Source organism: Nicotiana attenuata, chromosome 12, assembly GCF_001879085.1.
Source record: "Nicotiana attenuata strain UT chromosome 12, NIATTr2, whole genome shotgun sequence".
Lineage (NCBI taxonomy): Eukaryota > Viridiplantae > Streptophyta > Magnoliopsida > Solanales > Solanaceae > Nicotiana > Nicotiana attenuata.
Genome location: NC_032000.1, coordinates 6,324,934 through 6,397,022, shown reverse-complemented (window position 1 = coordinate 6,397,022; position 72,089 = coordinate 6,324,934). Strand labels below are relative to the sequence as shown.

Genomic DNA, 72,089 nt, shown 5'->3' with positions numbered 1-72,089 from the left:
GATTGAGACTCATTCCATCGGTCATATCGCATCTTTGTGCCCTGCGGTTAAACGTGCTCGGACACCAAAACTAAAAAAAAAAACAAAATTTTTCTGCCCCAGTTTTCATTAGGAAAATTTCGTGAGTTATTTGTGACAAAATCTGAACTCATTCTCCGTTTTTTTTTTCATTTTCAAGAATTATATTTATCTATGATGGAACGGATTAGGGAATGGAACCCTGTTTCTAAAAGGAGCAACTCAGGGATTGGAGCCCTAATGCTGGCAAAAGGTAAAAAGCTCAACTCAGGGATTGGAGCCCTAATGTCGGCTAAAGGAAAAACGCTCAACTCAGGGGTTGGAGCCCTAATGTTGGCTAAAAGGAAAACGCTCAACTCAGGGTTGGAGCCCTAATGTTGGCTAAAAAGAAAAACGCTCAACTCAGGGGTTGGAGCCCTAATGTTGGCTAAAGGGAAAATAGCTCAACTCAGGGGTTGGAGCCCTAATGTTGGCTAAAGGAAAAACGCTCAACTCAGGGGTTGGAGCCCTAATGTTAGCTAAAGGGAAAACGCTCAACTCAGGGGTTGGAGCCCTAATGTTGGCTAAAAGGAAAATGACTCAACTCANAACAGTTAAAGGAAAAATCCTAATTTTATGTATTCTATAGGAATAATTCAAGCGAGGCAAAATCACGTGCTCACAACTGCCCCTCTTTGCTCGGAGACACGAAGGGTTTTCGGGCAAAGATAAATGAGCAATTATGAGATATTTTTGCCTGCTTGGCACTCCATGGGAAGCATTTTTGAAAAACGTCTGACCGAACCTTGCTTCAGAGGTTGCCTACATATCCTTGGCTATAAAGGAAGCAGGTTAGTGTAGTTCTGGAAGCTTTGGTAGCTGGGACTACCAGGAGCTGTGATTTCACTGCTGTTGCTGCTGCTACTGCTTGCTAACCTCCTTATTATACCAAAAAGGAAAATCAAAGCTAAGCTAGCTATGCCTAACAACTATGAGTTACAAGATTCCTATCTATAAATCTCTTGACGCTTGATCTTGAGTCTTAGTTGATTTTGCTGTGGACTTCGATCTGAATCTTGATGCTCGCAAGCTATAGGTGTCAGTTCTTTCTCCAACATTGGGTCAAAGCGGGATCGGCGGAGCTTGTCACTTCAATCAAATTATGAACAATCCGCACCCCTGTTTGCTTCGACATTCATTTCTTTTTGCTCTTTTCTTCTTCTCTTTATTCTGGATTGAGACTCATTCCATCGGTCATATCGCATCTTTGTGCCCTGCGGTTAAACGTGCTCGGACACCAAAACAAAAAAAAAAAAACAAAATTTTTCTGCCCCAGTTTTCATTAGGAAAATTTCGTGAGTTATTTGTGACAAAATCTGAACTCATTCTCTTTTTTTTTTCATTTTCAAGAATTATATTTATCTATGATGGAACGGATTAGGGAATGGAACCCTGTTTCTAAAAGGAGCAACTCAGGGGTTGGAGCCCTAATGTTGGCTAAAAGGAAAACGCTCAACTCAGGGGTTGGAGCCCTAATGTTGGCTAAAAGGAAAAACGCTCAACTCAGGGGTTGGAGCCCTAATGTTGGCTAAAAGGAAAAATGCTCAACTCAGGGGTTGGAGCCCTAATGTTGGCTAAAGGGAAAAACGCTCAACTCAGGGGTTGGAGCCCTAATGTTGGCTAAAAGGAAAAACGCTCAACTCAGGGGTTGGAGCCCTAATGTTGGCTAAAAGGAAAAACGCTCAACTCAGGGGTTGGAGCCCTAATGTTGGCTAAACCAAGTAACAGATTGATATTGGGAATTCTAAACTATCCTTTTTTGGGATTCTTTTGTTCTCTCTTTTTTTTCTCTCTTTTTTTCATTTTTGATAAGATGCAGGAAAGAACTTGGAGGAAACTTCCCTTTTGCATTGATTATTTGCTGCAAAGTTGTTTCAGCACTTGCGCGTTTCTTTTCTTTTGGCTGCACCTGCTTTTGCACGGTTGCCTGGATTGCACCTGTTTCAATTTTCAAACAAAGAACAATTGTTAGTTTGAAACGGTGGTTGGTTTTGTGGCCTTGATTGCTTGATCCCGGCCTAGCTTCTGTTGAGAACCTCTGTTGCTTGCTAGTTTTGAAGATTCTGCTCTCTTTCAAACCGGATGGTTCATCTTTCAAGATTTCATGACAACTCGCCCGCGTGGGGCTCCGGCCTTTCACTTTATTCTGCCTTTAAGACCTTTGTCCTTGGCCCTTTTTTTTTCTCTTTCAATAACTTTGATTTCAAAGCATCCGCCATCATGGCCAGTCGGGATTGACTTGATGCACCCGCTAAGGCTGGGTACTTTTCCTTAGCTTTTGTTAGGGAGAGCCCTGTTAAGCCAGTTGCCACCTTTTCTTTGTAATAGTTTTGGAATCAGCGTTAGACCGAAAGGGATTGAAGGAAAAGTAAGCAAGAAGATGAATTTAAAGAGAAGCGTCCCTTTCGGGGGAAAGAGAAGGACTTATCTGGGGGTGCATGCAAGCTTCAAATAAACATGACATGCTTCTTGGACTGGATGCCCGACCAGCACAAACTTTCCAACTTCTCGTAAACTCGTTGAGCCGTGTTTCAAAACCAGGGAACCTTGCCAGGACTCTTCAGTGGTGGGAGATGTCTTCTCTTCGGCCGACGGCGCCCTTTGCGGGTTTTCGCCAATCGACCTCTCTCTTTTCTCTTCTCACCGTCGCCCGATAGTGCTCTTTACGAGTTTTCACTAAGCGGACTCTCTCATTTTCAATTTCTCTACTCACTGTCGCCTTATGGTGCCCGTAGGTTTTCACCGATAAGACTCTCTCATTTTATTTCTCTCAATTTGATTGCATCAGATTCCAACAATGATGTTTTTAATTCCCACGCCTTTGCCAATTGATCGGAAGGACTTGGACAAGGTTTTTGGGTAAAAAGAATCTTGGATGGAATTTACAACTTTGGAACCGTTTTGGTGGGCTCATTGCCGAGCCATTATATCATCTGCCCCAGTTTCATTTTTTGGGAATTGGGATTTTTGTTTTGGTGTGACTGAACCCCAGAGAGAGGCTGCCTACGTATCCTTTCGGAATCAAGTCAGACGTAGTTCAGGAAAAACATTTGTTTTTGTTTTTTTCCTTTCTTTTCTTTTTCTTTTCATGATATCATTTTTTTCTTTTCTTTTTCCTTTCTTTTTTTTTGTTGTTGTTGTTTTTTTTCTATTTTTTTCGTATATACCTCGGGTTCCAAGTAGGTAGCCTAAGAACGAGTAACCGGACGTCTAATAGGTTGTCAAGGGTTGATAGNAGATTGGGAGGGTTACCAGGTTATGCTGGAAAATGACCGGGTTATGCCGGAAAGAAAAGGTCCTCGGGTTATACCGGGGAGATCCACGGGTTATGACCGGGATAAGAAGGAAAAAGGCTACCTTGGGTTATGCCAGGGAGGTCCATGGGTTATGCCGGGATTGAAAAAAAAAGGCTCCTTGGGTATGCCAGGGAGGTCCACGGGTTATGCCGGGATTGAAAGAAAAAGACTCCTTGGGTTATGCCAGGGAGTCCACGGGTTATGCAGGGATTGAAAGAAAAAGGCTCCTTGGGTTATGCTAGGGAGGTCCACGGGTTATGCCGGGATTGAAAGAGAAAGACTCCTTGGGTTATGCCAGGGAGGTCCACGGGTTATGCCGGGATTGAAAGAAAAAAAAGGGTCCTTGGGTTATGCCAGGGAGGTCCACGGGTTATGCCGGGATTGTAAGAAAAAAAGGCTCCTTGGGTTATGCCAGGGAGGTCCACGGGTTGTGCCGGGATTGAAAGAAAAAGGCTCCTTGGGTTATGCCAGGGAGGTCCACGGGTTATGCCGGGATTGAAAGAAAAAGAAGGCTCCTTGGGTTATGCTAGGGAGGTCCATGGGTTATGCCGGGATTGAAAGAAAAAGGCTCCTTGGGTTATGCTAGGGAGGTCCATGGGTTATGCCGGGATATCTAGGGAATGGGGGCCCTATGCTACCATGATGATTTTTTTTTCTGTGTTTTTTTTCTCTTGTTTCTTATTTTTTTTTTCAATAGTACTTTCGGGTTCCAAAGAGGGTAACCAAGGAAGAGTAACCGGCTCAAATGGGTTTGCGAAGGGTTGATAATGTTTGGATAACGGGAAGGAAAGCCTTCGTCATCTCAACTGCGCAAAGTCATCATCGTAGAAGGTCTAGACATAGTACCTTTTTACTACATCTGCATTCACAGCTGTTTCGGGATCATTGCCTTAGATGTCTCCCAAATACAATGCTCCTCCCAGCAATACTTTCCGGATGATGTATGAACCCTTCCCATTGGGAACAAATTTTCCTTTTGCTTTCTGGTGATGAGGGAGAATGCGTCTTAACACCAGTTGTCCTATTTCAAAATCGCTGAGCCGTACTTTCTTGTTGTCAGCGTGGGCCCTTCTTCGTTGGTACAACTGTCCAGATATGCCCTGAGTACAACACACTCTCTTGTTGTAATGTATGGACCTTTCCACTCCGCGAACCAATTTTCCTTCAGTTATCCCAATTCTTTGTTTTATTTCCTCAAAGTTACCTTCTTTGCATTTCGACTCTTGATTTATTATTTTGAAGTCTGACAGCGTTTTGGGATCTAGGCATGAAGTTCGCAGGCATGTCATGTTATTTAAAGCTGCATTATTAGAGCTAAAGAGAAGAAATGAAGGAGAAAGATAGCAAAATCAGAAAGGATAAAGAAAAATGAACGATGAAATATTGATTTCATTTCTTGGAATTTTGAAGATAACAGGGTTCACATTCGGGAATTTAAAGACAAGAAACTACAGGAAACATCCGAGTTACACCCTAGAATAACTCGGGATGCAGATAAAATAGCAGGACGGGTCTACCGGGACTCCCGCCTGATCGGGAATGGCGTAGCCTTCCAGTTTTGAAGCTTGGCGCTTGGTCCCATGTATAACACCTCAGCGGTGCTAGTGCCCTCTCCCGGCTGGACTATGTGGGTTTCGTAGAGCATTTTCCTCATTGCCCCACGTATTTCCTTACTTTCTTCAGCCGTGAAAACCTCATCATCTTCCTCTTTACTGTACTTAGGCTTGACAAAAGTTTCATACAAATGTACCACCTCATAATCGGCCATTTTCATTTTTTGAAAGAACACTTCTGCTTCCTCAGCACTCACAGGCTTCTTAGGCGGGAAATGCCTTCTGGTGGCATTGTTTACCTCCTCTACATTTGAATATTTCTCAACAAGGGGGTTTTCTAGCAGCTCTCCCAAGATCTCTTTACCCTTGTGCGTAACCACCGTCTGATGATAATTCCATGGTACCCCAGCAGGGTTCGTCATAGGCTTCTGTGGTACGCGTCCAATAACCACTGGCTCACTCAGCCGAGGTGGTTTGATTGTCCCCCACACCACATAGGCTTGCTTGGGTACGTTCATTTGTGTTCCTTTTTTCAGATCAGCTTTCTTTCTGGTTCTGTCTTGGTGATTTTGCTCTTCTTCTCCCCCTTCTCTTGCTTTGGGGACACTTTTTACTTTCTTTCCGCATCACCGATAGCAATTATAGCTTTTAATGCTGGATCAAATTCTCTGTCCTCACAGATCATCCCGATCACCGGCCCGTTGTTGTGGGTTGGCAGTGGATTATTGGTCACATTTGGGATATCCTCATCCCTCAGTACTATTTTTCCTTGCTCTATTAAGTTTTCCACCGCTTGTTTCAGGGTCCAACAGTTATTTGTATGATGGCCTTCTGCCCCTGAATGGTATGCACACCTGACACCAGCTCTGTAGGCAGGCTATGCCGGGTTTTGTCTGTTCTGAGGGACCGGCTGCAGTAAATTCATTTGAACAAGTTTCGGGAATAGACTAGAGTAAGATTCACCAATTGGGGTAAAATTTTGTCTTCTAGGTGGCTCACGGGGAGGAAAGTTATTCTGTGGAGGACGAGGATTATAGTGGTTTTGGTGGGGAGGCTGATTTCTTGGGAATGGAGCTGGATTTCTATTGGCCTGTGGCTGCGGTCGGGCAAAGGGTCGAGCGTTCATGACCGCGTAAGGTGGAGGAGCATAAGCCATGTCATGATGAGGGTAGTAATGTTGAGGGGTCCTTTCAGAAAACATGGGTCTGGGAGTGCGATGCTTCCTTGCCCCTGAGGCTGCCATAACCGTTTCTTCTTTCTTATTACCTTTGGCCATTTCTCCAGACCCGCCTTGGAGGGCTTGGGAGGTTGCTCTGATGGCCGACTGACTCAAAATCCTGGCCGTTTTCAAACCATTTTCTACCATTTCCCCGATCTTAATCGCCTCTGCAAAGGTTTGCCCATTGCCGACATCATGTTCTGGAAGTAATCTGCTTCCTGGGCCTGAAGGAAGACAGTGACCATTTCTACTTCATCCATGGGAGGTTTCACCCTCGATGCCTGTTCGCGCCACTTAATAGCATATTCTCTGAAACTTTTCGAGGGCTTCTTCTTCAAATTTGCCAAGGAGTTCCTGTCTGGTGCGATGTCGATGTTGTATTGAAACTGCCTTACAAAATCTCTGTCAAAATCGTCCCAAATGTGCCATCGCGAGACGTCTTGGTCCATATACCACTCTGAGGCAATGCCTACTAAGCTTTCTCCGAAGTAAGCCATCAACAACTCTTCTTTTCCGCCGGCCCCGCGCAACTGATTACAATACTTTTTCAGGTGAGCAATGGGATCGCCATGCCCATCATACTTTTCGAACTTTGGCGTTTTAAATCCCATAGGCAGGTTCACGTGAGGGAACATGCACAGATCAGTATAAGAGACACTTTTCTGCCCGCTTAAGCCTTGCATATTCTTTAAGCTCTGCTCGAGGCTCCTCATTCTTTTTGCCATCTCATCTTGTTCAGGAGCTTTGGGAGTTTTATCTTGCCCTGGTGTAAGCTATAATGGCGGTGGCTGAGGGTAAGTGTATGTGGGATATTGAGGAGGATCTGCTTGAAAGATGGGGTTTTGGAAAGTGAAGGCCGAGTGATCAAAAACGGGCCTAGGTAGTGAAGGTTGTGTGGTGGCGAAGCATGGTGGAGCAGTAAAAATATTGGGAGTTGCTCCTGATGTGAACACCTGGGGGCGTACCTCAGAAGGTGTTCCTATGAAGTGAGCAGACGGGGTATTCGGGTGACTGATGGGGATGTTAGAAGTACCCCCGGTTCTCGGGAACAATTCAGGAAAGCCAGGGATAGCACTTGGGGGCTCCCTGCCATTAGTCCATACGTCCCACATCTCCATCATTCGGAGACGCAATATCCGATTTTCTTCAGCTGTGGCAGACTCGGAGGCCGGGATCCCTGAGATGGTGCTGTCTTCGGTGATGAGAACTGGTGGCAAAGTCATTTCAGACGACATTTGTGTACTTCCTTTTGATCTGGTGAAATTTCGATGCGATGCCAGCTTACCGAAAACCAACCACCGTTTCTAAATATCTAAGCTGGAATTTTGCAGCAACAACGGTTAGTTTGAGACAGGTAACAGATAGGTAATCGCACATTGGGGTGTGATGCACCTATACAGTTAAATGAGTGTCTACATGTTTGCCACGGTTGCATGCGTCATCCCGGCTCTTTATTCTGACCCTCTTTTCTTACATTTTCCTTGCTTTTCTGATTTTTCTCTCATTTGTCTCATTTTTCTTTTCTCTTCCTCTTTTCTTTTCTTTCATCCTTGCCTTTGCTTTTTGCTATGGTTTCTTTCTCTCGATTTTCTTATTTTCTCTCTTTTGTTTTTTTTTTCTCTTGTTTTTTTTATTCTTCTCTTTCCTCCCTTTTCCTTTTCTCATAGGGTTACGGTCGAATCTTATGGAGATTGCCTACGTATCATGACCCCGCATGAATCAGACCAAGCGTAGTTCTTGAAGATCAGGGATAAAGTAAATAAACAAACTCTCTTTTTTTTTGTTTGTTTTATTTTGATTTGATTTTCGTTTTTCTTTTTAATTTTCGAAAGAAAGACTTATAAAGAAAGAAAGAATTTTTTTTTTCAGATTTCGATTTGTTTATTTTTTTTTAAAAGAATTTGTGTAAAGAAAGATTTCTAAAGAAGAAAGAAACTCGTTTTTTTTTTTGAATTTTTACTCTTTTTCTTTTTTTTTCGAAAGACAAACTTTTAAAGGAAATATTTTTTTGGATTGTTGGATTTTATTTTCAATTTATGAAAGAACTACTTCTAAAGAAAAGAAAATATTTTTGATTCTTAAATTTCTTTTTAATGAAAGAAGAATGAAAATATTTTTGGCTTTTTGATTTTTTTTTTTGTAATTTTGAAAGAAGAACAAAACTCCGGCTTTACGGATACGGCCTTTCAGCACTTCGGGAGGGAGATTTTAAGGCTGTGCCTGCTAACCGTTTAAAAAAAATGACTCAAGGTGGCTGTTCTTGCAAAAACAGCCTTCCGGCGTCCTTTTGGGGACATTCGGCTTATTTTACAACAAGAATGGAATCACCCAATTTATTTGTGACAAAAATTAAAATTTTGGTATTTTTGGCTATTTTTGCAAAAGGGTGGTTGGACCCGATGAGGGTTGCCTACGTATCTCACATCCGATGAGAATCAAACCAGCGTAGTTCGGGAAGATCGAGAATTGAGTAAACTAACTCTTTTTTTTTTATAACACTCAAACCATGAAAGCTTTAAGGCAAAAGAAATACATTTTGATTTTTAATTTCTTTTTTTTTGGAATTTTCTAAAAAAAATGCTTTAAAAGAAGAAAGGGAATTTTTTTTCTGCATTTTTGATTTTGATTTTGATTTTATTTTTGAAAGAAAGACTTCTAAAAATTCTTTTTTTTTATTGGAACTTTGGGAATTTCAAAAGTAAAAAGAAAATACTTGTGTTAGAAATTTCATTTGTTTTCTCTTTTTCTGAAGGAGAAAGAAAATATTTTTGAATTTTGGATGTTGCCTCTTAATTTTTGAAAGAGGGACTTTTTTAAGAAAAATATTTTGGATTTCAGAGCTTTTATTTATTTACAAAAGTACTTCTAAAAAAAAGCAAAAATATTTTTGGACTTCAATTTTCCAAAATTTTTATTGACATTTACAACAGAAAGACTTCTAAAGAAGAAAAGAGTATTTTTGGATGTTCGTTTTTAATTTTTTTGTTTTTGGTTTTTTGTTTTTTTTTTTTAAAATACTTCAAAAAGAAGGAAACCCGTATTTTTGGATTTTGATTTTTATTGATTTTTCTTTTTCGTATGAAAAACATTAAAAAGAAAGAAACCATTTTTGAGTTTAAAAAACTTCTTTCTTTTTTGAATTTTCTAAAGAAAGATTTTTAAAGAAGGAACTAAAGGAAAATATTTTTTGGATTTTTTTTTAAAATTGGGGTCGGAACCGATGAGGTTTGCCTACGTATCTCACATCCGGTGAGAATCAGACCCGCGTAGTTCGGTAAGATTTGTCAAAACCAAATATATTTGGAAAACAAAAACTTTTCTTTTCTTTTTTCTCAAAAACCCGGCAGAGTTTCGGTACTACTTGGATATTGGTTTTTCAAAACAAGTGGTTACCCTCACTTAGTCCTAACACTGCTATTTTTCTCAATTTTCTCTCATTATATACAAGCCGGTCCACATGCAAAGCCGAGCAAATAAATGCACAAGTAGCACGTAAGATGCATCATGATGATGCAAACAAACGTTCCCTAAGTCAAATGCACATGATGCAAACAAACGTTCCTACTAGGGATCCGGCATGAGGCTTTGTTATACTAGGTTTAAGACCTGGGTTTATTGTTCTAGACCTGGCTTACCCGAGCGGACAACTCGAGCTGGGGGGGCAGTGTACCGGGGATACAGAAGCTCCGCCGGCTTAGCAACTTATCCGAACCTCGTTCTAAATGGGAAAAAACTCTAAACAGAAGAGAAGCTACACGAAGTGCACCCTTCTCCATGATGTAGAAGACTCAGAGAGAGGAAGGGATTCGTAACAGTTTATATATACAATTCAACAAATATCAAAGCGATAAAATATTTAGCACATATAGCATGGAACATGTAGGAAAATCAGATAAGCCAAATATAACAGTTATTCTAAGCTCGAATTCTTGAACCCTGAACCGAAATTCTGAGTTCGTTTCCCCAGCAGAGTCACCAGAGCTATCACACCTCCTTTTTTACACACCTACCCCGAAGGATAATGTATAAGGGAGTTTTTCCATTTTAAATGACATTATTCGAAACAGAATTATTTATTCATTTCAGAGTCGCCACTTGGGATAGGTTTGGCTTTTGGTGTCCCAAGTCACCGGTTTTTCTTGAATCCCAAATCGAGAAAATTTTCGACTTTCCAAATGAAGTTTGCGAACCAGAAATTCTGAATAAGGAATTCTGTTGACCCGGGGGAAGGTATTAGGCACCCCCGGATCCCGTGGTTCTAGCACGGTTGCATAAACTATTAGAATTGGCTAAAAATCTGATTTTAATACATGTCATCCTATAGTGCAATTTTTAAAATTATTTACCGCTTTTATTTATTTATTAGGAAATTGAACGTCGTTTAAAACATGTTTTTGGATCACGTCACATGAAATGCACCCGGATCCTCGACACATTTTATTCAACGTTTTAGGATTTGGATTTGGGTCACATGAAATGCACACCCGAGTTTAGGAAGGTAAAAATTATTAAAGAACGCGCCTAAAGCGACTAACGTGTTATTAACTTTGCGGGAGGCCATGGAAATTCGCTAAATGGCATGCCCCGAGTTCTAAATATTTTAATGAAGTAAGGAAAGAGGGCCACACAATTTTATGATTTCATTTGGCACGGCGCCTCGTTTTTATTTTAAAGGCCAATCTAAAGAACTACGATCAAGTATTGTCTCTAAAGGGCCAAATTAATTAGCATTGTGAATTGCTATTATTAAAAGTAAACAAGGAATTTGGGCCTCAAGTTCAAGTCCACACTTGAACAAGAGGAAAACCTCTTAATTCAAGTATGCTACTTAACTAGAAGGCCCAAAACCCATGTTAAACAATTAATCCCATAACCCTAGTGTGAATTCAGGCCTTCAGCATTTTTCTTTGGGCTTCAAACTTAGCCCAGGAAGAAAGAATACATGGTCAGTTTTATGAGGAACTGCCTCATGTGGGCCTGGGACGAATAAATTTAGGCCCCAAATCCTATTTAAATGGAAGGCTGTCATGTTTTGGCTCCTAAATGAGCCCATAATCAAATATTGATTTCTATTTGGATTTCCAACTACTGATTTTAATTCACAACTATTTAAATGGAAGTCTGATTTTAATTCTAAATATTGATTTTAATCAAATAACCTCGAATCCAATCATCACATGAATATTCCACTCATACAGTTAGCCAAACGTATTGAATTTGAACTTTCAAAAGCCGAATCAGTTTCAATCAGCACATTCTATGGATTTTTATGCATGACTTAAACTTAAAAATGAACAACTGAACTATCTAGTGCATTTAAAACCAAAAACGCCTGATCTTACACTAATAGGAGCATGCAATCCATTTTAAATTCAATTTCCAACTAGTATCTTACTATCAAATTAATTTTCAATGGACATGATAGCAAGTCTGAATTTACTAACACTACAACTAACCTTTCTGATACTATTCATAATAGTTTGAATGTCCAGTCATTAGTACAAATGGAGATCATAAACCTCAGAATCAGTTTCCAGTTCAATCTACTCTTCTAATTTTAAAAGTTAAACTAACACAACAAAACAAACTAAACTATACTAAAGCTAATGAATAATCACTAACCTAACAGCACAAACAGTCCATTGCAAATCAGATTAACTGCAATAAGATACAATAAGGCTATAAAACAGTCTGAATTTACAACAAAACTCATGCGTCAAACTTCATTTCATTTTTCTCAACTTGAGACCTACATTGGAACGGATTCGGGGAGTGTACCTGGAAGTTGAAATACAATAAGAAGAAGGAGAAATCAGCAGCAGTAGTGAGCAAATAGCAGTGTTAAACAGCAGCCGCAAGGAATGGCACAGAAATTGCTTTGAAAACCAGCAAAATGGAATTCAAATCTCAAGGTTGAAGCCAGTTGATGATCAGTAGGAAACTAGACCTCAAATTTGATTTCAAACCCAAATTCAACTCACTTCTACACCCTTGAATTCTCAGAAATCGTATTGGAGATGAAGAACTTAGAAAAAATTAATAGAACAGTATTTTTTGGGATTTTTCTATTATATTTTTTTTTGGTTTTTGAAGAACTAAGATCTAAAGGAACTCTCTCACTCACAGATTTCAGTTTTTGGTTTTTGAATTTTGAAATTCAAATTTTTCAGATGTTCAAAACTTGTAGAAACTTTTGGGGGATTTTTCCAGATGCAAAAACTTTTTTTCAGATTTTCCGACTTGTTAATCAAGGCAATGGGCATGCCTTTTTATAGGCAAAGCTTAGGGTTGCCTTCAGATTTTCATTTACACCTAAGTCCCTCTTTTATTTTCAAATTTTTAGCTAATCAGTCCCTTATTTATTGGCTTGTTGCCCAAGTCACACCACTATGAATCTGAAAGTTCAATTAGAACCCCTTCTAGGTGCTTCTAGTGGCTTCTAATTTCAGTTACTAAAGATTCCCTAAATTGAATTCCCTAGATTACCCTTTTCAATTCTAAAAATTAACAAGTTAAGCCAAACCATCCCCCTCTTACCCTAGTAACTGGTCAAGAATTAACCATGGTTAAACAAGATTCTATCATATTCAGCTATAACCAAACGATCCTAAAAATTAGACTAATTAAACAATCATGAAATTAAATCTAAGGATCAGTAGACCGACAATTAGGCAATTGAAACTAAAATCAGATTATCAACAGCGCTCATGAATCATTTAATCATAACCAAACACAAAATCAAACTAGAAAAGAAACGAAAATCAAAACAGAACAAAATTAAACCAAAACTAAGATGAAAACAGAATCAATTACAACCCTAAAACTTCTATATCAATTGATCATAGAGAACTTTAATCAGGGAGAGAATAACATATGCGACGTAAAAGAAAGAAATCAAAAGAAGAAGAAACTTACTGATTTTTGGGCCTAAAACTCGAAGAACACAGGCTTTAGTCGGCTGACTTGAACCTTTGAAGCTCGAACTTAAATCAAAATTCGAGTAACTCTGGACAACTTCGAAGGAAATCAGTGACATATGAGGTATGAGGGAGGCACAAGGGTCACAGGATGTTGTTTTGGAGCGATTTGGGGGTGGCGCCGCCACTGGAGAAACTGTGGCGGCGCTAGGTTTTGCAAATTCGGGATGTTCTAGAGGGATTTGAGAGGAAGCGTTTGGAGATTTGGGATGGGGATGCTAAAAGGGCTCAGGGGTGTGATTTTGGCGGCATTTGGAGGAGTTAGGATTTTGGCCGGAACTTTGATTCAAGATTCGAAGGTCTTGGGTGTGTTTTGAGGGAAATGGATCGTGGATTCGGAACGAGGAGGTTGAGATGGGGTAGTGGTGTAAATTTGGACAAGTTTGGGTGATCGCCGCCGGCGGAGGCAATTTCCGGCCGGCGGCGGACGGTGGAGGACGGCGGAGACATGGTGGTCTGACGGTGGACGGCGGTGGGAGACAGTGAGTACGAGGATGGAGGGTTTGGTCTCTGAATTTGTAAAGTGTGTTATTACACTTTTATTTAAAATGATGGAACAAATCTGGACCGCTGGATTGGGGTGGATGGATGGCTTGGATTGATTAATTCAAAACGACGTAGTATCCCTCCTATACTACGTCGTTTTATTGGTCTCAAGGGTCAGTGGTCGTNCATTTTATTTGTTTTCTTTTCTTTTCTTCTTTTGTTTTTATTTATTTTCTTCTTCTTTTTTTTTATTTCTCATTTTTTAAATACAAATTAAAAATAACAAAGACCTGATTTAAATCTAGGATTAAACTAATTAATTTTTCTAAAATTAACTAAATCATAATTTTAAAAAGAAAACTTAAGTAAAAAATGCAATATGACTATTTTTGTTATTTTCTCTTATTTTTGTAATATTAATTAACTAATAAAACTAAAAAATATAAAATTGAGTCATAAATGCAAAGGTACTATATTTTGTATTTTTTATGAATTATACCAACTAAATTGCACACAAAAATGCAAACAAACACAAAATCATGCAATTAAATCCTAAAAATCAAACAATTAAAGGAAAAATCCTAATTTTATGTATTCTATAGGAATAATTCAAGCGAGGCAAAAATCACGTGCTCACACCAACCGCTCTGATGAATAAGTGGTACACACAGGAATGAAATGAGCAGACTTGGTTAGCCGATCCACAATGACCCAAATGGCATCAAACTTCTTCAAGGTCCATGAAAGTCTCGATACAAAGTCCACGGTGATGCGATCCCATTCCCACTCCGGAATCCCTATCTGCTGAAGCAACCCACCCGGTCGCTGGTGCTCATACCCCACGCTGAACCTTGTCCTTAAGGACAAGTAAATGGGGATCCTCATATTGCTGCTCCCTGATACGATCAAATAAGGAAGACCGGGAAACCACACAAGCTAGAACCCGACTGGGCTCCGAAAGGTCCAATCTTACAAACTGGCTGGCTAAGGCCTGAACATCCATCGCCATAGGCCTCTACGAAGCTGGTATATATACCAAACTCCCCAAACTCTCCGCCTGGCGACTCAAGGCATCCGCCACTACATTGGCCTTGCCCGGGTGATACAGAATAATAATATCATAGTCCTTCAACAACTCTAACTACCTCCTCTGGCGCAAATTTAGATCCTTTTGCTTGAACAAGTGCTGCAAACTCCGGTGGTCAGTATAAATCTCACAAGGCACACCGTACAAATAGTGACGCCAGATCTTCAAGGCATGAACAATAGCAACTAACTCAAGGTCGTGGACAGGGTAGTTCTTCTCATGTATCTTCAATTGTCTGGACGCATAGGTAATCACTCTACCGTCCTGCATCAACACCGCTCCAAGGCCAACCCGTGAGGCATCACAATAAACTGTATAGGACCCCGAACCAGTAGGCAATATCAAAATAGGGGCTGTAATCAAAGCTGTCTTGAGCTTCTGAAAGCTCGCCTCACACTTCTGAAAGCTGTCTTGGGTCAATCTAGTTATAGGGGCTGCAATCGATGAAAACCCTTCCACAAAACGACGGTAATAGCCCGCCAAACCAAGGAAACTGCGAATATCTGTAGTTGAGGACGGCCTGGGCCAACTCTGCACGGCCTCTATCTTCCTCGGATCCACCCGAATGCCCTCACTCGAAACCACGTGGCCTAAGAATGCCACAGAACTCGACCAAAACTCACATTTTGAGAACTTTGCATATAACTTCTTCTCTCTCAGGGTCTGAAGCACGGTCCTCAGGTGCTGCTCATGATCTTCCCGACTTCGGGAATACACCAGAATATCATCAATAAAAGCAATAACAAACGAGTCGAGATATGGCCTGAACACACTGTGCATCAAATGCATAAAAGCTGCTGGGGCATTGGTCAGCCCAAATGACATAACAAGGAACTCGTAATGACCATACCGAGTCCTGAAGGCAGTCTTCGGGATATCTGGCTCCCGAATCTTCAACTGATGGTAACCTAAGCGCAAGTCAATCTTAGAAAACACCTGTGCGCCCTTAAGTTGGTCAAACAGATCATCAATACGGGGCAAGGGATAACGGTTCTTCACTGAAACCTTGTTCAACTGGCGATATCAATACACATACGCATGGAACCATCCATTTTCTTCACAAACAAGATAGGAGCACCCCACGGTGAAACGTTGGGGCGAATAAAACCCTTATCAAGCAATTCTTGCAACTGATCCTTCAACTCCTTCAACTCAGGAGGAGCCATACGATACGAAGGGATAGAAATGGGCTGAGTGCCCGGCAACAAATCAATGCTAAAATCAATGTCTCTATCGGGAGGCATGCCCGGAAGATCAGCTGGAAACACACTGTGATAATCCCGTACCACTGGGACTGAATCAACAGAAAGGGGTATCAACACTGACATTTCTCACATGAGCTAAAATACACAACACACCCTTTATCAACCGTACGCTGAGCTTTAAGGAAAAAGATAACTCTACTGGGAGTGTGATCTAAGGCACCCCCGCCTCACTCAACACGCTGTATACCTGGCATGACCAGTGTCACGGTCTTGGCGTGACAATCAAGAATAGCATAATGGGGCGACAACCGATCCATACCTAAAATAATATCAAAATCAACCTTACTGAGTAACAATAAATCTGCTCTGGTCTCAAAACCATGAATAGTAACCAAACATGACCAATAAACACGGTCCACAACAAGAGAATCCCCCACAGGAGTAGAAACATAAATAGGAAGACTCAAGGAAATCCCGAGATACACTCAAATGCGGAACAAAATAAGAAGACACATGAAAATAGGTGGAGCCTAAATCGAATAGAACCGATACACTCTATAACAAACCATGACAATACCTGCGATGACAGAATCGGAGGCAACAGCCTCGGTACGGGCAGGTGGGGTAGCAACTGGGGCTGTAACCATAGCCTGAGAACTCTGCGGGGCGCGCTGTGGCTGAGAAGTCTGTGGAGGTGCACTCCTCCCGAGTCTGGGGCAATACCTCACCACATGGCACATGTCACCACACTTAAAGCAACCTCGCGGCCGACGTTGCGGTGGAACTGTGCAGTACGGGTACTCCAAGACCCCTTAACACCTGAGACTCTGTGTGAAATCTGGGATGCAGACTGAGTTGGCTGACCCACAAAACCTCTACCGTGTCGTACTCTTCCCCCAAAATAAGGACCAGCGGGCCTCCCCAATCTACGAGGCCTACTCACTCCTCTATACTCTCCCTCCTGACTACGTCTGTCCTCTCTCTCCTGGACCCATCTGTCTCCTACTTGGCGAGAGGTCCTCACCACCCGCTGAACTGGGACCACAGGCTGTGTCGCCATGACGCCTGGAACCTGACCAATGGGAACCTGCTGCTCTGGAGTGGGGACGGCGGGAGTCTGGGTCCCTCCCCCGATCTGTGAAGTAGTCGGTACAACCTGAATGAATCCCGCCTGAATCAACGTACCAAACATGCTCAGGAACTGCGCCAAAGTCTCCTGAAGAGCTGGAGTAGTAGTAGCCGTAGGCGTGTCAGGTGACTGAACTCCGGCTGGATCTGTTGATGGTACCTCGGCGGCAGCTCGCGCAGGTGCTCTCGCTGCACCACGGGCGCGTCCTCGGCCTCTACCCCGGCCCCGGCCTCTGACGGCTGCAGTAGGGGGCGCGGGTGCCTGATCATCTCGAGTAGCACATGTCCTCACCATCTGTGAGAGAATAGAAGGCAGAAGTTTAGGATTGTGATGTCAAAAATTTCGCACGACAGGGAATCAAATGAAGTGAAATTTTCCTAACAGTTCCATAGCCTCTCGTAGATAAGTACAAACGTCTCGTACCGATCAGCGACACTCTAATAAATCGGTCTGTGTTCCGTGACTCCTATGAACCTAGAGCTCTGATACCAACTTGTCACGACCCCGGTTCACCCTCCATGAACATGTCGTGATGGCACCTAGTTCCTACAACTAGGTAAGCCTAACAATGCGAAAGTTAATATAAATTCCGGAAACATTTAATTAAATGTAGCAAAACTAAAAGGAAAGGTATATAAGTGCCACTTGGCATATACAACCCAAAAGTAAAACGCGGAAGTCTACAATTTCATCCCAAAACCCGGAAACTCACGGGAACCACAGGCTAATAGAAATATAATATGCTGCTCTAACTCCAGAATGTCTAAACAACTGAAAGAAAAGGATAGGGTAACTACTAAAGCTGGAACAGAATAGAGACTCCTGGTCTGCGGACGCGGCAGATATACCTCAAAGTCTCCGCTAGATCTCTCCGCCTCGAGGATAGTACGCCTGAGTGGAGGTACCTGGGTCTGCACATGAAAAACATGCGCAGAGGGGGCATGAGTACACCACGGCGGTACTCAGTAAGTGCCAAGCCTAACCTCGGTTGGGTAGTGACGAGGAAGGTTAGGGCCCTACTGAGGTTAAACAATATAATATGAATTAACAGTATGAAAATAGGCAGTAATAATGAGTACAGCAATGGAATAAGACAGGCTAAACAAAGCAATAACAATTACACAAGGAACGGAGTAAACACGAAGTATGTACAGCTCAATACCAATGGTAACAATGAGGATCTCCCAGGATACCGTCCTGTAGTCCTTTTCTCAACTGCCCAGTGGATCTCTCGGGATACCGTCCCGTAGTCCATCATATGTATATATCCGAAGGATCTCCCGGGATATCGTCCTGTAGTCCAACTATCAATATGCAGGGGGGATCTATCGGGAATCTAACCCGCAGTCCCAAAGTAAATATGCAGGGGGATCTATCGGGAATCGAACCCGCAGTCCCAAAGTAAACAAACAGGGGGGGAGCTACCGGAATCCCACATCCGTAGTGCCAATGTAAATACGCAGCCACAACAAGAAGATAATCAGAACTAGAGTACAAGAAAATACAAGGCAACAAGTAGTTCTAGCCTAACATGCTTCACGTAGTACAATCAAGGCAACTTAAGCAAATAGGCAATTTAGGTTAGCTAAGCATGCTTTTCTAAACTAACACAGGCTATAATTGCAAGTAGAATAAAACAGGTAAGAAAGAAACTCAGTCTAAATATTTAAAGGAAAACCGGATTTTTCAACAATTAGCTCAAGTACGCGCTCGTCACCTCACGCACAAGGCATTCAATTACCAATATCATATCCTAAGGGGAAAGGTCCCCCACACAAGGTTAGACAAGCCATTTACCTCGAACCGGCTCCAAAATCAACTCGAAATCACACTTTTGCCACGAGTATCCGACTCCAAATGGCCCAAATCTATTCAATCCAATTACACATTGTAAATAACATCGCAAGCAACTGATTCTACTAATTAATTCAACGTTAAGGCGCGAAATTAGGTAAAATGACCAAAATGCCCTTCAGGCCAACGCCTCAGAATCGAATAATTTTCACATTTTCAGAACCCTCGCACTCTCACGAGTCTAACCATATAAAAATCTCCCAAATCGGAGATCAAACACCCACTCAAAACTCAATAGTTTAGCCTATGAAGTTCCACCCATTTTTCATTCAAAAACCGAAATTAAGGATGAATTTGTGATTAGATTAGTGGGTATTAAGCATAAGGGAGTAGAGAATTATTACCCAATCGTTGCCCTCGAAAACCCCTCGAAATTGCTCCCAAATCCGAGCTCCCAAGCTTGTATTTTGATAAAAATGGCTAACCCTCGTTTTTGAAATGTTAAATACTGCCCAGAACTTTAATGCATCGCGAACGCAGAGGTGAGCTCGCATTCGTGAAGAAGAAAATTTGAAGATGCCAAAATTACCCTTCGCGATCGCGATAGGTAGACTGCGAACGCGAAGGCCTGGGGACATGAAGCTTCGCGAACGCGACGCAAGTAATGCGAACGCGATGAAGGGAAATGTTAAAGTCCAGGAGCTGCTCTATGCGAACGCAAAGCAGCGTTCGCGAACGCGACGGGGAAATAGGCGAGGCTATGCGAACGCGGAGGTGGGTATGCGAACGCGTATAAGGAACTGGCCCCCCTCCAGGATTACACTACGCGAACGCGTGAGAGGGGACGCGAACGCGAATAAGAAGTGAGTCAAAGCTACGCGAACGCGATGGGAGGTACGCGAACGCGAAGAAGGATCTGGGACCTGCAACTGCTGGAGGATTTTTCTGCAATAACACAACTCCAAAATGCTCCGTTGAGCACCCGAAACACACCCGAGGCCCCTGGGACCTCAAGCAAACCTACAGACATATCTCATAACATCATTCAAACTTGTACCAATCCTTAAACCACCTAAAACAACGCCGGAAACTCGAATTAAACAAGGATTTGAGCCTAAGAACTTAAATTTTCATCAAAACACGCTTTCGATCAAAAACCTAACCAAAACACGTCCCAATGACCTGAAATTTTGCACACACATCCCAAATGACATGACAGAGCTACTGCAACTTCCGGAATTCCAATCCGACTCTCGGATCAAAAACTCACTATCGGACCGGAAACTTCAAAAATTCAAATTTCGGTATTTCAAGCCTAAATGAGCTACGGGCTTCCAAAATACATTCTGAACATGCTCCCAACCCCGAAATCACCTATCGGAGCTAACGGAACCATCGGATTTCCATTCCGAGGTCGTCTTCACACTGTTCCTACGGACCACTTTTCAACGCTTAAGCTCTCATTTAGGGACTAAGCGTCCCAAAACTCTCCGAAACCCAGTACCGAACGTCCCGGCAAACCAAAATAGCAGAAATGAACTTAGGGGAAGCAGTTAATAGGGGATCGGGGTGTTAATTCTTAAGACGACCGATTGGATCGTCACATAATTAATTCAGTCCCAAATAAGTTGGCTTCGCTTCTATGAATGTCGATCCATGCTGAAATAAATAAGAGAGTTGCGGTAGATATTCAATTCATGACAAATTCTCATAATATAAGTATCAGTGCGAACACAATATAAAAGTAAATGCAATATTTAAAATAATTGATGAACTGAAACTGAGAAAAGAGAACCAAGATAACTAATTAATACTCTACTATAGTTTATTAGGGATAAGAATATTAATTTTGTGATTAGAGAGTACCAAACAAAATCGTCCCATTCAAAGAAGAAGATTTGCAAATCCAACGACTGCATTCTTAATAGCCTAAAGAACACCCCATCCCCCACCCCACCCCCACCCACCCTCACCCAAAGAAAATATTGATACGCAAACATAGAGGAAAATACAAAATTTTCCCATCTTTTGTTCTTTCTTACCTCTTTCTGAGTTTTTTCGTTTTAATATGCGTGCATAACATCTATTAAAGGGAAAACGTCCATTACAAGATTTTTTTCATTTACGAGGCTTGAATCTGAAATTTCTGGTTAAAAATGGAAGAATTCTATTTATGCTATCACATTCCTTAAAGGGCATTTCGGTACACTAAACCTCCGATATGCAGGGGTTCGGGAAAAAGCCGGACCACAAGAGTCTATAATACGCAGTCTTACCCTGTATTTTTGCAAGAGGCTATTTTCACGGCTTGAACCCGTGACCTCCTGGTCACAGGGGCGGAGCTAGAGTGCCGAGAGCGGGTTCGGTCGAACCCAATAGCTTTGGTTCGAACCCTGTATTTGTCTTAAAAAGTTCATTGAATATGTATAAATTATTAATTTAGAACCCAGTAACTTAATACGATTAAAATTTCGAACCCTATAAGCTTGAAGTCCTGACTCCGCCTCTGCCTGGTCAGTGGTCACATAGCAGCAAATTTACCAGTTACGCCAAGGCTCCCCTTCAACTATAATTACAGAACCAACTATCACATTCCTTAGTAATTCATTAATGTATTTATTACAAAACCAACAACAATAATAACAACCCAATGGGATCCTACAAGTAGGGCCCGGGAGAGTAATGTTGAGGTTTTAAGCTAAATAGGCTTAAAAGAGGGTGAATGGGAAATGGAGGAAAAATGAGATTTTAAGCTCCCCCCCCCCCCCCNTATTTACTTAGCAAATACTAATAGAATAGCTAACTTCACTTTCAAAGTTCCAACAGCTATTACGACGTGTTTATTTCTATCATTATTTCTACACAATTAAATACAACTACAATATGATACAACTTAAATACATTTTTATACAAATTTTATACAATATGTCTTTTGTATATTTTGTATCTGATTTATACATAATAAAAATAAATTTCATACAACTAATTATATATTATACAACTTATCTGTGGCTTGACAAAGGGACATTGTCCCATATTGGAAGAGGAAGAGGATTTTGATGGGTATAAAAAGAGTTAAGAAGAAGGCAAGTCTCGCGCCGCCGTCGTCGCTCGCTCGGCTTCGGATCGGATTTGGTCAAATGATTGATTGATTAATTTTTTGGACCAAATTTATTTGTTAATAGTAAATATTAACAAAAATATTATTAAATATCCGTTTTAATAACAGAATATTAATATTAATATTAATATTAAATCCAACGGAATATTAAACGTTTTTCCGTTATCCGTTTTCCGTTTTTCGATTTTGTAACTAAAAATTAACCGCCCTCTTGAATTCCCGGTTTATGTTGCGAGTTGCACCTCTTCAGTTTTCAGCCCAACATTGGCTATAAATACCAATCCACTCTCTCAGATTTTCCATACGATTTTCTGAATTCTCCTCCTTTCTTCTGCATACTTTTAACTTCAAAGAAAGCAACAGTAAGTGTGATTTGCTACCGAACTTTATGTTCGCTGAAACATGGGGGTTTGAAGTACCACTACACCAGTGTGTAATTCGTTCTATCCTGGGAGGAAATAATTCATAACCTTGGGTACTAGGAGGGGATTAAATTCCTTAAGGAAATACTGTGAATTCAGTGGGGTCGGATTAACTTTTGTTTCGTTTACATTTTTTGTTTATATGTTATTTTATCTTTTCCAAAATTAGTTTACAAATACAGTTTACTAACAAATAATGTGTACGCAAATTTTATCCCACCTTAAAGAAAAGAAAGAATGTTTTCGAAAGACACTCGGCTAAAGGGTATTTATTACAGAACCAACTATATTAAAGTGGTCTTAAGCAAGTTGACCTTTTTTATAATAAGTCTAGTACCTAGTTCTAACATGCTATATATGGTTGTTTAAAGTTAGGCATAAGGACAGCAAAAAATATCAGATTCAACAACCATTATCTCTAGAAACTCCTAAAACAGGTAAGGAAATAAGTCAAAGTAATTAAGCAAAAGATCTATGAATTTTAAATTGCAAATTTGGATAATGATGAGACTCGACTTTAAAAAAAGCAGCTCACTGTACTAAGTTCTCGCTATGCGTGGGCTTCGGGGAAGGACCGAACCATAAGAATTTATTATATATAGCCTTACCCTGTATTTCTACAAGAGGTTGTTTTCACGGCTCGAACTCGTGACCTCTTGGTCACATGATAGAAATGTTACCAGAGTAAAGAATTATTATGCTATAATTGCAATTTAATCGATTATAACAAGTTAATTTTGTCTTTTAAATTATCATATCAAGACTATGAAATACATGTTGTTTTAAAATAATTGATATTGTAAAAGTTCTATATAATATTGGGGCATTATCACTTTTAGCTCGCGCCAGAAACTATTTACATTTGGTAGCCGAAAAAGTGTATAAAACTTGTAAAACTTAACATACAGAATGTATATATACATATATATATATATATAAATTTTATATTTTTTCGACTATTATTCTTACGGCAGCTATACAGTGTCATTTTTCCTATAATATTAGTGCACAGAGCTTAAACTCGATGATATTTAGCAGTTAGGGAGGGGAAAAAGCCTACGCAAATTTTGAATGTTCAAGAATGTTCTTAGAATTTGTTTGAAAATTTGCCAGCAAAGACACTCTAATATTATAATTTAATAATTGTAAATGGCTTGCTAATCACTTTCTGTTCCACTTAACCTTTTGATTAATCAGAATTTGATTTGATAACTTCAATTGTTAAATTGGAATCTGATAGATTTCAATTAGAGGTGATAATGAAAATGACAATGACAATGACAATGATAGTGATTTAGAAGATGATTGCAATTTATTCTCTAATTAAATCATTCCACACTTGATGATTAGGCCAATAAATAATTAATTTAGAAGATGATTGTTATTTTACTTCTCTCACTATTGTGGACTATTATATATAAGAGCTTAAGTTATACGCAGCGGTGGTATAAGAATTATTTACGCAATCAGATTACTTATTAGGTATTATTTATTAAAAATAATTAATTTTATGCTATCATATTCACAGTTTTTACTGGAGTTACTAATGAATTGTCTTTTCCTGTTTTTATTTTTATTTTTTTATTTCCGTCTTTCTGAACCGAGGGTTTAGCGGAAATAGCCTCTCTGCCCTATCGGGGTAGGGGTAAGATCTGGGTACACATTACCCTCCCCAGACCCCACTTTGTAGGATTTTACTGGGTAGTTATTGTTGTTGTAATTTTATGCTATCACATGTTAAACTTACGAGTTAAAATTTACAGGGACAGCCTGGTGTACTAAGCTCCCGCTATGCACGGGGTCCGGGGAAGTAGAGTTAAAATTTACGGATAGTACAATAATCGTAACATTATCGGTATATATAACTTAGATTTTATAAGTAAAAGTTAACTGGCATACACTTGTATAATGATCCACAAATTGTGCTGTGACTAAGGTTAATTTTCTTATAATCACATCATAATGGCAATTTGACTTTATTATATACTTACTATAAGAGGAGAAGACAGTGGTAGGTAGGCATAGCTATTTTTTTACTTGCTGAAGCACATGAAACAACAAAAGTAATCACAAAATTTATTGTTCAAGCTTTAAAAGACTCAATAATTGTAGAAAATTAAGAATAAATAAATAAAAGTAAAGAACAATATAAGACGATAACCACAACACACCATTAAGAAGATAACTCAAAGATTACGTATAATAATTGTGAAAATAGCACGGGCTAGTCAGTTTTCGGACTGGTAATTGAAAATAGCCAGCGTTTGCAAAGTCATTGAAAAATAGCCACTATTTTGCTGCAACACGAAAAGTTCCAACATAATATACTGGAGATTGATGCACCTGTGTATGAACTTCCAGCATATTATGCTGGACCAATATATTATGCTGGAACTCCAGTATATTATGCTAGAAGTTCACATGTAAAAAATTCGAACTCCAGTATATTATGCTGGAATATTTTCTGGATTTTGAACAGTGTTTTCGTTCAGATTTATCTTTACATAAAAAGTGGTTAAATTCCGATTACTTTTGAAACTGTGACTATTTTTCAATTACCATTTATAAATCTGGCTATTTTTTGAATTTCACCCATAATAATCAAATTTGACCTTGAAAAGGCTTGTGGAATATCCTCTACCAAAATATCAATCACTTTCAATTATATGTGTAAAAGTGTTAAATCAAATAGAAACGAAAAATATATCAGTCATTGTTATTATCACATAGATGATAGAAGTATAGAACTGCAACTTGTGATACAACTCTTTATTGATAATAATTGGACCTCGGATTCGAAACTTCGCCTTTGTTATGGGTACGTTTACCTCCAATGTGAACTTTTCTGACGCGAATCTGAATTTAGTCGGACTCCAATACAGGTATCGGAAAAATTCCAGAATATTTGGTCCAGGTAACTTTCAAAGTGCAACATTTAAAATTATTTTATGTTCAGACGACACCTAAGTTGAAAGAAATTGAGAGGAAAAATGAAAGAAACTTCAACATTGGAAAATTGATTGATTATTACTACAAGTTATGTTTGCATTATAACAAATTTGTTTGTTTCTGCTCAGGACAAAAACTTAAAGATGAGTAATCAAAAGGCCAAGTGTACGAAATTGTATAAATACCTAATGCAAATTGACAGGTCCATTGAACTCAAACACCTAAACTTTACCTACCTAAATTAGACATAAAGTCTGACACTTGACCAGTACCGGAAGGTCGGAAGGAGAAGTGTTATAAGTTTTGAATGAAAATCCCGATAAATGACGGTAGTAACTCTAACTGTTCTAAGATAGCGAATCTCCTTATCGCATAAGTAGCAACATGTTACTCCATTTAAGATCTATTTATTATATAGAAAAGGAAAGATGGTCAACCAAGGGTATATATGTCATTTCAGAAGAATTCATGCATTGTTTTCATTTCTAAAATACAAAATGTCATTGATATACGTGGACCCCACATTTCCCTGAACACAATACTCCTTTAAATGTACTATTGATTAGGCTACTTTTGCGGAGAGTATTGCAAGCAAATACTCATTGGAACGTTCCTTTTCTCATTTGGTTAAATTATTAATTTTGGTTTAGTCAACTAGAAGTTTCCACATAGAAACTAAAATTATCTTTTAAATAATAGAGCAACAAAAAGAAATATCGATAAATATTTACAAGATTTTTATATTTACCCATACAGTTTTAAAGCAATTTAAAAATTAAAATTAAAAGATTTTCATCCATCCACACTGTTTGAAAGCGATTTCAAACTAAAAAAAAATCATATTCAATAGTTTGTTAAACCTCAAAAGTTAATTTAAGTGATGGGGTTTATCCATACTGTATTAGCAGGCTATGTCTTATATGCTTAGTTGATGTGAAAATTTAATCTATATGGTTTGAACTCCATTCTTCCATGATAAGTTTTCAATTGTCAATAAATTGTCTTAAAACATTATTTACTATAATTTTATATTGTTTCATTATGAAAATTAACATATGATAAGTCTATAGAAAAATAATAACATTTCTCTTATCTCCTCAATTAAGAAACAAAACTAAAATCCCTATAATTTATATCGACTTTTATCAAATATTTATTATTTTATCACCAGTTAAAATCATTTTAACGAGTTATAATAAAATATAATTTGAACTGCTATATTGAATTGCTACAATTTATATCATGTTAATATATGTTTAGTGCTTTTGGTTCTCTTTGTTTGAAATAGTAAATTGTCTCTTTAGGGATGCAAGTCCCATTGGAAGTTCTCTTTGTTTATTGTACTAAAACTTTCTCTTGATTTTGTTGTATACAAGACATGAAGTAAAACTATAATTTTTTTTTTCACTTTCCGGAGGGTGAACTCGAAATCTCTTAACTTTCATCAAGTAGCCGATTGTTCCTACTGTTAAAATACTTGCGAAACCAATTTGGATGTGTAATTTTAAGACTACAAAATGTTGGGCCGGTATACGGGCATTCCTCATCTAGTAAGACGAGAGACACTGAAGATAAACAACCATGATCACAATTAAGGGTTGTAATGGAATCGAGAGAATTCCTTTATGTCGATAAGAGATTTCGAGTTCACCCTCCGGAATTTTCTCATGCTGGTTCCGCAATATAAGTTCGGCCTGCAAAATGATTATGCGTTCGCACAATGGACCGCAAAATGACCTCCAAAGAATTATGTTCAATAAGAGATTTTACGATCGAGCTTTGAGTTTATAATGGACGCATGTAAATCGCATTTGTAGACACTGATGTTCAAATAAATGAAATATTCACATAACAAACACATTATTCGAATATTTAGACAAAAGTACACATTTGGGACTCACCAAACAATGTGTAGAACAAGCAAATCCACATTTTAAATTTTCCAAACTTAAATACACAAAACATAGTATTCGAGTACACATTATTTAGATATTATCCATATAATTTACAATCAGCACCCAAAAGGCACTTGAGGATGTCTCCAAACAACTGATAATTTACAAGAAATACCAATTCCAGTCAAAATTGGATTCAGTTCTTTTTTCTTTTTCTCCTTTTTTGCTTTAGAAATCATGGCTCAGCCTAAGAAATTGCAAGATGTACTCGCACCTCCAGCCAAAAATGGATTTTAGCTCTGCTTTTTGTCTTTATTCCATTTTTTTCTCCCGCGTCTTCTTCATTAAAAATATCATCTCTGATGCTTTCTATAAAAAGGTTTCCGATATACTTCAATCTCCAGATGTGGTCACTGCACATTTCTTCATGTACTTTCAGTTGTTTTCCGCAAAGAAGTAAAATTAAACCTGCAAGAAGTGCATGTCACCGATCAAAAAGTGCCTCTAGAAAAGTTAACTCATTCAATTTGGCAGAGTAGATACAATACCTAATGAGAGGCTTCTGAGGAACCACAAATGCATCAGATGCAAGGCTGGATGACGGTGCAGCTAGCTCAAGCGGCTTTCAGGGGCAAGAGAAAGAAGCAAAAAGATTAGATTTTCGTCAGTGTTTCTGTCTAACAGTATTGGATACAGAATTTTGCATACAAGAGTATCATTCAAAAAAGCAACTTGGAACATGTCAAGCTTTTACATTTGTCTAATGTTTCCGGTCACACCAACATGCAACATTACGTGTCTTAGATACTATCAAATTATAAAATTCAGACAACAACTAGCAACAAAATGTACAAATATTGCAGACACTAACAAAGTTTTCTCAGGGAAATCCAAAGGAAGATTTGAACAGAAAGCAATGCAAAAGATATTTTGGTAAGATTCTTAAAATGACCATTCTTATTCCCTCTATTTCTCTGACATAACATATAAGGGCGATGACAAAATGGACTCACCAAAAAAAAATATATATTGACGAGTTACATTGGACTATCAAATTATCACAGCACCTTGCAAAATTGCACTTTTTATCCCAATTCTCATCAACAATTAAACATCTGACGGCAACAAGCACCAAATTTTACAAAGAGCTTGGAGCTAAAAAAATGGGAACGAACTGGAAAAAACAAATAAGGAAAGTGGCCTTCTGGTATATTCCATGCTCCACATAAAGACTGGTTCACTTTTTTGTTGCAACAAGTAACTAACCACAAAATGCTGTCATATTTAAAATGAACTCCATAAAGACTACTCATAATTTAGGGCCAATAAGAATCAGATGCTTTCTCTAACATGGCAGTTTGTGTTAGAACCTTCAATTGCGGTACAAGACATACACCAAAGACATCAATGAAAAGCACAATTAACTAGTTTAATAAACTGTTCTGTTAAATTCCAAGGTCCACGATGTTAGTCTCGGTATCATACATTATCTATCCAAAAAAGTCTCGAACACAAAAGCTGAGAAAAAGAAAAAGATTAAGGAGATTTGTATGATGCAACTGCAGATGGACAGACTGAGGGTGCACAAAATCAGGATCTCAATAGACATATTCGATATATTCTGCATTAAAGAAAATAAGTGTATGAAGTTTGAAGACAACCTCAAGTTCTTCCAAGCCCTCGCTTTGTAGGACCTTATGGCTAGAGCCACCAATTCCGTCCTTTTCCTCTGATGTTGTTGCCTCAACCATTTCCTCTGCTGTTGGGGGCTCCATCTGCAGTTCATTAGCCCCATCAGAAGGCTTGACTCCATTTGTCAATTCAAGTTCATCCCCAGGATCTTCAAAACCATGAGATCCACTTTGATGGCCCACAGTCGGTTCTGCTGATTGCTTGACTGCTATTGTCTCTGTTACAGCTGCACATGATGAAGGCACAGGCAACGTGCTTTTGACAGAAACTTCAATTTGGCTATCAACACGCCCACCACTATTCAAGGTATCACCAATATCAGCTTCAAATTGCTTCAACTCTCTAGTTTCACCTGGTGAGCTGGCATCACTGCTACTCATGGCCAGGCAAGACTCTTTTGAGGTAAAACCTGTATTAACTTCGTCGTGCTTTCTCTTTCTGCTAAAAGCAGCATCTACAGATGTTGCCTTAGAAGAACCAAGTGACTTTGAAACTGAACGACTTTCACTTCTTGCAGGCTGAGCAGGACGCACTCCTCCAGGGAAGACAAAGTTAGGAAGGTCTTTTCGTCTGACATGACACACATGAATCCACATGCTAGATGTCCAAAAAGAATATGCATATACATCTCGCTTAAAATCCTCAACTGTCAACCTTATATCAAATTGTTCACCTTGTTGAGGATTTGTACCTTGTTTTCTACGTAATCCCATAAAATAAGAATGGTGAAACGGCTTAGATTTATCTGAAAATTCACCCGGATGTGGATGGCATTGAAGTACACCAGCAGTGTCTCTCTCAATCTGGATGAATAGAGCATGGAAACTTCATTAATTCAGTGCCTTTGGCGAAGCAATAGAGACGAAGTCATCAAAATGTGAAGCAGAAGAAAAGAAACATCACCTTTAGAGTAAGCAGGCGTATCCTAGATTCAACCCAGCCTTTCCATTTCCTCATGTCATCCTCACTTTCTGCAGCTATGTCTATCCGCAAATAGTTTCTATAGGCTTCAAAAAAAGCGAAAGGCTCACAAAGACTTTGCCAGCTAGCTTTGTTAGCTTCTATTGCCTATGCAAAAAAAATGAGTCAGGGAAAGAAGATCTCAATTGATGAAAATAGGAATAACAAACTGGAAGATAAAAGCAATAGGATTAGAATAAAAGTCATGACTGCAGAGCATTGGTGCCGCAACAACACAATGAAGAAGTCTCAAAAGAAATTAGGGAGAGAACCAAGTATCTTAACCATGAGCACAAAATTCACTATATACGCATGCTTGAACCGCCAAAACAAACATTTAAGAGCAACTACACACAAAGAGGAAATAAATTACCTAGCCTTCGATCCTACAGAAATCGTAATTTAGCAATGACATCAGCATAGTCCACACACCCTCTCCCTTGCTCTCTCACTCGCTGAGTTTGGGGTTCTTTTTTTTTTTTAGGTTAGGGGGGGGGTGGGGGGGTGGGGTAGACGTAAGTACGACGTAACGTAAACTTAAGTAGAGGAAGACACAACTCTACTATTCTAGAGACGTAANNGGGGGGGGGGGTGGCGAAGTTAAGCAGGAACCTAAATTATGGAAGAAGCAACATCAATTCTATGAGCAAAAACTTGAATGAAATTCGGTGATAACCCAACGATGAAGTAATCTTTTGTTGACAACGGAGTTTTTAACCTTCAATAAGACCCTAGTTATTATCTTATATATATATATATAGGAAGGGCAGTTTAAAAACTTCTGGAGGTGAGAGCATGCTCAATCCCTAGAAATCTAATAAATACGGAACAATCTAGGAAGAAACAATTTCTTATGGTGAAAATGTCTTCCTTCCTAGATTGCACCATGCACTAGAGACTACAGTTGAATGCTTAAACGTCAACAATGAATCAGGACAAAGAGCCCATTTGGATTGGCTTATTTTAAGTGCTTTTAAGTCAAAATAGCTTTTAAGCCATTTTGTAGTGTTTGGATAAAGTAAAAAAAGTGCTTTTAAGCACTTGTTTTTAAGCTAAAATGACAAAAAACAAGCCAAAAGCCAAAAAGCTAGAATTCCTAACTTATGACTTTTGGCTTAAAAGTCACTTAAAACAAGCCCATCCAAACAGGCTCTAAAACATTAAGGCTAAACAAGCCCAAAATTTTTGTCTCAATAGCTGAGATTAAGTTCTCGCAAGGCTTATTAGTATAAATTTAATCACCAAGTTAATTGTAATTGCTACTATCCTCAGGTGTTACGGATAAGCTGCAGCATTCCCTAGACATCAAATCTGGGATTTTTATGTCTACTTTGTATAAAGGGCAGCCCGGTGCACTAAGCTCCCGCTATGAGCGGGGGCCACAAGGGTCTATCGTACACCGTCTTACCCTGCATTTCTGCAAGAGGCTGTTTCCACGGCCTACTTTGTATGTTTAAAAAAGGTCTTTTGCATATTAAATAAGACTATAAGAGTGAGAGAGATTGATGAACTTATAAAGCTCTAATTTATGCCTCCCTTGTTGCATCTAGTAGTAAGAAAGAGATGAAAGAGACATAAGGTAAACATAGCCATTAAGAAAATTCAGGATCATATGGAGCTATATGGATGCAGGCTACTTCAATCTGACTCTACTAAAAGCCAGCAATTATGACATGCATTAAGCTGTGAAAACAAGGAGCACTGAAACTAAAGTAAGCAGCAAGTGATTTATCCAGTGATGAAGACAGTTGAGCAAAATGCTTCTACTAAACCAAAGATGGTACTCCCACCATGAATAAACATGCTTGAGCAACATTCAAAATCTTAGTTTTGGTTTTTATCTGTATTTAGATAATAGAAATTAAATGGGGTAAATTAACTCAATAGGAGAACCAATAGGAAGAAAAAACCGGCAGCTCACATTGATTGCATTCAGTACAATAGAAAAAGCAATAAACCCCACAAAAACTGAGCACGCATAAATACCTCACAAAGTTCATTCCCTCTCTGAAATTCTTCTGTCATAACACGCAAGGTACTCGTTGAAACATTGTAGCTAGAATTCATGCAGGGGTATGCTGGAGTTATTATCGGCATTAGATGCTGCCTATCTTTGAAATTCCTCCGAGGATCCCAATAAGCAAGCCCAAGAGATCCTTCATTTATTGGACACAGCAAAACTGGGTTTGGCCAGCGCCACAAACTGTAGACTCTAAAAAACCGAGAGACCAACATGCTAGGAACTGCATTTGGATAAAGTTGGCAAATCCGAGCAACAAGCAATGCCCAATTAATACCGCCAAGAAATCCAGTAACCTGGTCAAAACAGAAGTGACACAAGTTTACGAGAGGCAGACTGACTTTCACCAAGATGACAGGCACTGTACCTTTAAGGACACATAAGATTGTACAAGGGGTCATGTTGGATGCTTACATTTGAGTAAACTCCACGCCTTTTTGCCCACAGTCTCATGCATCTCAGTGTGGTGCGGAAACTCTGCAGGACCAAAGAGTGGGGAAAGATTAAGCATAAAGTTTCGAAGCAAATGCAATTTACATGATTGTGAGGCAACAACCTGGATATTGGGTACTAAATGCAAAACTTGATCCGTTACTCTACATCCATTAAGACTACGAACAGTCTGCTCATCCACATTCTGTAGTATGGACTCCTGTGAAACATCCAAATCCTGCAAGAGACAAATAGGAATAAAATCCCGAAGTTTACAGATTACAGAATTTATTTCAACAGCATAACAAAGTATTTCAGATTAATAGGATGACGACATTAGAATTATGATGGTTCTAAAACCACAAGGAAAACAGAGTATAGTCATCAGCACACAATGGGACAGAAGATAAATGAACACTATGGATAATTGTTAACGTTACTGAATAGTAATTAGGAATGGTCTCTCAATATTACAGATTTAGAAAAAGTAAACAAGAATCTACTACTCTTTTTAGATACCTTGAAGTAGTAAAGAGTTCCAGAAATAGTCCTCATGCAATTGCAGAAAAAAGCATGCTAAGTTGCATATACAAGCAAGAGCCAGGAGAAGTAGCAAGTAATTATGCACAAATTCACACTCTCCACCCCCCAACCAGGCCCTCCTTTCAGATGTTCAATTGTTATTAAGAGCCTAAACCAAACCTATATCCTCATAAGCTGACCAGTTGAAGTTTTCAAAACCATCCATTGTTCTTTAATAAGCATCAAGTGGCTGCTTAAAGATACAGCAAAACTGTGGTAGCTTTCCCTTTACAAAGACCAGCAACTACTTACATCCAAATAAAAAATGAAGGGAGATAATAAAATCTTTCGATCCAACCATGTTATCTATAAGTAACATGCTATACCAAAAAAGCTGAAGACAACAACCATTGAGCCTTCAGTTTCTCAGTAGGAGTCAAACTCCTTTCAAATCATCCTCTATCTCTAAAAAATCCACAATATGCAGCAAAGGCTGTAATTCCATATTTCCCTTCCTCCGCTTCTGTCTTTTGTCCATACCAAATGCAAGAAGCAACTTAAGGATATGTGGCACGACCTACTTTATCCCAACTAAGTTTAGAGCATATCGCACGTTTCCTTGGCTACTTTGAAATTTAATTAGGAAAATGAAAAGGTAAATGCATCAAAGTAAGTTGTGGAACCCGGGAAACGCCATGTTAGGTTCACCAATTCAACCAATTATGAAGAAGATATGCAGGCATCATTCGCAGCAGTATATAACAAAGCTAAATGCACATCAGAAGATAGATTTTCCAGACTGCAAAGGATGGTGCATCTCAAAGCAAATGTGTAATCAGTCACATACAGGAGAATCATACCTCAGGAATAACCCAGAGTGCTACATTTGCATAAAGAAGATCTATAGAAACCCCATTGAACTTGAACTTCATAACAGGAACATGAGCATCAGGTACAGGATGAAGTTCTTGTATTTCAGGCATCTCTTCAAGCATTCTATGAAGTTCACCGAAGAAGTCCTGCAATGTTAGAGGAATATTTCATGCATCAATCTTCAGCAGAGAAACACTAAAAGTAAAGGATGTAAACGGAAAAAGCTGTCATCCTACTTCACGAGTCGCATGTCTAGGTCCTACACAGAGAGTGTCTATATCAGCACCAGGGCCATGTACCTGTTAAGGACAATCAAAAAAAGTTAACTTTATAAGTGAAATGGTAAAATTATCTAACAAACAAGAAAAAGCCAAAGTCCTTGAAGCCAAGCAACATAATATACAAATACTCCTTCGGTCCTTTATCGACTTAAATCACTTCTTCTGTAAAGTAACATATATATTCACAATACCAAAATGTAAAATGTGTACTATCTAAAGTTTCTCCTTGCAGTACTCACTCCGCTTCAAAAAGGGTCCCCAACTACTATAAAGTATCACTGAACAAGTGAACAATCCCTCCCCTTGACATCCCAAATTTAAAAAACTAATTTACTAAGGCATCACATTGATGAAAAAAGACCAAGTTTCAAAACCAATACCAGCAGGGTTCATAAATAACACAAGGGCCGGGAAACACTATAGAATTGATGGGGAAAGGAAGAAACAACACCCATTTATTCTTGCTGATTGAGGTTGTCACAAGATTGTTACAAATTAAAAGATGTGCAAGAACTTGGAGAAAAGTTAGACCAAATACCCTCTCCACAATCAAGTACTATATTAGATTTGACAAATTCATCATACATGCAACTGCATTTAACCTGTGAAGTTGTAATCCCCAAAAATCCAATCAAGTAAATAAGCCCCCCACCCCACCGCAACCCCCCACCCCACCCCCAAAGAAAAGTGCTTCATTTCAAGCTGTTCCAATATTGAGCCACAGACATGTACACCGAACCAATAATGCAAGTGCCAAGACTATTACTACCAGTTGAATCCAACAAAGGGTGTAAACAAGAAGAAAAAGACATACTCCCAACCGATATGACCCGAATGTGAAGATTTTTGCATTTGCCTCTTGCACCACGTCATCATTGAAGCCTTTAGCACGACAGACATTTTTCACCCACGTCTTCACAATCTGTTTTACTCCAGAATCAGTAATTAATGACTTTGATATAGTAGACTGAGAATTCTCAATTCACAAAACAAGAATAACCTGGTCTAATCTCCCTAGCACTTCTTCCCTCTTAATGGCTTCTTCATGACTTTCATATAAGCCTGCATCTGCAAGAAACTGATGAAAAGGTGCAGTCCTTGTCAGATATGGTGTAAAAACTACAATGTGTCTCTCTCTATCTCACACATACTAACACACACAAGCACATGTATATGTGAGTGTGAGTGTAAGCATGTCTGCGTGCGTGTGTGTGTGAGTGTATATGTGAGTATATATAGAGAGAGAGATCAGGAATCTCGTATATCAACTTAGGTTTGAGCATTGTTTTCTCTTGACTCAGACATCAATTCGTTGGGACATTAATCTGTGTTAATTTAATCATTTAAAAGAAGAACAATTCATCATTGAGAAGAAAAACATAGATTTATTTTAAATCAAAATTGCTTAGACTGGTTTTAAATCACTCTCTCGTGCCATAAGTGCAAAGCATGGTTATGTCCGGTTCAACTTCAAAACTGTATACCTATCCCATTAAGCAAGCAAATACATAACATTTCTACTAACACTTGATTAGGCTCGGTTATAGCTGATAAGTCTTCTGAATGGGTATTGATGTCAAGTATAACCGACTGATACAAGTATTTAGTTAGAACCATGGCTTAATGTGCTTGGCTTAAATATTTTATTATCACCTCTTTTTACAAATAATCACTCATAATTACCTTCTCGATTGGTCAATAATTGTTTTACTTATAAATATGTACAGTTTTGATCTTTTTAGAGTTAATCCATGTGTTCTACTCAAGTATCATTAACAAGTATATAATGCAACTTTTAACTTACAAATCTGTTCAAGAAACAAATGGACATAAACACAGAATCCCAATTTATAACCTCTGAATTATGCAAATTCAACCTTACCAAGAACTCAATGTTGGGAACTCCTTAATTTACTCTGTACATAATCTAGAAACACATTATAAACACGAGAGGAAAAAAATTCCTATCATAACAACAACTGCAACAACCACGCCTCAATTACGAATCCACACTGACCACATTACTCCATTTAAAAATCTCATACCAATATTTGCAACAAAAATTGACAGGTCAAATTTTCCAAACATATACTACAACAATTTAACAACTTAAAAAAGCAAGAACAAACCTTTTCCAATTCGCGGTTTCTAACAATATCCAATTCAGTGGGCCCACCAGTTGAAATTGGTTCAGATACTCCATATGCAGTGCTACTCATATCGCCTCCTCTTTCCACAAACAACACAAAATAACTTACTTTCCCTTTTTTTTCCTTTTCTTTTTTACTCAATTGAAAATACTAACTCAATAAAGCTTTTATCTTTTTTTTTTCTTTTTTGCATATAATAACAAAATTAACCTTCAATAACAAAGTGTTCCTCTTTTTTTTCTGAATAATCCACTACAACAATTGAATGTAACTGGGGAAATAAAAAAAAAGGTAAAATCAAAACTGAAAAAAGAAGGAAATTTATCAGTATTACACTTCACACCAATTCTCATTAAATTGCGATACACTACAACAAACAAAAAATACAATAAATTAGCACAAAATAAATAAAAACCCTAACTTTATCGATTTTTTTTCTTTTTTTCTCTAATACAACTTCACCACCACCAACAAAGCCTCTGATTTTGCAAGCGAAGCCCTAAAATTATGTGATTCACTGATTCTCTCAATTGATGCGGATTTTTTCACGACTATAGCTTCCGGTTCTTCGCACGATCGAAACCCTAATATTTAACAACAACAAAAAGAAGAGCAGAATAAAATTGAGGTTAGATTTGCAAAAATAAATAAAGAATTTATGAGATAATAAAGAGAGAATTGAAGCTGACAGGAGAGAGACGAGGCGGGGAGGAGAGAGAGAACTGATGAATGAATAATGGAGATATCTTTTGGTATTATAAATAGGGGAAAAGGGGGGATATGGAGAATCTGTATTAAATTTTATTTATTAATTTATTGTATGTGATTTAATATTTATTTTAATTTCAGTTCTTAATTTTTCCCAAATTCTTATTCCGGAAGGAAAAGGAAAGAACTAGAAATTAACCTTGACCACATATTTCTTCTTTCTTTCTTTTTTACTTTATTTTTTTGGTTTCCCACCCGGTGTCCGGTACCCACATTGCAGCCCGATTATATCCGGATTCGCATTGAGTAGGGCTCCATTCGGAGGGAAGCGCTCCCTACCAAGAATTTTTCCATACCCAAGGCTCAAACTCGAGACCTCTAGTTAAAGGAAGAGCAGTCATATCCACTGCACCACATCCTTTGATGATCTTTTTTACTTTATGGTATTATATACATTGCGCTAATAAATTTGGATTCATATATTAAGAAACTTTATTTTATTCTCATGACTCAATTCATACTTTTGACTAACTTTTTATTTTACTAGTATTAAGCGTGTATACCCCATCTCAAAGAGTAATTCTACGGGAAATTAGCTTGAGTTAAAAAATGAAGATTAAGAAAAATTATAAGTTCCTATGAATACGATAAAATTATATACTTTGTAAATTTTAATGCTTTATAGCTTAACATTCAGATATAAGCTTTCAAAGGATTAGCACGAGGTGTAACGACGGTCGTTTCGTGAACTGTAGCCATATTTCTGCTTCTTTATGTGTTTCTCAACTGTATTTCATGGTATCGTGTTGGTTGGTTCAGGTCCGGAGTGATTTTGGTATGAAATTAGATACTTAGTCTCCTATTTAGAAGTTTAAGTTGGAAAAGTCAATTGGATGTTGACTTATGTGTAAACGATCTCGAATGGGAATTTTGATGGTTCGGTTAGCTCCATTAGATGATTTTGGACTTGGGAGCGCGTCCGGAATGTGATTTGGAGGTCCGTGGTAGATTTAGGCTTGAATTGGGGAAATTAAAAATTTGGCGTGTCTCGGCCGGCAATGAAAATTTTGATATCAAGGCCGGAATGGAATTCAGGAAATTGGAGTAGGTCCGTAGTGTCATTTGTGACGTGTGTGCAAAATTTCAGATCATTCTGATGTGATTTGGTAGGTTTCGACAACGTTTGCGGAATTCAGAAGTTTAGAAGTTCTTAGGCTTGAATCCGAGGGTGATTTTGTATTTTGATGTTGTTTTGAGTATTCCGAAGGTTCGACTAAGTTTGAACGGTGATATGTGACTTGTTGGTATTTTTGGTTGAGGTCCCGAGGGCCTCGGGATGAATTCGGATGGTTAACGGGGGATTTGGAAATGAGATTGTGCAGCTAAAGTTGTTGCTTATGATGTTTCCGCACCTGCGGATGGGGACCGCAGGTGCGAGGTCGCAGATGCGGTGGGGAAGCCGCAGATGCGAAAATTGAGGGCCAAGAGAAGAACCGCAGATGCGGTGGGTTTGACGTATATACGGGCCCGCATGTGCAGTTCTTGGGGCGCAGATGCGGTTTTGGATTTTTAAGTGAAAACAGCAAGTGCGGTTGTTTGGACCGCAGAAGCGGTTGCGCAGGTGCGATAAAAGGGTCGCAGGTGCGGAAATGCCTGGGTATAAGGTATAAATTGGACCCTTCGCGAAATTTGAGTTATTTCCACCATTTTTTTTGGATTTTGAGGTCTTTGGAGGGTTTTGAAGAGGGAATCAAGGGAATACTCATTGAGGTAAGTTACTTGAGCTCAATACTTGTGATTATGGTAATTTTAAGTTGTTTAAGCATGAAATTTGTATAAATTAGGGTGAAATTGAGGAGTTAGGGCTTGGAAATTGGAGAGTTTAATTTTAGAATTTGAGGGATCATTTGATGTCGGATTTTGATGATTTTGGTATATATAGACTCGTGAGTGAAAGGAGTTTCTAGTTTTGTGATTTTTGTCGGATTCCGAGACGTGGGCCCGGGGGCCGGGTTTGGGTGAATTTCGGGATTTTGGTATAATTTGATAATTTTTCGCATGGAATTGGTGCATTGACCTACATTGATTGCATTGTATTGCTTTTGGTCTGACTCCGGACGTTCGGAGGTCGATTCCAGAGGAAAGGGCATCGCGGAGTAGGGATTTGAACGACTTGAGGTAAGTAATGATTGTAAGTCTTGTCCTGAGGGTATGAAACCCTGGCTTTTGCATCGTTTCACTATTGTGAGGTGATGCACATGCTAGGTGATGAGCGTGTGGGTGTGCACCGTCGGGGATTGTGACTTGGTCCGTCCCGTAGCAACTGTTAAGTTGCGTATTTGACTGAAAACTATTTGATACTTATGTGTTTTAGAAGGAACTACTATAATTGGGTTGCACGCGATATTTTGGGCCTTGTGCCAAAGTTGTTTGGACCTTAGAGGTCTTTTCTTATTATCCGCTCACTGTTTTGATTCAAGATCCATACTTAGTCATGTTGTGTTTACTGATTTCATAACTTAGTTTTTATTACCCGATTTGATGCATAAAATGATATTTTGGGCTGAGCACCCTATTTTACTAATATCCTGAGTGGCTTGAGAGGTTTCTGACTGAGTGAGGCCGAGGGCCTATTTTTGTGAGGATATTATGGGATCGGGTTGCGCGCCACAGCATGTTATTACTGATTTATGATTATGAGAGGTCGAGGGCCTGATTGATTTATGCCACCAGGTGGCTCGATATAGCGCTTGGGCTGTAGGAGCCTCTCCGGTTCGATTTTGAGCACCACTCGAACTCTGCACTGCACCTCTACCTCTACCTCGACCTGTCGACTGCTGAAAACCCCGTGCTGGAGGTCGAATTGATGAGGAAGAACCAGACACAGATCCAGTCGGCTGAGCCATACCACCAACTCCTCTGTTAGGACAATCCCGTATCATATGGCCAGGTTGTCCGCAAGAATAGCACGCATCAGAACCTCGACGGCACAGTCCAAAGTGGGCCTTACCGCACTGATCACAACGTGGTGTTAGGGGTCTCGTCTGATTGGTGTCTCTGTGATATTGCGAGCCTGATGCCCGCGAACTCTGACCTGGACCTGAATAGGTAAATAGATCATATCGAGGCCTCTGGAATTGTGGAGGAGCACTAGCTACAGATGGCGCCGAACTCCTCGAAGACTGGGGCCTGACATTGCCTCTGAAGTCATCAGAATACCCTGCAAATCTCGCCCGCTTATGCTGGCCCCTATCCTGCTCCCTATCTGCCCTTTGCTGGCGCTTACGATCCTCTAGGGTCTGGGCATAAGCCTGAATACGAGAAATATCCATGCCCTCCACCAAGGACGTTGTCGTGCACTCATTTATCAGATGTGGTCCCAACCCGTTCACGAACAGATGCACCCTATCACTCATCTCTGCTACCATATGGGGAGCATACCTTGCTAAAGAATCAAACTGCATACCATACTCTCGCACACTCATATTACCTTGTCTAAGGTTCAAGAACTTATTAGCTCTAGCTTGTCGTATCTCAACTGGCAAGTAGTGACGAAGAAAGGCCTCAGAAAATTCCTTCCACACAGCTGGAGGAGCGTTCGGACCCCTGGATCTCTCCCAACTATCATACCAGAGAACCGCTAAATCCCGTAGCCGATAAGAAGCCAACTCTACTGCCTCTGTATCACTAGTATGCATAACCCGCAGTGTACGATGAACCTGATCAATAAAAGTCTGTGGGTCCTCCTTCGGATCTGATCCGGTAAACACAGGAGGGTCTAAATTAATAAAATCACGAACTCTCGTACTAACTGGTTTATCAGCAGCACCTGTATTCTGCCTCTGAGCCTGAGCAGCTACCAAGCTAGTCAATAACTGCAAAGCACTCCGCATATCCTGGTCTGTAGTGCCAGACGGAGGAACTGGAGGTGCTGGGTTCCTCCTAATATCCTCTGGAGGAGACGGAGTAGATGAGGTATGAGACGGCATCTCACTCTGAGCCTCACTTTGGCCCGCTCTGGCTTGGGGCACCTGACCGGTACCCTCTCCCGCAGCTGTATCAAGCCGTCTACTAATTGTTTGCTTCCTAGTCGAAGGCATCGCTGAAAGAAAACAAGGTGAATATTAAAGATGAACACTTACGACTCAACTCTACGCACGATCTAGATTCAGGAAGAAGGTAACAACCCTAGATGTCATGTAGCCTCCTGATTATAAATGTGGCGCGCTACACATCCATAATCAAGACTCTACTAGACACGGCTCATAGACAATCCTTAAGACAGACTTGCTCTGATACCAAGTTTGTCACGACCCAATCTGGAGGGCCATGACTAGCACCCGGCCATACTTACCGAGTACCAACATACATTTTATCTAACCTTCTTTATTATCTTTTAGGGCTGACGAGATCAATATAAATGGTAGACATGGGTCATGGACAACCAACAATAAAATATGATGGCATGAACATACATAACATGGGATGACTAGACAATCAAGAAACTATATATAAGGTACGAGCTACCACACTACCATGAGAGACTATACAACAAAAACCAGCCGACAAGGCCTACCAAACTATACATGAGTCGACACCTGTCTATGAGCCTCTAAAGGAACATAAGTGTTGCAACATAGCCGGAACAGGGCCCCGACATACCCATAATATCTATAACAAAAATGCATACCAAGACCAAGGCAAGTCCGAAGAAGGGATCTCGCCAATCACCGCTGAACTGGACAGCCTACTATGGTGGGGGAGCTGCGCCTGCCTGTCTATCAGGACCTGCAGCACGACATGCAGCATCCACAAATAAAAGGACGTCAGTACGAATAAAGTACTGAGTATGTAAGGCAGGGAACCATAAGTACGAACAGTAATGTAGCAGGGATAGAGAATAAACAACCTGTAACATCTGGGTACCTCTACTGACATGAAATGCGTGATACATATGTATATATACATAAACTTTTAAAACATACGCCTCTATGGGCATCATCATCATCATATCGTACCCGACTGTAATAGGCACGGTAAAAACGTACCCGGCCACGTGGAGCTCGGTAAAACCCAACTGATCAGTGGTTGCACAATAGGTGCCATACCCGGCCGACTATAGCGCGGCTCGATAGAGTAAAATAGATACATATATATAATGAATGCTCGACTCATGGACTCACGTTCTAAACCCTTCGGAGTGACGTAAGGTCGGTATCCTCTGTACACGTTAGTATGACTAACTCTTCACCATGAACCTTATAGAATCAGGAAGTACCAATAACATTGATAATATAAGAATAAGAGAAGCAACATCAACATCAATCGTTCCATAAGAGGGGAAACAATGTAAGTACTGCTAGCTTCTAAGAGTAGAGTATCTTTGGAAGCTCGTTCATTACATTATGTACAATCGGAATCGTGCAAAGGAAGGAAAGGGATAGCCTCACATACCTTGTATATACTGCCCCAATCTCAAGCTATGCAATTTTCACGACTCCTTAGTCTACAATAAGAGAAACGATACTATAGTTACCATTCAAGCGTCATAACTATTATGTATCGACCACAACCTATTTTACGATGAAACGGACAGCACCTCCCCTATATATATGACTTCACACAATTCCAAACAATCACCAAACAGCCCAAACAACATCAATAATAATCATATTGAGCCTCCCAAAATAGTCCACGCACAACCAAATCACTTCATACATACGACGGCCACCGTAGTCGTGTCAAACGACCCGGAAATGTTACGAAGAACTACCAGCCCACAACCCTACATCTATATGGTGTTTCTCCACACCCTTCCTCCTCCAAAACTCCACAAAACAGTAGTAAAACACGCAGCCCAACAGCAACACAAAACAGTCCGCTACAAGTGAATACCTCGAACTCACGGCTTCCGATCACCGTCCCGTGAGTTCTTACATGTATAGAACGAATTACCATGAATTTACAGCAGAATAAATGTATGAAAGATAGCAGTAAACTCACCTTACTTGTTGGATAACTCAGCCCTTATCTTGGTTCTTCAAACTCTAGGGTTTACCCCCAATTTGAACTTGAAAGAGAGGGAAAATCAATTAGGGTTTGTGGATAATTTTTGGGAGAAAGTTTGCAGGGGTTTAGGTCTGGTTATTTGTGAAATATAATGAGGGATATATTGCAGAAGATAAGCCTTTTAATGGGCTCTTTGTCTGACCCGAAATTGCCTCTTTTTGGGCTATCATTTAACCAAGTAGGTGACCCACCTACTTGTCACCTAGCAGCTTGTGCAGTCTCGCAAAAATGTCTATATCTCTCTACTCCAATGTCGTATTGATAAAAGGTTTAATGCGTTGGAAACTAGACTCATAGATCTTCAATTTGGTGGGTAGATCACCCCGTAATTCCAAGTATATTGGGAGAAAAGCTTAATAACATTTGACCTAAAGTTTAAGTAAAACTATGAACTTAAGTTGCAACAACTCTTGTCGACTTTTGTTTCATAACTCGTTTGACTTCAAGACTATGATACGGATATTTTATGATTCATATACCTTAAAATACGACCTCTTGAGAGTATTAAGCACCCCTAGGTTTAACCAAAAATACGGCTGACAACATCCTTGATTCGTTTAACTTCTAATACTTGTTAACCACCCTTATACACCTTTGTATCATTTAAGACCAATAAGATTAATCTCTTATCATCTCAAAGATAATCTCTTCATGGATTTACGTCGACGACCTTATGGCATGAACTAACGTATGTGAATATGGGTTGTAACACTGCACACCCCCAGTGAGCGTGGGTACCCTGAGTGAGTGATCCGATGTTATGCCTGAGTGGCGGTTTATGATTCATGTTGCCCGAGGGGTTGTATACGAACTATGTTTTGCCCGAGGGCTGTTTACGATTTTCATCACTTTTACTCTAAATTGCATTGAGTCTCTGTTGAAATTGTGGAAAAGCATCTTCAAATGATTTTTACCGAAAACTGGATTTTAAACGAGATGATTTGACTCATATTCTGATTTGAAAGCATGTTGTACTTAATGAGACTTTATGGTGTGGATTTTATGAGTTTCCTACTGCTCAGTCTTTATTTACCTTTATTACTTACTGAGTTGGCGTACTCACATTACTCCATGCACTTTGTGTGCAGATCCAGCGGTTGCTGGACGTGCTAGCGAGCGTTGACTTTCATCCGTCGTGGATATTTCGGAGTTGGCAAGGTAGCTGCATGGCGATCGCAGCCTTTCTCCTCTCCCTCCTATCTTCCTATAAATATTATTAGTTGGTTTACATAATGTATTAGTCTTAGCATTTTCAGAAAATTTTAGTAGATGCTCATGACTTGTGACATCCCGATGTCGGGCTTTTCTTTCTGCACTTTGTTATTCAGACTTATATTATGAAGTTTTATTAACTAATAGCTTAAAGACATCTTTATTTTGGGATTATCAGGTTTTTTTTCATAAAAGAGTCGGCTTGCCTAGTTCTACGTTAGGCGCCATCACGACATTGTAGGTTTGGGTCGTGACACGAGGTACGGTATAGCACGCATGAAGACATCTTCAATGTCACGACCCAAAATCCACTAAGGGTCGTGATGGCGCCGGACACTGCTGTCAGGCAAGCCAACCAAAATACTTAATTAAATTCTTGTTTTAAACATTTCCGAAACCACTTCTCTTATACATTTAAACAATACATAATAAATTTCACGGAATAAATAATGAAACATTTAACAACTTTTTAAAGTTTCTGAATAAACCCATAGACAATCCCCAGAATCCGGTGTCATAAGTGCATGAGCTATTTCTAAGAAACAATACAATACAACATCCGTCCGGAATACAAATGGACAGAAAGTAAATACAATATACTGAAAGGGACTATACTAGCTGCGGGCCGCCTCGAGTAATGCAGCTCACCTAGTCCCAGTATTATCCATGCTGCTATGCCCAGTAGGCCACTAGAAGTACATGTGCCTGTGCAACAAAAATGCACAGAAGTGTAGTATGAGTACAAAATCAACGTGTACTCACTAAGTATCCCGCCTAATCTCGAAGAAGTAGAGACGAGATGGCAACTTCGACACTTACTAGAGGTCCAGTAATAATATTATTAATGCGATAACTCACGGGTTTATTAAGAACAACAGTAAAATTTAATGAGTCACTAAACAGGTGAAAGTTCCCTTTTTTTTATTTAAAGTCTCCGGATTCATAATCCATTAATTAACAATTATCTCAAGTCGGGGAGAGCAGATATTAGTATCAACAAATATCAAGGCAAGCAATACAAGCATGCGCAACTCATGCCGAGGTCGTACGGTCCGATCCAACAATATTTAAACTGTGCACTGCCAGAGGGTCGAATGGCGCGAACCATAGATGCATCTATTTAATCTANCGTTAACTATCCGGAATCCACTCGAGGCCCCCGGGATCCCATCCAATCATACCAACCAGTCCCAAAACACATTACGGACTTGCTCGAGGCCTCAAATCATATCAAACAATGCTAAAACCACGAATCGACCTCCAATCCAAACTTTATGAACTTTAGAATTTCAAACTTCTACTTTCGATGTTTAGACCTATCAAATCACGTCCGATTGACTTCAAATTTTGCACACAAGTCATATTCGACATTACGGATCTACTCCAACTTCCGGAATCGGATTCCGACCCCGATATCAAAAAGTCCACCTCCGGTCAAACTTCTCAAAAACCTTCAAATTTCTATCTTTAGCCAAATGACTCCAAAATGCTCCACGGACATACGAATTCACTTCAGATCGCGCTCCCAACTCCTGAATCACCATACGGAGCTACTCCCAGATTCGAATTCCCAAACGGACGTCGGTAACACTGAAATGCACTGCAAACCAAACCTATGAAATTTTCTTCCAAAATGCTAACCTCCAAAATAGGTGCCAAAACGCTCCCGGGTCATCCAAAACCCGATCCGGGCATACGCCCAGGTCCGAAATCCTCATACGAACCTGTTGGAACCTTCGAATCCCTATTCCGATGTCGTTTACTCAAAAATCCAATCCTAGTCGATTCTTTCAACTTAAAGCTTCCGAAATGAAAATTCTCCTTCCGAATCAACCCCGAACTTCCCGAAATTCAATTCTGACTACGCGTACAAGTTGTAATACCTGAAATGAAGCTGCTCATGGCCTCAAACTGTTGAACGGAGCGCTAGGGCTCAAAACGACCGGTCGGGTCGTTACATCCTCTCCCACTTAAACATACGTTCGTCCTCGAACGTGCTAGGGACTGTGCTGGGGTTGTCTGAATTCACTGTTTAACACCTCGAGCACCTACCCGTGCTACCACAACTCAGCTGGGCGCCCTAGCTCGGTCAATCTGAAGATATCCTTTTTCACTTAAGCAAATAAGCCTTAGAGCCCAATTCCATCATCCTGAATTCTCTGCCAGGCCTGTTCCAACATATACTCACCGTATCAATAACTATACGCAGCACCAAAACATGACTCCATATCTTAGCTGAATTCACACCTTGCACCACTTTACTCACAGGACCACAATAGCATTCTCTGATCGAATAAATCGAAATTCCACGAATCTGACGCTCCCATTGCACCTCATGACCTACATAGGTCTTGCTCTAACTCTTACAATACCGCCACGACGGAAGAGATGCGTAGAAATTCATAACCAACTGCCGAATCAACGATTCATAGGGTCTATACTCCTGTCAAGAACCATCACCTCTTTCTGAACCAAATAATGGTCTTTGCTCCTTAATATACTTCATATATTCAGATTGCACGTGCCAATAGGCTACCAACTCGAACGCGATACATAAGGAAAATGAACTCTGGAAGGCACTACTCAAATCACGCAACTAATATGAACTTTCCTCAGAAAATGGAGAAACAAAACACATACAATAGAATACAAGGGACTGTAATTATCATTACACTGCTACGGCGTGCAACCCGATCCGCACATAAAACTCATATAAGGAGATACACATCGAGCTGAATTGCTCATTACAACAAGATACCGAACATCGGTCACAAGCACGCTAAGTGCATAATACCATCCCTGGGGAGACATATAGTGCCATAGGATACAAAACTCAAGCACAACTGAGGTGCGTTATATGTTCTGGAACTAAAGAGTCGTACTGCTCACATAACACCATCGCTACGCGGAACCTCAACACATAAGAAATTACCAAGCCGTTTCGCAACTCACACGGCACAATATAGCATTATCTGAAATAGTCGGCAACGAATTAACACCCAGCCACTGAATACTCCTCTATAATGGGAGCTACGCTGGAATGAACACATCTTGCCTGATACAGAGCCCATATCCACATTAAATCCATCCATAGACCTCAAGCTGATTCTGATCGCGCCAAACTAGGCTAATAGCCTTTCAAAGGTCCATAAATACTCCCCTTGCTCGTCATAAAGCATAAGGACAACCATGATAACCGGAGTAATCCTCCACAATCCACAACCCAATAAACCGTGTGCCCTCCAGGCATCAATTCTTAATTTAACGACATTACTACGATTTCATACTTGATTTAACTCTTCAATCAATCATGTGGCTACATGCCACACTAATACGGCCTTTCCATGGGCACTCTCCCACAACCTTCCGTAACAGATAACAAGTCTGTATATCCATACCACCGGCCACACTAACGCTAAAAAGCGATCAAGAATCCATAACCAGGATGCAAAGCCTCTTTCACAAACGCCGATCTCAGGTGACGTTGAAGACAATACCAACTTACTTTAAACATCGAAACTACTTTCCTGCTCATCCGAGCTCGTGACATTCCCGTCAACACCGAACTGTAACCTTGATCCTCACTTCGAATTTCATACCACTATCTGCACCCAACACACTAATATACGATAGAACACGATTTTCATCATAACTCCGGAACCACTAACAGATTAACACTTCATCATATAAAAACTTTTCACTTAACTCACTTCAGGAGAACCATTGCGACACACAGGTGAATTCTCGTAACCGTAGAATATGCAAATCTCTAAATAGTGTTCTAAGACACCATAGCCCTTTCGGGATCCGCCTACACATGACAGGCCATAACAGTGGAATACTTCTGAATAACATCAATTACGGCGGCCGACAAGCCTCACACGTGCCGTCACAAATCACTTGCATAACTTGATCACGCTGAAGGGACCGATCACTGCCACCAATATGCCAATTCAACTATGGCTAATCAATCTATCTTCTTCCAATTTAATTCTTGATTGCCTTAGAAATAATAATAACTCCATTCTACACATAACACACTCTATCTGCACTCATCCCGAGTGACTTTGACTCACGAGACCATGCTGTCTCAAATCCCACGAACCATTTCATACCTCCCAATTGCTACCCTGCAGGTCAAAACATCATAGAACCTTCTGGGCACCTCCTCATAAGCTGCTACAAGGCTTGATTCTTAACTGCATCTATAGGCTCGAAGCCATTAGGCACCACACTTTACCCCTTTGAATCTACTAGGACCGTTGTTGAGAGCCACCCGCTCTGACTTGGCCCTGAATATAATCAACTCCATAAATCTTCTATCACATGAATACCCTCTCGACGAAGCACCCGGCAGAATCACTTCCCTCGAAACCCACATCTATACAAGGCATAAATCCCGAATCCTTCCCCAAGTCTGAACATGGGCCGATAAGGCCAACCATAGCATACCTTTAATAATTCCTTTGCTCAAATTACCGCTTATGTCCTTTCTGTAGCTGGAATGACCCATCAATATGATAATAACCAGAAACCTCTCAAGTAGTTAACCATGCAACCCTAATCATAGGCGGTGGGACTCTCCCACTTAGCTTGAAGCCATTATTACACAACTCTGAACTTCACCCGGATCCTGGATTTCTTATTGACATAACCTTGCGCAATCGACCGCCAAAATTCTCGGAATCTTTCTATAAAACCCGTTTTTATACTCTGAATCATCAACCACATTCGCACGACCGATCTCCTTGCTGTATAACCAATAGAATTTTCGCAGAAGCTTCGCCAACCATGCAACTGCCAATCCGCTCACTGGGGATAACCCACCTATGGGATTTACGTGCCGACGTTTTCCAACGCTGCTACACGGGGTGCAAACACCACGACATTATTGACTCATCCTGAGTCCAAGCTCACTCTCTAGCTGCACAAGTCCATTCACCCCTCGTGGACATTAATTAAGTGCGGGGCAACATCTTTCCAATTCAAAGTTAGGTTGTATCCTTCTCCATTTCTAGCAGCTCCTTTCCGTTATATCAAATCTCCTGCCGCCTAATAGCCCACACTCCAAATTAATCCGTAGGTCCAAATCACCAATCACTAAAATTCCCAAATCACTCCAAACTCTCCCATTTTGGCGAAACTTACCTCTTTAGTCGACTACTCGACCTTTGCTTCTTATACCTGGCCTTCTAGAAATTTTAACTACCGCCTGACACTCCCCACATGTCCTTCCTCGTCCGTTGCTGCTCAATTGTTGCCTTAAATAAAATCTATCTTCGTGGTGCTTGAACCCACAATTGCTGCTAACTTTACACCTTTCGGAAGGTCATCTTCCTCAAACCGTCGACATTAGAAACACTGATTCAATCCTGAACTACCGCACCCTGCGGTATCTGACAGCTGCATCTTCAATACTATTTCACAATAGTTTACCCCAAAGGCGAATTGTAGAAGATCATAACACCGGCGAACTTAGTACGTTCAATTAGGACAACGACACCTCATCATAAAAGAAAACTCCACCACGCTCGCAAATACCAAGTCTCGTTACTCCATCAGCCCACGTCTGACCATTCTTAGTCCGATTGCCCTTCCCTTGCCGGGAATAAAATACCGAATCTCTAGATCATGCACTGAGTAAACCTCCCTTCGAGTCATTCACTGCCCCGACACGTAGGCAAACATCCTACCATCATATCAATACTGCGGAACAATCGTTCATAGCATCATGGCAACTTGTGCCTAGCCTCAAAGCTCTTAGAAGCACCGCTACTGAGCCGAAACGACAGAATATCCTTTCACAAGGCGGCGATAATAGCCCAGACAACTATGCAGGGAGAAACATCCCTCACCACATCGGTAGTACCATTACGATTCTTCAATTCTCGATTTATAACAGGCGGTCCGCGTCGCGTAGGATTGAATAGGAAGGAAATAGGGGCACAAGCCTCCAGGAATCAAATCGCACGATGAGGAATCAAGAAGGGAAGTACTCCTAACAGTCCTGCAGCCTCCCGAAGATAAGTACAGACGTCTCCATACCGATCCGCGAGACTCTACTAGACTTGCTCATGACTCGTGAGACCCTAGGAACCTAGTGCTCTGATACCATATTGTCACGACCCAAAATCCACTAAGGGTCGTGATGGCGCCGGACACTGCTGTCAGGCAAGCCAACCAAAATACTTAATTAAATTCTTGTTTTAAACATTTCCGAAACCACTTCTCTTATACGTTTAAACAATACATAATAAATTTCACGGAATAAATAATGAAACATTTAACAACTTTTTAAAGTTTCTGAATAAACCCATAGACAATCCCCAGAACCCGGTGTCACAAGTGCATGAGCTATTTCTAAGAAACAATACAATACAACATCCGTCCGGAATACAAATGGACAGAAAGTAAATACAATATACTGAAAGGGACTATACTAGCTGCGGGCCGCCTCGAGTAATGCAGCTCATCTAGTCCCAGTATTATCCATGCTGCTACGCCCAGTAGGCCACTAGAAGTACATGTGCCTGTGCAACAAAAATGCACAGAAGTGTAGTATGAGTACAAAATCAGCGTGTACTCACTAAGTATCCCGCCTAATCTCGAAGAAGTAGAGACGAGATGGCAACTTCGACACTTACTAGAGGTCCAGTAATAATATTATTAATGCGATAACTCACGGGTTTATTAAGAACAACAGTAAAATTTAATGAGTCACTAAACAGGTGAAAGTTCCCTTTTTCTTTATTTAAAGTCTCCGGATTCATAATCCATTAATTAACAATTATCTCAAGTCGGGGAGAGCAGATATTAGTATCAACAAATATCAAGGCAAGCAATACAAGCATGCGCAACTCATGCCGAGGTCGTTCAGTCCGATCCAACAATATTTAAACTGTGCACTGCTAGAGGGTCGAATGGCGCGAACAATAGATGCATCTATTTAATCTACCGAGGCGTTCGGCCCGTTCCACAATAGATAACCACATTCAAATAGTCAGCTCAATAACTCATCAAGGAGCAATTATATAGAAAAAAGGCAAGTTTCTCTTTTAAGAGTCAAGGGCTTATATCTAGTCTATTAGAACTTCATTTTCACGTTCAATACGTTCAAGCATTTTTAAATTTGTCGACAAGGTTGCATTTATTACAAGTAAGCATGCTTCTGGGTCCTAGACTACCCGGACTTAAGCATAATAGTAGCTACGCATGGACTCTCGTCACCTCGTGCGTACGTAGCCCCCGCAACATAACCAATTAACTCACCTATGGGGACAATTCCCTCTTACAAGGTTAGAAAGGAGACTCACCTCGCCCCGAATATCCATAACCGGCCTTCCACGCCCTTCCGGAAACTCAAATTGATGCACAACGCTCCAAAACTAGCCAATAGTTATGCAAATCATTAATATATGATAAAATACTCATATTAATCCAATTTATAACAATTCCTAACCCCGATCGCAAAGTTGGCAAAAACGCCCTCGGGCCCACGTGCCCGGATTTCCAAAATTTTCGAAGAATAAGTTTACCCATAGCCTCACAAACTCAAATATATAATTTTCTCTTAATTCCATACCCAAAATCGTGGTCAAATTCCAAGAATATCAATTTTCTAGGTTTCCCTTCAAACCCCAAGTTTTCTACAATTTCCATGTCCAAATCCGTATATAATCATGTATTTAACTCAAAACTAACATAAATTACTTACCTCATGCTTGGTGGTGAAAATGGCACCTCAAAGTTGCTCCAAATCGGCTCCAATGGAAGAAAATGGGGTTGAAATGAACCCAACCCCCGATTTAAAAGAACCTCACTGCCTCCAGCATTTCCGCATCTGCGGTCAGGGGACCGCATCTGCGAGAAATGGGTCGCATCTGCGAAAATGGGCCAAAGAGCTGGGACCGCATCTGCGGTCTCCAGGCCGCATCTGCGGAGCCGCTTCGGCGGCTTGGGAGCCGCATCTGCGGTTCCTGGCCTAGCCTGCCCTGGGCCGCTTCTGCGATGGGAGGACCGCATCTGCGGTCCACCAACCGCAGGTGCGGTTATGACAGAAGTTGCAGCTTCAGCACTTCTCCAAATTTCATTTTCGATCCGTTAACCATCCGGAATCCACTCGAGGCCCCCGGGATCCCATCCAATTATACCAACCAGTCCCAAAACACATTACGGACTTGCTCGAGGCCTCAAATCATATCAAACAATGCTAAAACCACGAATCGGCCTCCAATACAAACTTTATGAAGTTTAGAATTTCAAACTTCTACTTTCGATGTTTAGACCTATCAAATCACGTCCGATTGACTTCAAATTTTGCACACAAGTCATATTCGACATTAAGGACCTACTCCAACTTCCGGAATCGGATTCTGACCCCGATATCAAAAAGTCCACCTCCGGTCAAACTTCTCAAAATCCTTCAAGTTTCTATCTTTAGCCAAATGACTCCAAAATGCTCCACGGACATCCGAATTCACTTCCGATCGCGCTCCCAACTCCAGAATCACCATACGGAGCTACTCCCAGATTCGGATTCCCAAACGGACGTTGGTAACATTGAAATGCACTGCAACCCAAACCTATGAAATTTTCTTCCAAATTGCTAACCTCCAAAATAGGCGCCAAAACGCTCCCAGGTCATCCAAAACCCAATCCGGGCATACACCCAGGTCCGAAATCCTCATACGGACCTGCTGGAACCTTCGAATCCCGATTCCGATGTCGTTTACTCAAAAATCCAATCCTAGTCGATTCTTTCAACTTAAAGCTTCCGAAATGAAAATTCTCCTTCCAAATCAACCACGAACTTCCCGAAATTCAATTCTGACCACGCGTACAAGTCGTAATACCTGAAATGAAGCTGCTCATGGCCTCAAACTGCTGAACGACGCGCTAGGGATCAAAACGACCGGTCGGGTCGTTACATTCAAACTCAAAAATTTCAAAGATATTTTTAGATTTTATCCTTGAAATATTAATGTTTAAATATTTTAAAGAATTATAAGTCAGTAAAAGTTCAATAAAAATGATCAAAAATATTATTATCACAGATTTTCAAAGTTAGTTTATACGGTTAATATTCAAAAGCAAACAGATCTAAAACTGATTGCATCGTTTCCTTTTGATATGACGAAAAAGGGCCTAAACTACCCTTATTGTTTGCTAAATAGTTTACAAGTACCCTCCGTCCATCTATCCGTCCGAAAAAGCACGCAACGTTAATTCTATTAACAAAAATACCCCCACATCTAACGACAGAATTGGTGGACCTTTCATTTAATTACATGGTAATTATTTACTGGGCCACATGGCATGGTCAACCATAAACCAAATATGGGTCTTATTTCTACCCATTTATCTGATCCGACCTTAAGGCATAGAGAGTAATAATAAGCCGGGTTTAATGTAATTTTTTTGACCCGGATAATAAACCAAAGAAACATCAAATTTCACTGCATTATTACTCTCAATTTTCCTACAATTTTAACCCAATTCATCATCAATCTCAACAAGCAACGGAATCACACTCTGAAACCCATGAACCACAAGTCATTTATTATAATACAAATTTGGATACGCAATTTCAATCCCATTAACAAATCCCACATCATTAACATTTATAATCTTCAAACTAAGCCATTACGTAATTCTCAAATCAGTCTAATTCTCATTCAACTCATTTAAATCACTCCAGTAAAACACAAGCGACACCACGCCTCTCAAAATGATTGTTGGTGATACACTAAGGACTCGACTTGAAATTTGGGTTTCGATTTGTATTTTGGTGGATGAAATTTTTGCTGAAGAAATCTTCAATCCCAGAAGCGACGACATACTCATCATCGTAAATCGCAGACACGGTGATTTTGATGTTATTTACTGAAAATTGGAAGATCAATATCTAAGCTCGTGATATGAAGGGAGATGGAGGGGAAGAGTAGGGATTTTGGAGGAAAGGGAAGGATTGAAGGGAAGAGAGAAGAGCAATTGCAGTGGCGACGATGGTGGGGCGGTGATTTGTGAAGTGAGAAGTAACAGAAGTGAACTGAAAATATAATGAAGGAGGGGTAATTTTCGTTTGAAGATTGGGAGAAGAAGAAAAGAAGGGGGGGGGGAGTTTTTTTACTCGGGCAACTAACCATAGGGTCGGATCAGGTATTGGGTAGAAATAAGACCCATATTTGATTTTTGGCTGACCATGCCACGTGGCCCAATAAAAAATTGCCACGTCATTAAATAAAAGGTCCACCAATTCTGCCGTTAGACGTGGGGATATTATTATTAATAAAACTAATGTTGTGTGCTTTTTGAGACGGATAGATGGACGGAGGGTACTTATAAACCATTTAACAAACAATAGGGGTAGTTTAGGTCCTTTGCCGTTGATATAAACGCGTATGTGTCTCTTTATTTTGAGGTTTATTCAATAAATATATTTTTTTTGTTGCTAGAATGGAGTCTTCAGTTACATTCCATTATGAATTGTGTAGTAGTTTCTAAATTAAAAATATTACAAAAACATTAATTGCAATTCTATTAACGTTATATTAATGCTTTATTATTTTTAAACTTAGTATATATAATATATCATATATGTTCTCATGACTTATTCTCATTAACTTTTTAACATGATCGGATAATAGTTATTTTTTCCCTAAATTATAAGGACCCGTATGGCCATAGATTTTGCCAAAATATATTTGGAATTTTGATAATAGGCTACATAGACGATATTTACACCCTAATTCTACCATGCTTTATCGTTGTTTTATAGGCTAAATGATAATAAAATGCTCTATCGGTGTTCTTTTGCTTTGTAAGGACTAATCCAAGTTAGGAGGAACTATGCAGGGTTTTGGAGTCAATAATGTGAAGAAAGCATCCAAGCAAGAAGCACCCGAGCAGAAAGAAGCAACACCACTTTTGGGTAATTGAAGAGATTCATTACTTGAACTTAAAAGTGGGGTTAGAGATAACGAAACTTTGGTGGGATATTTCAGAGCTGCACATATTGTCAGCTAGAGTAGTTCGAGAGAATGCTCTATTAATTAATCATAGTTGATCGAGAGATAACTACTATAACCCATAGCTCATAATCCCCATAGAGTATTACGGCGAGATTATAGCAAAAGAGTTAAGACCTAAGCTAGCAATTGGAGAAATTAATACCCTGTTGATACCCAATTTTTCCCTGCATATTTTCACATATACAAAATACTTTCAAAATAACATATATATGCATATATAAGCATGCCTAAGGATTTTAATATTTTTTCCCCAACCTTTTAAAGATTTTTAAAATCAATTTATTATCCATTTTAGCAGTACAAAATAAGTAATTATTCCCAAAATCCTCAATTTTGGTGAATAATTTATTTTATTCCCATATTTATACAAAAATATAGTTAAGGTAATTTTTTATATATTTTTTACAAATTTATTTGGTATTTTAAAGCTAAATTGCATATAATTGCAATTCTAGCCTATTTTTTAAGTTTAATAGCATTTTAATTATAAAAAAATTGGTTCCAATATTTTTAAATTAATATTTATGTGTTATTAACTGACTCAGTACTTTTAATTTTCTTTTAAAATCGTTTTTACTATTTTTATCAGAAAAAGGGAAAACTGGCTATTTAACATTTAGCCTCATTTCTTTGCAATTACAGCCTATTTACATTTCAATTTTAGCCCTCAAATTGACCCAATACTAACCCCAATTGAACCGGACAATTCCAATTTTACCCAACCCCTTAACCCATTTGTTTAACCCGCCCGAATTTTCTTTCAATCCAGGCCGTTGATCAAAATGATCAACGGCCAGGATCACCCCTTTCCATTTTAATTCACCAACCCCACCCTAATCCCCCCATTTCGTTTAGTCCGCCGCCCTTGAATACTCTCCACTCCCAAAATTCTCTCGAAGGAACCCTAACCGTCTCCGACCCTTTTCCACCGTACTTTCACCGGAATCCATGGCTTCTTAGGCCATGGATGGTCTGTACTCACCCCCCTCCACCATTAGACCATGGGTGTTTGAAGCTTTAAGGTCTGACCTCGATGATTCTCTTTCAGACCTTCTTAGATCTATGGTTCTATGGCCTCTCCGGCCATGCTCAGGTGTATTCAAGCATTAGGAGCCTATTTTCCACCTCATCCGACTCCAGATCGGAGTTTCTTCCGAGCCTTTCTCATTTCTAGGGTTTCTTCGAAATCCTAAGCTATTCGAGGTTTTTCTTTGTTTGTTTTCTTATATCTGTGATATATTTGTGTTCTACTGGATTTTTTAAGTGTTTTCCCCAATCTTTTTTTGCAAAATTGTTTCTCTTCGATTTAGGGTTTCTGAAAGGTTTTCAAAACATCTTTCTGATTCTTTTCTTTATGTGTGTTTGTCTATATTATGCTCGTGTGTTTTCCTTCTCTACCACGCATGTGTTGTTCTTCTGTTTTCTTCCTACTATACACGATTCTTCTATATCTTTGTATTCTACTGTGCCTTTAGACTAGGCTCGCATGTTAATCTTTGTTATGTTCTTCTATCTGTTCTTTGCTATATTTTCAGTATTTTTCTACTGTACGTGTTTCCTACTGAGTTCTTAAATTTTGTTTGCTTTACCTGACTTTGTTTGAGTTCTAAGCATGCTTCCTTTATTGTTTTTTAAGTTTACATCACTTCTTCTCTCTGCTGAACTTGCTTAAATTCCGAGCTTTTCTCAAACATGTTCTTTATGCTTTCAAACCTGCTATCATGTTTGTTGGTCTCTTATGAGTCTCTGAAAGAGACCTCTGAGTCTGTTTCAATGGCTTGCCTTCTCATCTCTGTGCCTGATTCGAGTGAAAACCCTAGAATTTGGGGGTTTCTTTGGCAAATTCGATTTTGTGTTCGGACTGGGGTTCTACTTTGAAACCCTGAACTCTCAGACTCATTCTGAGTCTATAAATTGGACCTGCACCTTTTTTATGACTGTTTCTATGATAGTCTTTTCTAATCAACATGACAACTCCTTCTTGTTTGATATTTGTGTGCCTTATATATGAGAAATTCTTCTTTCAAAAAGGTTTTGCCAATTATGATTGATTCCGAATTCCTTTTAGTAAGGTTTGATTGATTATTATTGATTTTCCTTAAGTAAAACCCTTTCCTCTTTTTTCCTGACTTGGTTCATTCGAACAAAGCCTGCGATTTTGATTTTTACTGACTGTTTGATTGATTCCCTTTCCTTATTTTCACAAACCGTGTACCACTGGACTTTTTTCTTAAATAAACTCCTATGTATTTACCCTCTTTGTGTTACTTTGGAAAAGATTTCAGTCAAATTCTTTCCTTAACTGTCTTCTACCCGTTTGAAATCAGAATCCCTTAACTAAAGGGAGACTTTATGTGATTGATTGTAAAACTATTTTCTTACCTTTTCTTACTTGCCTTCTGCACTATAAAAGGGGATTACCCTTCTGCACTTTCAAGAACACACGATTGAATACTCTTTAAGACAACTTCGAATTCAATACTTTTACACACCTTCAGCTTACGCTACTCACCTCACACTCTCAATTTCAATACTTTCACATTCTCATCTGAGTTTCTTCTGGCTGTTTGCTTGCAATTTGGGCTTTACTACTACTTTTTCTCTGCTTATTTCTGAAACTGGTATGTCTTAATTTAGTTTCAGCCATCACACCAATGTGTTTATTTACAGCTTCTGCAATCCTGTTTACTTTACTGTCCATGCTCATTGATTAATGTATATATTATTCTCTTTGCACCTGTTTTCTGCTGTGAATCCCTATACCCCTATTCCCTCTATGTGTTTAAGTTAAGGTTCAGGCATGGCAGTATCCAAATTGCTGCTCATGCTTGGACCCGATCCTTAATGGATCCTAACTCCCAAACAAATATGGCTAACAGGCTGGTCAGGGGTGTGCCAGCACTCCTAATTGTCGGGTATGACCACCAGCCTGCCATGGCCTTCCCAGAATCCCCTCTATTGCACTTACACTCATTCCAAGTTTCTAAGTTCTGCCCCCCTCCTATGAGCCTGCTTTGGGACCTTGGGTTCCCTCTGAACTTGGACATCTGAGGGCTGGCCCTTCCACACTGCACTTTAATTCAATTCTGCAATTTATTTGGGTGTAAGCACTGCCCGGAGTTCATGAAGCTCCTGGGAACTCTGACACACCCAAAAATGGGAAAGGCTTTGGAAATCAGATCTTTGGAGTTGGTTTATTTCATGTTTCAGACTTGGAGTCTAAATTAGGCTCTCCTTGGTTGTACTTTATGATGTAATTTTACTTTCCTTTATTCATTCTGGGTTGTAATAATTTGTAATAACTTATGGGGGTATTTAGTGAAAAGGGGAGGGTCACTCATGTATGCATGTGGGTAGACATCACGTTCTTAGGTGTTTATTCCTGCAATCTCATCCTGCTTTTCATCTATGCATATCATATAGAAATCCTGCTTATAGTTCTTCACTTCTGCATGTCATATAGAAATCATGTCTATAGTTCTACACTTATGCTTTTCATATAGAAATCCTGCTTATAGTTCTTCACTTATGCATGTCATATAGAAATCCTGTCTATAGTTCTGCACTTATGCATTTCATATAGAAATCCTGCTTATAGTTCTTCACTTATGCATGTCATATAGAAATCCTGTCTATAGTTCTGCACTTATGCATTTCATATAGAAATCCTGCTCATAGTTTTGCACTTATGCATATATAGATACCATGCCTTTGAGGTTCTGCACTCATATAGATACCATGACTATAGGCTTCTGCATTCTTGCATCGTATAGATAACCTGCCTATAGGATCTTTTAAATTCTGCATTTTGCATCTATCGTTAGGCAAACGGTTTATAGGTTTAAAATAACAAAATCGCATTATAGATACCATGCCTATAGGACTCTCGCGTTGCTATAAATGTTTTAAAATCAATCACGCCTAGAAAGCATGTCTATAAGGGTAATCAACTGAATCTGAATCAAGCCTAAAATCAACAATTTCGATACTCAACATCTGCAGAGTTTATGTTTGCTTTCTTTAAAATCAGTATACTTCGCATTGCTAGATATCATGCCCATAGGTCTCACCTAGGCAAGCCATTAGGTAATTAATTAACTACACCAGTCTTTAATAATTACAACCAGCAGGCAGGCCTAATTTGGACTTCTTATCTGAAAATATGTGATAAATCAGCCACGCCTTAACGTTTATGTTTAATTAAAGACCTAATCAGTATCTGAAAGACATGCTAAAACTATATGTTCTTTATGTTTTAAGGAGGTTTGTTTGAGCCTTGTCTGTTATGTGCTTCCCTATACTTGTCATGTATGTTTTGAATGTCGCCATAGACTTTTGTCCTTTTTAAACTCTAAAAGCCAATTTTCCATCCCCTTTAGGACTAGTAGTCCCTAATACCTCCGGGGCTGATAGGATTGGGACGGGTAATAGCATGCAATAAGTAACGAGACCATTCCGTGATTTAATACCTTAACGGGGTGGGTAAGGGTAGACATGGATATGATGACCACGCGATAACACCACGTGTATAAATGGTTACCGGGTGTTGTGTGGGGTGATCCGTGTTATTTATAAACCTAGGACCCCCCTCCCTCTTTACTTGTTTACTTCCTTTTTCCAGAATTTTAAAGCTGTTTAGTTTTCAGTTTCTTTAACTTCTTCTTTTACTTCAATCACTTGTACTTATTATGCAAATCTCTCTTTTAATTGTCTGATTTTCAGTACTGTTTCTCCCCAAACTTCCGCCTCTTTCATTTTTTTTCGAATTACTTGCATCAGTTATTTGACCCCTTCTCCTTCACTTGTGTATCTTTCTTTAATTATAAAACTAGCTTCTTCCAAATTTCAGCACTCTTTAAACCTCTTGTACTTCTTTATTTGCAATCGTTATGTGAAAGTTACCTATTATTTACAATGCTTGCTTGATTACTTGTTGTTTGTATTTTAAAGTCACAATTGTAGCATGGCCGGGAACCACACTAGTGGATCTTGAGGGGTGCCTAACACCTTCCCCTCGAGATAATTTCAAGCCCTTACCCAACCTCTGGTTTTCTAAATCAAATTCTTTTTTAGTGTCCTAATGCACTTAATCATTAGGTGGCGACTCTTCTAAATTGCAAACCCAATTCCCAAAAGGAAAAGAGTTGTCCGCCCAAATGTCATAAACCCGATTTCGCGAGAAAAAAGGGGGCATCGACAGCATGGCGACTCTGCTGGGGACTTCTTTAAGGCTTTTACCATTTCATGCTATTTGTGACTTTATGTTTCTTTACATGTCTTTACTTGTTTAAATGCCTTTAAGTATTTATTCTTTCTTCTACTACGAAACTAACTTGGCTCTTTGTTTCTTTTCTTAATGCTTTCCTTTAATACTGTTGTAAATTATGAGAAACTGTTGTAATTACTACTCTATGAACGTGCAAATATATGACAATTTGTTTAATTATTGTAACTGCATATTCAACATCATATTCCACTCGTGCCAAACAAGAGACCATAGCAACGCTTATAATGAGTGGTTGTGCCCTTCTGATATTATTACCCCCTAAATCCGGCAAAGGCATATTTGCGGTAAAACCAGTCGATCAACGGTGTAGTCGACGGTTCCGTGCCTTTCCCTCTTGAGTTGTCCGCTCAAGGGTACCAGTCTAATACTCCATAGAAACCCTACTCTGTTTAGTTGTGCATGCATCATTGTCAAACCTAGTCGAGTCAGTTATGTTGTCCGCATAATGACTCTTTAAGATAGCCTTGTCCAAAGTCCACTAGGTTGCCTTGAAACCCAAACGGACACTACCACGTTCTGTGCATTCATTTGGAGAACTAAATGCTTCTTATGCTAATTGTTGATATTAAATAGTCGAGTCTGGTGGGGTAAGGGTCTAACACTTTTGTCTTGCAGAAATGAGGTACGAAGTCCCCAGATTCGGCATGGTCACCAACATCCACCCAAGATTGCTAAGCTGGTAAAAAGATTTACACTCTAGTGACCAAAATCGTTTCTCAAAAAGGTCGAAGATTGCCAAAATGCTGAAGGAACCGAAGGCGGACACCTAGCCAGGGCTTACCTATTGATGGGACTTTGCGAGTTGGGAAAGTTGTTCGATGGAGCCAGGGATGCCGAATTTGGGGAAGGTCCTTCTGGGACCAAGTAGGATAGGAGTTTTCTTTTCGCTCTATCAAATGTAATAAGGTCGATGGCCATTAGTGATTTCCATTTCCTGTTTATTTAGTGTCAATTTGGGATTCGTCTATTTTTTATCAATAAAATGAGGCATTTAGCATCCTAAGTTCTCCAAATCAATTTGTCGCTAGGCCTACCTCGGGCACAACGAGGTCCCCAAAATCAGGACACACTTTATATCTCCTGCACCACGTGTTTAAATATCGCAACATTTTTCCTTATGATCCTTACTAACTTATCACCTTTTTGTTTTACTTTTTGTTTATCCCCCTCCCCAAAAGGTTAGTTCGTGAACTCTGGCAACATCAGCATATTTTACAAGATCCAGGGGCCCTCCACCTACTCCTCCTCCCAGTCCCGTCAGGCACAAAGGCAAAAGAAGAATGGAAGATTCAAACAACTCAGCTGAATGGGTAGAGGTCACTCGTAGTGCCATGGTCCCCAAGGAAAATGCCTCTCAAATAGAACAAAAGTTACTGAAATTCCAAGAAGAGCTTGATCAACTCCGGAATTTGGCAAGTCTATCATTTTCCCTTACAGCTCCAGAAGTTACTCAGAATCACATACCTCCACAAAACGTCCTAAACCATCCCGCTCCTCACCACCACTGCAATACTTGCCACACTCCTAACAATACTCCGCTGCTCATCCCGGAACCATTGAACTCCACAAATGACCAATGCCACAACCAACACAATACCCCCATCTATGTGGAGACTGTGCCGCACCCTAATCAACCCATCTCAAGCACACCCGAGTCCGATGACAAAGACTCACTCATCAGAAATTTGGCCGAAGAGCTTAAGAAGTTAACCACCAGGATCCAAGGCGTTGAAGGAAGTAAGGGAATTGAGGGGCTAAACTATGAAGATTTATGCATACAGCCAGATGTCGAACTGCCCGAGGGGTACAAACCTCCCAAGTTCGAAATGTTTGATGGTACAGGAGATCCTAGGGTTCACTTGAGAACATACTCCGACAAGCTGGTCGGAGTAGGAAAAGATGAGAAGATCCGCATGAAGCTTTTCATGAGGAGCCTGAAAGGAGATGCTCTGTCTTGGTACATTAGCCAAGACCCAAAGAAGTGGTCAAACTGAGTAAGTGTGGCGTCCGCCTTCATGGACAGGTTCAGGTTCAACATGGAAAATGCACCGGATGTGTTTTACATTCAAAATTTAAAGAAGAAACCCACAGAAACGTTCCGCGAGTATGCCACTCATTGGAGATCAGAGGCTGCTAAGGTTCGACCTGCTTTAGGGGAAGAACAGATGAACAAGTTTTTCGTCCGGGCTCAGGATCCGCAATACTATGAAAGACTGATGTTGATCGAAAACCATAAATTTTTTGACATCATCAAGCTAGGAGAAAGGATCGAGGAAGGTATCAAGAGTGGAATGGTTACAAACTTTGAAGCTTTGCAAGCCACCAACAAGGCTCTACAGTCTGGTGGTGCGTCCAAGAAAAGGGACGTAGGCGCTGTGATGGTTGCACAGAGAACCAAATCACCTATCAAATACCAAACCTATCCAATGCCTCCACTTACATATCAGCCCACTCCAAATTACCAAACACCCTCACCCACTTACCAAACTCCACCGCCTACTTATCAATCACCTGTTTCACCCAGATATTCCCAGCCCGCACACGTCTACCAAGCTTACAACACTCAACAATCCCACTATCAATCACCTCCCTCACGTTAAAACTTCCTTAAACCATAACTAAATTCTGACCGCAGACCTCCCAAACAGTATACCGCCATTGCTGAACCAATCGACCAGCTGTATGAAAGACACAAGGCTGCTGGTTATGTCACCCCTATCCCTGCTATAACCTCTGAAAACCCTTCCCAATGGGTCAACCCAAATAAAACTTGTGCATACCATTCTGGCATGAAAGGGCATACTATTGATGAATGCCGCTCCCTGAAAGATAAGATCCAGTCTTTGATTGACAACAAGATCATCGTGGCAAAGGAGCCTGCTCCGAATGTCCGCAATAACCCTCTACCAGACCACAAGAGTGGAGGTGTTCACATGATTGAAATTGAGGATGATTGGGATCCCAAGGGATCGATCGGCTTGATCACAAAAGGCGACAATTCAAAGAAACCAACAGTCACCCTTAATCCGATTGTAGTCCAGATTTAGCCTTCTGGAGATGCCGAGGTGAACATGTCCATACCACTTAAGTTTGAAACACCGGCCTCTACAAAGACTCCAACACCAATTGAGGTCGAGTTTGGGTCCCCAAAGGCGCTTGAGCCATTTGAAGTTGTTGTATTACCTTCCAAAGCAAGGGTGCCCATTCTAGTAGCAATGACAGTCGTAACGCCATTCCACACAAAAGCCATACCATGGGACTACACAACCGAGGCAAGAAGGAAGGGGAAAGCCAAGTTCGGGGAAACGGTTGCGGCACGAGGTATGACAAGAACCGGCAGGGTTTATATTCCGGAACACTTGGCTGAGTCAAGTAAGCAGAGCTCTGGGCGAAAGCCATCACTGAAACTGGGTCCGATGATCTCTGGAGAAAGATACAAGCGAAGGAATACTCAGTCATTGATCAGTTGAACAAAACACCGGCACAGATTTCTATCCTGACTTTGCTACAGAGTTCCGATGCACACAAGAATACGTTGTTAAGAGTGCTGAGTGAGGCATATGTACCAAGAAATATCACTGGAGGAGAAATGGCAAACATGGTGGGTCAGGTATTGGAAAGTCACAAAATCACTTTTCATGAAGATGAGCTACCACCAAAAGGGTTGAGTCACAACAAGGCATTGCACATCACCGTGCGGTGGGAAGATTATTTTATCACTAGAATCCTGATTGATAGAGGGTCCGGCCTCAACATTTGTCCATTGGTAACACTCAGAACATTGGGGAAAGGGCTGCATGAAATCAAGGATGGGGCCATCAACGTTAAGGCTTTCGAAGGTTTTCAAAGGTCCACTATTGGGGAGATTAGCTTATGCTTGCAGATGGGGCCCACTGGTTTGATGTTGACTTTCAAGTGATAGACGTGCCGGCATCTTACAATTTATTGTTGGGACGACCATGGATTCACGCCGCTGGGGCCGTAGCATCAACACTACATCATGCAGTGAAGTTTGAGTGGAATCACCAAGAGGTGATCATTCACGGCGACGGTAGTCGCCAGACCATCCCAGCGATCGGAGGAAGAAGAAGGATAGGCGGAGAAACTTACCACCACATCGAACGAGTCAACGCCGTCGATAAAGATAAGTGGTGGGATAACAAAATTGAAAGCATATTGAACTGGAGCGGGTATGAACCTGGCAAGGGACTTGGCAAGAATCTCCAAGGAATCGCTAAACCCATCAAGCTCAAGAAACACAGCACCACCTTCGGATTGGGATATGAGTATACCTGGAAGGAATTTAATGAATGGTCGCCACCCTGGCGCGGTCCTTACTATCCGTTGGAGAAACCAATACCGCGTTTGGAACAGACTTTCCAACCGGCCGAGGTTATCTACGGGTCAGAAGAAGAGGAAGCACTAGCAGCAATGAGGAACTTGTTCCTAGAAGATGATGACATGGATTGCTGTGTTATTTTTGAGGAGGAAGGGGAGGAAGGACCTTCCATACAGGCTGTAAGCGGAGGAGCATGCCTCAACAACTGGACCGTCAGAACCACCAGAGCCCGGCGTGCCTCGGGGTAGCAAGGCTGAACAAGCACCATGCACTATTTTATTTTTACTAGTTTACTTTCCTTTCGCATTTTTGGCAAGAAAGAGCTCCGATGTTTAAAACGTTTATGGAATTTATCAAAAGCAATTCGGTTTTCTTATAAATCTTATTCTTATTATTCTCTCTCATTACTTTACTCATACAGCACTACTATTACTTATCTTGATGAACCGATGACTGTGACTTGCAACGAGACAACGCAACAAACGGACATAGATTCAGAGGAAGACGATATACCGGAAGAGATTGTTAAGGAAGTCGAGAATTTCGAGAATAAACCTAAGTCCAACTTGGACGAGACTGAGATTGTTAACCTGGGAGATGTAGAAAACATCAAAGAAACACGAATCAGCGTTCACTTGTCACCATCAGAGAAGGAAGAATGAGTTTTTAAGAGAGTATGAGGACATATTTGCCTGGTCGTATGACGACATGACTGGTCTAAGCACATCCATTGTGGCTCACAAATTGCCGACTGATCCGGCCTGTCCACCAGTGAAGCAGAAGCTCAGAAAGTTCAAGCCAGACATGAGTTTGAAAATTAAGGAAGAAGTCACTAAGCAGGTCAAAGCTAAGGTTCTCAGGGTAGTAGAGTATCCGACATGGTTAGCTAACATTGTGCCAGTACCGAAGAAGGATGGGAAGGTCAGAGTCTGTGTTGACTACCGGGATCTCAACCGGGCCAGCCCAAAAGACAACTTCCCCTTGCCGAATATACACATCTTGATTGACAACTGCGTCAAGCATGAGCTGCAGTCATTCGTTGATTGTTTTGCTGGATACCACCAGATATGGATGGATGAAGAAGATGCCGAGAAAACGACTTTCATTACGCCGTGGGGAATGTACTGCTACAAGATGATGCCGTTTGGGTTAAAGAATGCAGGGGCCACCTACATGAGGGCCATGGCTACCATTTTCCATGACATGACACACAAGGAGATCGAAGTGTATGTAGACGACGTCGTCATTAAGTCCAAGAAAGTCGCTGATCACATGGAAGATTTAAGGAAATTCTTCAATAGACAGAAAAGGTACAACCTGAAATTGAACCCCGCAAAATGTGCGTCGGGGTTCCAGCTGGAAAATTGCTTGGGTTCATTGTGAGTCGCCGAGGTATAGAATTGGATCCATCAAAGGTCAAAGTTATCCAAGAATTGCCACCGCCAAAGAACAAGAAAGAAGTAATGAGTTTCTTGGGGAGACTTAACTACATCAGCCGGTTCATAGCACAATCTACTGTCATCTGTGAGCCAATCTTTAAGATGCTGAAGAAAGACGCCGCTACCAAATGGACCGACGACTACCAGAAAGCCTTCAACAGAATCAAGGAGTACTTGTCAACACCGCTAGTTCTGGTTCCGCCCGAGCCAGGTAGGCCCATGTTACTCTACCTTGCGGTACTGGATGGAGCGTTTGGTTGTGTTCTGGGGCAGCATGATAAAACGGGGAGAAAAGAGCAGGCCATCTATTATCTCAGCAAGAAGTTCACCCCGTACGAGGCCCGATATTCTTTGTTGGAATGCACCTGTTGTGCTCTAACTTGGTAGCTCAGAAGTTGAGGCACTTTTCTGTGCTTACACTACGTATCTCATATTAAGGATGGATCCATTGAAGTACATCTTTCAGAAGCCCATGCCCACTGGTAAGCTAGCAAAGTGGCAAATCCTGCTGAGTGAATTCGACATTGTCTAGTGACCCAGAAAGCAATCAAAAGGCACTAGCGGATCACTTTACGGAAAATCCCGTGGACGGAAAATGCGAACCCCTGAAGACGTATTTTCTTGATGAGGAGGTATTATTTGTAGGAGAAGACATTGTAGAGTCCTATGATGGTTGGAGGATGTTTTTCGACGGAGCATCAAATTTCAGAGGAGTTGGCATAGGAGCAGTTCTAGTGTCAGAAACCGGCCAGCATTATCCGGTATCCGCCAAGCTCAGGTTCCCCTGCACTAACAATATGGCCGAGTACGAAGACTGCATCTTAGGGCTCAAGATGGCCATTGACATGAACATCCAAGAGTTGCTAGTGATTGGTGATTCAGACTTGCTTATACATCAGGTTCGAGAAGAATGGGCAACCAAGAACTCCAAGATACTCCCATACCTACACCATACAGGAATTGAGGAAAAGGTTCACAAAGACGGAATTCCAACATTTCCCAGGGTCCAGAATGAGTTCGCCGATGCATTGGCTACCCTGGCCTCTATAATACAACATCCAGATAAGAAGTTCATTGATCCTATTCCCGTGAAGATCTACAATCAGCCAGCTTACTGTGCTTACGTCGAAGAAGAAGCAGACGGAAAGCCTTGGTTTCATGACATCAAGGAATATTTGGCAAAAGGAGAATACCTAGAGCTTGCAAATACTACTCAGAAGCGCACGCTTCGAAGATTGTCCAATAATTTCTTTCACAGCAGAGGAATCCTGTATAGGAGGACTCCAGATTTAGGATTACTAAGGTGTGTCGACGCAAAGGAAGCATCCAAGCTGCTAGAGGAAATTCATGTTGGGACCTGCGGTCCACATATGAACGATTTTGTCTTAGCAAAGAAGATACTCTGGGTTGGTTACTTTTGGATGACTATGGAAACAGACTGTATCCAGTATGTCCGGAAATGCCATCGCTGTCAGATATATGCAGACATGATAAAGGTACCTCCAAAAAAGCTTAATGCAACAAGCTCACCGTGGCCGTTCGCCGCTTGGGGAATGGATGTTATTGGACCAATCGAGCCTGCCGCTTCCAACGGGCACAGGTTTATCCTAGTAGCGATCGACTATTTCACCGAGTGGATCGAAGGAAATCATAAATGGTTACACATATCGCTTTACTGCATCTGAATTGATCGGATTCGGCCAAACTTCTCCGTCCATTTCTGCAAGTATGAGGGCTCCTCCTGTTAGAACCCGGTGAACCATGTACGGACCCTGCCAGTTGGGAGAGAACTTCCCTTTGGCCTCATCCTGATGCGAGAATATCTTCTTTAACACCAGCCGCCCCAGTGTAAACTGTCTTGGTTTGACTCTCTTATTGAAGGCTCGGGACATTCTGTTATGGTAAAGCTGACCGTGGCAAACTGCATTCATTCTTTTTCCATCTATAAGAGCTAACTGCTCGTAGCGACTCTTTACCCATTCTGCATCGTCGAGTTCTGCTTCCTGTATGATCCTCAAGGAAGGAATTTCTACCTCGGCGGGAATGACCGCCTCTGTACCATAAACCAACATGTAGGGAGTTGCCACGGTTGATGTGCGGACTGTGGTGAGGTACCCCAATAAAGCAAATGATAATTTCTCATGCCACTGCTTATGCTTTTCTATCATCTTTCTTAGAATTTTCTTGATGTTCTTGTTGGCGGCTTCTACGGCTCCATTCATCTGAGGCCTGTAAGCTGTGGAATTCTTGTGTTTGATCTTGAAGGTTTCACACATAGCCTTCATCAAGTCACTGTTGAGGTTGGAACCATTATCAGTAATGATCGATTCTGGAATTCCTAACCGACAAACGATACGGTCCCGGACAAAGTCTGCCACGACTTTCTTAGTTACTAATTTGTAAGATGGTGCTTATGATGTAATTTGAACTACGTCTGACCTGATTCCCGTTTAAGAGGGGATACGTAGGCAACCTTATGGGTTCGGTCACAATTCAATAAAATTTTCATTTCCCCCCGCAATTGGAAACTGGGGCAGAATTTTGAGGAGGACCCTCAAAATTCCGAAGTAACTTCAACCGATCATCGCAAACAGCCGTCAGAAGCACCAGCCCAGTAAACTGGGGCATTTTAAGGAGGGCCCTCAAAATTCCGAAGCAAGAGAGGTTGCAATGTCTTGAACCGAGCCGCAGTCGTCGGTTCACCTAAAGAAAAACTATTCTCAACTATATATTTATGTCGTATTTTTACTAAATCATGCATGTCTATTATCAAAATTGTTTTGTTAGCAACGCTACCCCAAGGATATACACAGTATCACCAAAACATAGCCGAGCGGGTCAAGCAAACGTCAGCGGGGATACGAACTAACCTTTTCCCCTTTACAGAACTCATGATTTTTCTTTGAGTGCAGGTACCCGAGTCGCAAACCATCGAATACATTTATACACTCATACAACTTTCAGAACCATCACCTATCTACAATTGCTATCCGCACATAATATCCCCAACAGCCACAGTATTGCAATCAGCTATCAGCTATCAGCTAAGAGATTTTACTAATATTCGCCTTTTATTTCTCTGCATTGCATAAGGCTACCTTTCTGCCTTCCGAGACTAAGCTCTGTCTCCATCTGCATTGCTTAAGGCTACCTTTCTGCCTTCCGGGACTAAGCTCTGTCTCCATTTGCATCTCTTTGCATTGCATAAGGCTACCTTTCTGCCTTCCGAGACTAAGCTCTGTCTCCATCTGCATCTCTCTGCATTGCATAAGGCTACCTTTCTGCCTTCCGAGACTAAGCTCTGTCTCCATCTGCATCTCTCTGCATTGCATAAGGCTATCTTTCTGCCTTTCGAGACTAAGCTCTGTCTCCGTCTGCATCTCTCTACATTGCATAAGGCTACCTTTCTGCCTTCCGAGGTTAAGCTCTACCTTCTTCTGCATCGGTTGAAATATCGCCACTTCATTTAAATCCTGCATCGGCTGAAAGATCGCCATTTTACTTACATTTTTGCATCGGCTGAAATATCGCCATTTTACTTACATTTTGCATGGCTGAAATATCGCCACTTCATTTAAATCCTGCATCGGCTGAAAGATCGCCATTTTGCTTACATTCTTGCATCGGCTGAAATATCGCCACTTTATTTAAATCCTTCACCGGCTGAAAGATCGCCATTTTATTTACATTCTTGCACCGGCTGAAAGATCGCCATTTTATTTACATTTTTGCACCGGCTGAAAGATCGCCATTTTATTTACATTCTTGCATCGGCTGAAAGATCGCCACTTATTGCATTTCATGGGCTGAAAGATCGCCAAACTGTCCGAGGGCGTCATTGTTCGGAGGCACCATTTGCATAGCCCGAGAACGCTATGCCATGGCCTGAAGACCCCATTTTATCTCTTGCATATCATTATTCAAAGGAATCATCGCTCGGAGGCATCATTCTCATAGCCCGAGAGCATCATTTCATGGCCTGCGAATCCTTTATTATACGCTTCATGGCCCAGGACGTCATGGTCTGAGGACATCATCTTAACCGTCCAAAGACAACATTCATGGTCCAACGGGAACTTGCACCACGTTTAAATTTATGCACAATATATGCGCTCGTATTGTTTATTTGCAAGTAAACCGGCTAGCAACGGCCATCCCGGCAGAAGCAACGCTTCGGTTTCCGCAGCTCTACTAAACTTATAACCATTCACCCCAGCCCGAATATCTCGTCCGTTCTTGAAAATCTCCATCGGCATGTTCCGCCGACGGATCCCGAACTACAGACGGCCTGATTCCTGTAAGACCAGGGATATGTAGGTAGCTCAGGAACCAGAGCACGTTCAATCATTTCAAACCATCCCGTTCGGCCAAAATTGGCCATCATATCTTTACCCGACAACTCTTCCATCCTTCCCGGCTAAAGAGGGGCAGCTGTTGATACCCAATTTTTCCCTGCATATTTTCACATATACAAAATACTTTCAAAATAACATATATACATATATAAGCATGCCTAAGGATTTTAGTATTTTTTCCCAACTTTTTAAAGATTTTTAAAATCAATTTATTGTCCATTTTAGCAGTACAAAATCAGTAATATTCCCAAAATCCTCAATTTTGGTGAATAATTTATTTTATTCCCATGTTTATACAAAAATATAGTTAAGGTAATTTTTTTAACATTTTTTTACAAATTTATTTGGTATTTTAAAGCTAAATTGCATATAATTACAATTCTAGCCTATTTTAAGTTTAATCGCATTTTAATTATAAAAAATTGGTTCCAGTATTTTTAAATTAATATTTATGTGTTATTAACTGACTCGGTACTTTTAATTTGCTTTTAAAATCATTTTTACTATTTTTATAAAAAAAAGGAAAAACTGGCTATTTAACATTTAGCCTCATTTGTTTGCAATTACAGCTTATTTACATTTCAATTTTAGCCCTCAAATTGACCCAATCCTAACCCCAATTGGACCGGCCCAATTCCAATTTTACCCAACCCCTTAACCCATTTGTTTAACCCGCCCGGATTTTCTTTCAATCCAGGCCGTTGATCATTTTGATCAACGGCCAGGATCACCCTTTTCCATTTTAATTCACCAACCCCACCCTAATCCCCCCATTTCGTTTAGTCCGCCGCCCTTGAATACTCTCCACTCCCAAAATTCTCTCGAAGGAACCCTAACCGTCTCTGACCCTTTTCCACCGTACTTTCACCGGAATCCATGGCTTCTCAGGCCATGGATGGTCTGTACTCACCCCCCCTCCACCATTAGACCATGGGTGTTCGAAGCTTTGAGGTTTGACCTCGATGATTCTCTTTCAGACCTTCTTAGATCTATGGTTCTATGGCCTCTCCGGCCATGCTCAGGCGTATTCAAGCATTAGGAGCCTATTTCCCACCTCATCCGACTCCAGATCGGAGTTTCTTCCGAGCCTTTCTCATTTATAGGGTTTCTCCAAAATCCTAAGCTATTCGAGGTTTTTCTTTGTTTGCTTTCTTAGATCTATGATATATTTGTGTTCTACTGGATTTTTTAAGTGTTTTCCCCAATCTTTTTTTGCAATATTATTTCTCTTCGGTTTAGGGTTTCTGAAAGGTTTTCAAAACATCTTTCTGATTCTTTTCTTTATGTGTGTTTGTCTATATTATGCTCGTGTGTTTTCCTTCTCTACCACGCATGTGTTGTTCTTCTGTTTTCTTCCTACTATACACGGTTCTTCTATATCTTTGTATTCTACTGTGCCTTTAGACTAGGCTCGCATGTTAATCTTTGTTATGTTCTTCTATCTGTTCTTTGCTATATTTTCAGTATTTTTCTACTGTACGTGTTTCCTACTGAGTTCTTAAATTTTGTTTGCTTTACCTGACTTTGTTT

At 40.3% G+C, this 72,089-nt stretch overlaps 1 protein-coding gene across 1 annotated transcript; it reads right to left on the bottom strand.

Moving 5' to 3' along the window:
• Positions 27,204–36,891, bottom strand: LOC109235213 (nuclear poly(A) polymerase 1). Its single transcript, XM_019401230.1, has 13 exons — positions 36,810–36,891; positions 36,100–36,704; positions 34,971–35,048; positions 34,785–34,892; positions 33,926–33,988; positions 33,677–33,835; positions 32,419–32,532; positions 32,277–32,339; positions 31,829–32,158; positions 29,786–29,950; positions 28,852–29,685; positions 27,739–27,812; positions 27,204–27,658 (listed from the first exon to the last, which is right to left on the bottom strand). Exons 2-13 carry the CDS (start codon positions 36,187–36,189, stop codon positions 27,616–27,618), a joined length of 2,121 nt encoding a protein of 706 aa, XP_019256775.1. The 5' UTR covers positions 36,190–36,704; positions 36,810–36,891; the 3' UTR covers positions 27,204–27,615.

Excerpts from the sequence above, each read along its gene's own strand:
- LOC109235213 (XM_019401230.1), bottom strand. The coding sequence starts at position 36,189 with ATGAGTAGCACTGCATATGGAGTATCTGAACCAATTTCAACTGGTGGG. Across the intron at positions 32,159-32,276 it reads GGCGTGGAGTTTACTCAAAT|GTTACTGGATTTCTTGGCGG; the intron begins GTAAGCATCCAA and ends TGTTTTGACCAG. Across the intron at positions 29,951-31,828 it reads GAGGGAATGAACTTTGTGAG|GCAATAGAAGCTAACAAAGC; the intron begins GTATTTATGCGT and ends TTTTTTGCATAG.